Here is a 69,224-nt window from a genome sequence, read left to right as displayed (position 1 = left end):
GATGACTTTTTTAAGCTTATTTATTTATTTTGAGAGACACACAGACAGCACGAGTGGGGGAGGGGCAGAGAGAGAGGGAGAGAGAATCCCAAGCAGGCTCCGCGCTGTCAGCACAGAACTGGACGCGGGGCTCCAACTCACGAGCCGCGAGATCCTGACCTGAGCCGAAGTCAGACGCTTAACCGACTGAGCCACCCAGGCGCCCCCAGAGTAGAGAATTGAGGAGCTTAAGCCCTCCTGTTGTGCTGCCTGGATTGGAATCCTTCCTCCACTACTTCTCCTCTAAGTCAACCAAATTCTTTAACCTCTCTGAGCCTGAGTTTTAGCTTCTTCAAATTGGGAACAGTAGAACCTGCCTCAGAGGGTGGTTATGAATCTAAAATGACCCGTGTCTGGCACAAAAACAGACATTCAGATCAATGGAACAGAACAGAGAACCCAGAAATGGACCCCCAAACGTATAGCCAGCTAATCTTTGACAAAGCAGGAAAGAATATTCAGTGGAATAAAGACAGTCTCTTCAGCAAGTGGCGCTGGGAAAACTGGACAGCGACATGCAGAAGAATGAACCTGGACCGCTTTCTTACACCGCACACACAAAATAAACTCAAAATGGATGAAAGACCTCAATGTAAGACAGGAAGCCATCAAAATCCTCGAGGAGAAAGCAGGCGAAAACCTCTTTGACCTTGGCCGCAGCAACTTCTTACTCAACACGTCTCTGGAGGCAAGGAAAACGAAAGCAAAAATGAACTACTGGGAGCTCACCAAAATAAAAACCTTCTGCACAGCGAAGGAAACAATCAGCAAAACTAAAAGGCAACCGACGGGATGGGAGAAGATATTTGCAAACGACGTATCAGATAAAGGGTTAGTATCCAAAATCTAGAAAGAACTTCTCAAACTCCACACCCACAAAACAAATAGTCCAGTGAAGAAATGGGCCAAAGACATGAATAGACACTTCTCCAAAGAAGACATCCAGATGGCCGACACATGAAAAAATGCTCAACGTCACGCGTCATCAGGGAAATACAAATCAAAACCTACCACGAGATACCACCTCACCCCTGTCAGAATGGCTAACGTGAACAACTCAGGCAACCACAGATGTTGGCGAGGATGCGGAGAGAGAGATCTCTTTTGCACTGCTGGTGGGAACGCAAGTTGGTGCAGCCACTCTGGAAAACAGTATGGAGCTTCCTCAAAAAATTAGAAAAAGAAGTACCCTAGGACCCAGCAATTGCACTACCAGGTATTTATCCAAGGGATACAGGTGTGCCGTTTCGAAGGAACACACGCACCCCAATGTTCACAGCAGCGCTAACAACAATAGCCAAAGTAAGGAAAGAGCCCAAATGTCCATCGGTGGATGAACGGATAAAGAAGATGTGGTACGTATGTACAATGGAGCATTACTCGGCCATCAAAGAGAATGAAATCTTGCCGTTTGCAACTACGTGGATGGAACTAGAGGGTATTATGCTAAGTGAAAGTAGTCAGCCAGAGAAAGACAAGTATCATAGGACTTCACTCATAGGAGGATTTTAAGATACAAAACAGATGAACGTAAGGGAAGGGAAGGAAAAATAACATAAAAACAGAGAGGGGGACAAAACAGAAGAGACTCTTAAATATGGAGAACAAACCGAGGGTTGCTGGAGGGGTTGTGGGAGGGGGATGGGCTAAATGGGGAAGGGGCACTAAGGAATCTACTCCTGAAATCATTGTTGCACTATAGGCTAACTAACTTGAATGTAATTTAAAAAAATAAAAAATAAATAAATTAAAATCTAAAAAGAAATAAATTAATACATAAAATGATCCATGGCAAGAACTTAGCCGACTCGGCCTGGCACCTGCTGCTGTTATTTTTACCAGCCTTGTCCGATGGCTGTATGGATATAAAAACGCCCTCCCTCATTCTCTCCCAGGGAGCTTGTCTGCCCAGCTCCTGGTGGAAAGGCCTCAGGTGTGTGGGTCAGATGAGTTAATATTGATTGGTCTAGGCAATTTACAAACATGGGATCGCTTGGGTTTTTAAAATCTGGACTCTCTCTGGGGCGCCTGGGTGGCTCAGTTGGTTAAGCGTCCGACTTCGGCTCCCGTCATGATCTCACAGTTCTTGGGTTCAAGCCCCGCGTTGGGCTCTGTGCTGACAGCTGAGAGCTCAGAGCCCGGAGCCTGCTTTAGATTCTGTGTCTCCCTCTCTCTCTGCCCCTCCCCTGCTTGCGCGCTCTCTCTCTCTTTCAAAAATAAACATTAAAAAAAATTATTTAAAGTCTGGATTCTCTCCTTTTAGGGCATGTATTGCCAGGCAAATGTTCTATCCCTCTGAGCCTGCTTCTTGCCCCCCCAAACAGGGTTAAGGCTGTCTACCGAACAGGGTGAATACGTAGGGATGTTATAAGGCACCGTTCTGCCACAAAGTGAGTCCCTGATAAATAGCAGCTATTAACACTAGTAACACTTATCCTGTGATACAGCAGGTAACAAATTAATTACTTTGGAAGGAAAACAAGGGTGGGGAATAACCTTTTTTTAAGTTTGTGTTATTTATTTTGAGAGAGGGAGAGAAAACATGCATAAGTGGGGGAGGGGCAGAGAGAGGGGGCGGGGGGCGGAGAGAATCCCAAGCAGGCTCGGCACTGACAGTCCAGAGCCCAATGCAGGGCTCGAAGTCATGAACCGTGAAATCATGACCCTAGCCAAAGTCACATGTTTCGCTGACTGAGCCACCCAGGCACCCAGGAATCACTTTTTAATGCAGAATTTGGGGAGCTTTAAAATTTTTGTATTATCTATATTGTTTTAAAATTGTAATCCACATTTTAATAAATTTTAAGAAGATTAATACATTCAAATTATCAATAAAAATTTAAATATGCTATATTGTGTGCCACATACAAATTTTTATCCCCATTTGCAGGTGACTTGAGGCTCTCATTCGTTTCTACCAGACATTCCATTTGTGACCAACGGCCGCTGGTCAGAGCTCGGTTTCCCGACCGTGGTCACGCCAGCCTCCCTCCTGCTGGCCTTACAGAAAATCAACCCAAGTATCCCACAAACGACTAAATTCTAGAAAGTTACACAGCTGTGGAGGAGGGGAGGGGCTGTGCTCTTGGGGAGCCTAGATGGGGAGGGGCAAGGCCACGCCCCGGGTCCGCAGTGGTACAGGCTCCGCAGACTCCCGATTTTCCACCAGTGCCCTCCTCCCTGAAGAGTCCACACCTCGCAGGGAACTGGAGAATCAATAAACAAGAACAACGACATAATATCCTGCCTCCAGCGCTTATGAAGGTCCCTGCTTGAGGGGAGAAGACGGAGTGAGGGGGAGAGTGCTAGATTCATGTCAAAAACCAAGGGAGCCAGCTGTTATCCCATAACAAAGTCCTCCAGCTCACGGGAGAAACCAACAGACAGACCTCCGTGGGATTCGGGGAGGATAAAGAGCCAGCTCAAGACTCTGCTGTGCCAGGGGGCGCCTGGGTGGCTCAGTCGGTGAAGTATCTGACTTCGGCTTCGGGCCTGATCTCATGGTTTGTGGGTTCAAGCCCCGTGTTGGGCTCTGTGCAGACAGCTCAGAGCCTGGGGCCTGCTTTGGATTCTGTGTGTGTGTGTGTGTGTGTGTGTGTGTGTGTCTGCCCTTCCCCTGCTCACACTCTCTTTCTCTCAAAAATAAACATTAAAAACACAAAACAAGACTGCGGTGCCTAAGTAAGTGGGTGGAGTGAGGGAAGGGAGAACACTGCAGCAGTAGTTTTGATTCATTCTGCAACGGTTAGGTCTAGTCACTTAGCCGTGCGTGGTAAGAGACTGGAAAACAATTGAAGAAAGATTCCCACTAACTCTGACGTACGAGTTTCTCAGCGTGGGGCATCGATCGGGTTGTCTGGTGTGAGAGCTGGTGTCCTCAAAGCAAAGAGAAAACAGATTTTGCTCAATTACTCGCCACCGACATAACGGTCCGAGCGTCTCAAAGCGCTCACGTGAGCAGCAGTGAAACAGATACGATTACCTTGAAAGGGAAAAAGAAGATTCTGAGAGCCGACCACTGTCAGGTGGGAAACAGGAAGCCAGTAGCCCCGTGCTAAGTGATTCATCAGCAGATAACATTGAGTGGCTTAACGTAAACACCCTGATGGAAGGCTGCCATTAGAGCTTCAACCCAAACCCCTCGAGGAAGAGGAGGAAGAAAAGCAGGAGTTTTCAGTTTTTAAACAGACAAATTTAAAAGTGAGTATTTCTTTAAGAAATAGAGCACACATACACTACGCACCCCCCCCCCAAATATATAAGAAATGGTACACGTAGGTTTTTCATTGTAATTAAATTTTCCTCCCTACCCCCTAAGAAAACAAAACCAAAAACCAAAAACTTGAAATACACATGGAACTCTAGTTAATGATACAAAAGCTGAACGGTTTTGGAGGAGGAGGGGTCAGCTTCCACGATGAAAGAGGACGCTCCTACCAAACTGACCTTCCAAACGGTAACAGTTACACGTTTAGGACAAAATACAGAACGCAATGACCCCAGCCGAACAAAGGCAGGCAGTTTTTAGAGGGGAGTCAAAACGGAGCAGCAGCCTGAGCCACCGAGCAGCTAAAACTCCAACAGTAAAACCCACCAAGCTCTGGACACCAGGAAAGGCGCCTCAGAAGAACCCAGGCTGCAAGAGAGCCAAGGGGAGCCTGAGAAAGGAGACTGTCAGAGAAGGAACATGCCCAATCACAGTGAAAACTCACTCAAGTCTCGGGCTGGCCCTAGAAATGTGCTTTGTGGTGCAAATCGTTTCAGATATGCCAACCCCTAGTCCCGGGAGCCCAACTTTTCCAATCTCTACTCTCTCCATCTCTCTCTCTCTCAATATATATATGGGGAGGGAGGTATATGGATATATACCCACATACCATATATATATATATATATATATATATATATATATATATATGAGGGGAGCTTTAAAATTTTTGTATTATCTATATATAATATATATATTTATATATCTATATGTATAGATATATCTATCTCCTATAGGGTCTCTCTCTCTCTCTTTCTATATGGTCTCTATTGGTGCCTAATCCAGAGGCGGCTCAGGAAAGCTAACATCCCAGAGTCATCCACCAAGGAAGAGGCAGTGCAGGCATTCAGACCCAGGCCAGGTCAGCTCCAAAGTTATGCTCTTGACCAAATAGGACAGCGACCCTCTGACCTCGGACTCTGGGGGACTGAGTCAGATGATGCCCCAGATCCAAGTGTCTGAGGGCCCCTAACTCTACAGAGGCCCCTCGAGGTGAGCACAGCAGGAAGGAAAGCGCACCTCGCTCTTTACGAAGCCGCACCAAAGAGCCTCTCCTCAGTGCCTCCCGTGCCACGGGGGCCGCATGGATTATCACCTCTCAGGGGGAGATTTGACGAGTCTGATTTGGGTTTCTAGTTAATCCTGACTACCTGCACTCCAGATGCGGGGCTGGGAGACCCGGGAAACCTCAATTCACGTGTCTCAGCGCCACCTACCGGTGAGTTGGTAGGCCCAAGGCAGAAAAGAGTCCCCGAGGCCACGAGGCCACGACGAAACTGCCATTTCACAGATTGGCAAACGGAGCTCGCGCTCACCGCTTTCCCTCAACTAATCATCTGGTGGATGCAGGGCGCAGCACAAGATGGGTACGGGGAAGCCAGTCCTCTTGGGAGCGACTGACACGCGAGGAGGGGAGAGGACCACGTAAAGACAGAGGCGGAGAGAGTCCAGCGGGCCACACCAAAGGGAGACCAGGTGTTGTGGGGAAGGGGAGGCTTCACCGAGAGATGGTGGTGATGTGGGCTGAGGTTCTGAAATTCTGGACGGTCTGCCAGGCTGACTGGAGGGGCTTGGGGGGGGGGATTTGATTCTAAATGGAGAACTCTTCCCCCAGCACAGCGGGACAGGTGCCAGGAAGGGCATCTTAGCGAGCGAGAGATGGGTCTGGCGGGTGTGAGTGGAGAGCAGGGTGAGAGGAAAGATGAGCCGCACACACACACGGGGCAAACAGGCCAGGAATCGGGCCCCAGCGTCGCACAGTGTGTGGGCCCAGAGCGAGTTCCACCATGAGGACCGCGCTCTGCCATATGCTAAGGAGTCCGGACGCAACCTCCGCAAGGACTGGAGTCATGAGGACGTGCTAAGCCAGGGAGTACAACGATCCCACGTGTTTTGGAAAGACAGCCCTGCAGAGCGAGGACAGGGTGGGAGCAGGAGCGGGGCCATCTCTTCGGGGATCGTCATCAAAGCGAGGGATGCTACTCTCTGAACGCGGGCAGCAGCGGCAGGAACGAGAGGCCGGAAGAGACCAGAGGTCCGGGGACACCACTCGGTCGTGCTGGGTGACGAACCGGAGGTACGGGGAGAAGCCAGCGGGGCGACCAGATGACCCCGCGGTTTCTGACCCGGTTGACCATTCGTGGACTGGAAATAAAAGGAGATTTGGATGATGAGGTCGTTCGCGACGTGTCAGCTTGTGGGGTCCTCACACGTAGCGGCTCAGAAGCTGGTTAGATGAGCGGAACAAAAGACCGGTGACTCCCGAGTTCGCGGCGAGTGAAGAGTCCCTCAAGGAGACGGAGGCCCTGACTGCGTCGTTCCTGCGTGGCCACGCGGCCAGACGCCCTCTATCTGAGCCGCGAGATGGCTGCTACACCCCAGCCCGGGACCCGGTGCGTCACACGAGCACTTGGCCTCACGCTTACCGGCCCGCAGGGGGCTGCGGTTTGGCGGGCGGCCGTGGCGGGCTGGGGGTCGGCGGGCTGGGCGTCAGGCCGGGTCCAGATCTGTTTCCCGAGTCTCCCCTCGGGTGTGATCCCATGACCCTCCAAGACACGGTGGCCGCTCGGGGCACCATCGCTGATGAAAAGCCGCACCCGGGAGGGCTACGTAATTTGCCTTAGGGCCTCGCTCCGGGCCTGCACACCGCGGTCTCTGCCGACCTTTTATAAAAGTCCTCAGGACGGCTGACACGTATACTCCAACCCTTTCACGCACTGCAAGGTCACCTGGCAGACGGCACGAGGGCCTGGAAAGATCCGGGGAGCACAGGCTCCTTACTGTTACATTGCGTGCTCTTTTCTCGCTCTCTGTCCCCAGCCTCAGACGTCCTCCTGGCCACCTGCCCTATGCTACGGCGCAGATGGCTTCTGGATTCAGAATGAACACCTCGGCTCCGTTTCTAGATCTTCCCACAAGCGGCGTGATCGTGGAAAAGTCACGTTACCTCTGAGCCCACATCGTCGGCTACAACCTCACCTCCTAAGATTGTCACAAGATCAAATGGGATGAGGTATGAGAAGAGCCCTGTCCGGCTCTAAGTATCTTCCTTAGGAACCAGCGAGAGTCCTTCTGAAGCCACAAAGCTTTCACAGCTACCATTTGTCCTCCGGACTGCTCAACTCTTGGCACCCAGCGGTTTCTAGACACGAGAGAAGTTCCTGGAAGCCTCTCGAGAAGTACGGGTCAGACTTCCAGCCTTGGTGATTCCAGTTCACTCAGAGGGTGTTGCTTTACGTGTCCCGAGACGATTCCGAGGCACCACCGCTGGTGCCTACCACGTGCTTAGCACTTTCTTGGCTGGTTCAGTCTTCCGCGTGTTAAAGACTTAGATGTGAGTCCTCACAACCTTCAGGAGAGTAAGGGAGGCTGTCTGTCTCTAGCCATGCCGCCACTGCGCGGAGGGTGATGGGATGCCTGTGTGTGCTGTGCCTTGGTTTCCAAACCCTGTTTTATGCTCTGGTAACACAGATGGATATGGTTTTGTGTACCGTGTTTATCCTCTGTTATGGCAAATACTTAACACCCTGTCGCCCAACATGAAGCACGTTTCCCAGTGGACTCAGCCAGAGTAATTAACGTGTCTGTTTATTCATTTGCAGACCCGGTCGCATGAAAAGAACACGTTAATTAGACTCCGGCTTGATGGAAATACAGGGTAGGATGTTAATACCGCGCCCGCGGAGGCAGAAATGCTGGTCACTCTGGGCGCCTCAAGTCCCCGGGGCTCCTGTGAAAGAGCCCGTGCCCTAAAATGCCTCACGTGTCCTCAGCACCCCATGCTGTCACTACACACACACAGAAAGGGGCTGAGCAAACTGCACATTTGCAAAATGTAAACAAGGAGTTACAGCGCTGTACGATAATCACAGTGGCATTTTCCTGTATCCCAAGAGCACACCGGAGAGTGAAGCGTTAACTGTGCTGCTAGAAACCCCTTGATTGAAACAAGCTGCAGAAACTTTCTACCCAGCAGGCCAGGCCTTTGATCTGGGGAAGAGAGGCTATGGGGGGTGGAGGGGAACCCTCAGACCGAGTGATTGACTTTCTCTTTGTCCTTCCTGTCTACACCTACCGTGGGACATCCTGGCGTAAGGCAGGAGAACCGAGAAGAGAACCGAGAACCGGGCTTGGAGCAGAGAGGTGCTCCGAGCTCCAGTTCCTGGTGTGCAAAGGAAATCCTGGCATGGATCTTTTGAAACAGATGCTGAAACTATCCTCCCCACCCCTGGTAATTTCAGTCCTTGCGAGACAGAAAACCAAGAAGGCAGAATGTTTGCAACGGTGAATCCAAATACCACGAGTGAAAAGTCCTGTCAAGATGTGAAATTGTGCATGGGATGGTCTGCTCTGTGAAGTATCGTACAAGAAGTCACTCTGACGTTTCATGGAGTAGAAGCCCAGAAGACAAAACAGTCAGTCCTCCTGAAGAATAGGGCATTTGGTGGGTATGAGAGCCTCGAAAGTACAAGAATCAACGTCGACCATAAAGGAGCCGTGGGACTTAGCTTTTGAACGTGGAGATGTAAAATAGTGACGGTTGAGGGGCACCTGGGTGGCTCAGTCGGTTGAGCCTCTGACTCTTGACTTGGGCTCAGGTCATGATCTCAGCGTTGGTGGGTCCCAGTCCTGCATCCGGCTCTGCACTGGTGGTGCAGAGCCTGCTTGGGATCCTCTCTCTCTCTCCTTCTCTCTCTGCCCCTCTCCCCCGCTTGTTCTCTCTCCCTCTCTCAAAATAAATAAACATCAAAAAAATAGTGATGGTTGAGGTAAGCAGGGAGAAATGCGTACAGCGTGTTCACTACTTAACTGCACGTAAACAGAATGGAATTTACAACACCATCACTTCATTTCACCCACCATTTCGTACAGACAACTAGGTTTCTCCCCAATTCACAAGCCTGAAAGTGGCATAGGTGAAACTACTCATCAAGAAAACTTGTGAAGTTTTTCTCCCCAAACTGCCACATCTGGGCCGTCCTCAAGAATACCACCTCAGATGGGTTGGTCTATTTCCTCTCCCTTTTGGGCAGTCAGGGACACCAAGCTCTAAGCCATGAGCTAAAATACTGAAGAATTTCTCTGCACAGAAGCGCAGAATGTCTTAAACTTTTATGTGTCAGACTAGCAAGAGGCGGAGTTTCCATCCTCAGGCAGCCAGAACCCGGTGCAATGTAGCATGTGAGTTAACTGGCGAGTCAGTGGGTAGACAGTTATGCAGGTTGTGGGCCGGCCTGGTGCCACCGGGGTCCCTGAGCTTTCCTGCCCCCCCCCCCCCAAATGGCAGCAGCCCTCCGGTTCTTGCGCACTGCGGAATCCCATCATCAGAGGCCAGAAGGAAACAAGACTGGCTCGTGTGGCAAGACGGGCTTCAATCCCAAGACCGGGAAGTGCAGAGTGTGGCCCACCGTGCAGTGGCGGCCGTGCCCTCAGAACGCTCCCCGTTCAAAGAAATACTGCCTGGACCATGCGCCGAGCGCTGCTGCAAGTGCTGCCGTGCCTAAGATTGAGGTTCTGTCGACAGGGTCCGGGACCTGCAACTGGTGGCAAAGGCAGTCAGCGAACACATACTTTAGATAGTGATGAGTTCCACGAGGGAAGGAAAACAGGGCCAAGCGATAGGAAGGGAGGACTGGACGGGAGGCTTCTCAGAAGATGGAGTGAATGACTCCGCTTCCTCGGGCCCAGGCAAGCCAGGAAGGTGCAGAGTGAGATCCCGCCCAGAGCTCAGGGTCGCTAAACCCGCCTCCGAGGTCGGGCCAGGCCCGCAGACCGGATTTCAGACGCTCTGCTAGAGCCTGGCCCAGGAAGAGCCGAGCGCCTTCCAGAGACAAGGGACTGTCGGTCCACGCCGCCCTTTTGCGCCAGGGACTGGAGTGGCTTTGAGCCGCGGACCCGCTCGGGGACAGAAGCGGCAGGGCGCCTGGAGGGCAGAGCGAAGCCCCGCGCTCCCGACACCCCGGCAAGGCCGGCGACCCACCGCAGCATCCCCGCTCCACCTGCACACTTCAGAAAGCAGCCGGGACCACTGGGGCGCGGGCCGAGCTCCCGGGGCGGGGCCTCGCGAGACCCAAACAAGCCCCACGTGGCAGGGGCGGGGCCGCCGCGGGGACGTCACGGCGCGCGCGTGCGCGTGTGCCGGCACGCGCGGGCGTACCCTTGCCGGGGGCCGTAAAGCGCGGAAGGTCGCGGTCTCCCGCTTCCCCGGAACTTTTTACTCCCTCCGCCCCGCCCCCTTCCCATTCCCAGTGCCCCGTTTCTGGCGGCGGGACCCCCGGCAACTGTTGTGGCTGCTGTCGCGCTGCCGCCGGGGTGCTGCTGACGGCGGAGCCCGCGGCGGCCCGTGAGGTAAGGAGACGGCGGCGGGGCCGCTCTGGCCTCCCCTCCGCGCGGGTCTCAGCGCCCCCCTTTTCGCTTTGGTCTTCCTCGGGGGTGGTCGCGGCCGCCCCTCGTTTCCTGTCGCTCCTGCCGGGTCGCTGGGGACTCCGGCGGCCCGGGGCGGGAATGGGTCTGCCTCGTCTCTCTCAGTCGGTCTGCGGCTGTGCGGCGTCCGGCCGAAGGGGTCCGGGGTCCGGGCCTTGGGGCCCCGTGCACGGCTGCCCCCGGGCCTGCGCTCCGGCTGCTTCAGGCGTCCGCGGCTCAGCCCGATGTCCAGAGCGGCCGGGGTGCCCTCGCTTCGGGCTCTCCGCCTCGGGCTTGCACAGCGCCTGGCGCGGGTTTGGCTGGTCTCGCCCGCCGTTCTCCCTCTGCAGGTGCAATCGTTTTCCCGCCTGGAGACGTGCGGTCCGCCTCTGCTTCGCTAACTTGTACGCCTGCTGCAGGGTGCGGCAAGCCGAGTTACCGGGAAAAGTGTAGGCCAGGGTGGTGAACTGTCTTCGTGATGTTTGGTCACTCGGGACCCCTGTGAAGGACATTCACATTAGATTCGGGAATCTCTGTAAGCGTGACCTCCGGGCACGCGGGGGGGAGGGGGGGGAGGGTGGGAAGGGGAAGAGGGGTGCCGGTGCCGGGCCACGGGGCACACTTTTCCAGCGCTAGGGATATGTATTAATTTCTTAAACTTGCCTGATCACCTGGTGGCACGTTTTGACAGATACTCCCCCGGGACCAGCAGGATCAGACTCTCCAGAGAAAGAGCCTGGGATAGTGTTGGGGTTTTTGTCTGTCTGTTTGAAAGAAATGTCCCAGGTGGCCCTTCTGCTGAGGCAAGAGTGGGAAGTGTGTCGGTCGAGCTCCACTCACTAGGCTTCCTTGTGGCCAGCGGCCCATTTGTACACACGCTGGGACCATACAGGGGAACAACCCAGAGGGACTTGGAGCTGTCCCTTGCTCTTCTTGTCGTAAGCAGGTGTGAGCATAACCAGTCCCAATATTGAGGTTGCCTTAGCGATTCTTCTTAGAGGGAGAGAATATTATAGGGCCATCTTAGTTTTTTGGTTTTTGTTTTTAGATATAACTTATTTTAAACCCGGCTACACCTTTTATTTCTTTGTCTTTGACATCTTCAGATTCTTCTCTACCGGCCTGGGTGGCTCAGTTGGCTGAGCGTCCCAGTCTTGGATTTGGCTCAAGTCACGATCCCAGGGTCGTGGGATGAGCCCCAGATCCGGCTTCATGCTCAGCGTGGAGCCTGCTTAAGATACTCTCTCTCCCTCTGCGGCCCCTCCCCGGCTCCTGCTGGCTCCCTTTCTCTCTCTAAAAAACAAAAAGACCCGAAAACAATTATAAAAAATTACTCTATGTGATTTAGATATCCCCTGAAATCTTGGAGCCTAGCCTCAAGATCTCAGAGTCCTCACTGAATTTTTTCCCATCTCGTTTATTGTATATTCTCATTCCTCTGTTGATTATATTTCCTAGGTGCCTACCCTGAATGCCGGCAGAATCACGTTGAAGCGGTAACTGGTCTCAGCTCCCAGAGAGCTCCATTGTAAGAGGAGACTAAAAACTAGCACTTACTGAGTGCTTCTCGGGTGCCAGTTACCATGCTTTTCCTGTATTGTCTGACGTAGTCTTTGTGGCAACCCGGCCAGGCAGGTGTTCGTAGCTCACCTTGTGGATGAGGAGCCTGGAGCACAGAGATGGAATGACTTGCTCAGAGCCACAGAGCTGATGAGAGGTGGGGGAGATTTTCAGACCCGTACCTGTCTGCCCCCAAAGCCTGCATTTTCAGCGGGGTCGTTGTGCCGTTTCCCTGATTGGCAAACAGGCCGTGACCGTGTGGGAGGCTCTGTGCTGGAGAAGTGCAGGGTGTTGTGGGAGAACACAGAAGAGTCACCTGAGGCGGTATTGGGGGAGAGGGGGTCTGATAAGCTGCGAAACAGGGTGAGAGCTGAGGGGATTATCCATGTTTGGGGGGCAGGGGGGCAGGAACTATGCCGTGTGGTTCGAAGGAACAGTGTGCCCAGATCCTGGGGGTTTCAGAGAGACTCAATGCCTGTCCTGTTGGAGGAATTATGGGTATGTCCGTCTGGCTGGAGAGGAGAGAAAGAGACCAGAGGTCAGGAATGAGCCTGATGATGAAGGATCTTGCACACTTCCTGTTCAGGAGAATGCTTTTTTTCCTCAGGGCATCAGAAAGGCATTGCAGGGTTTTGAGTAGGGGTGTGAACAAGAGTTTCATTTGAGAAGGCTCCCTCCACGCCCCTCCTCGGAAGGATTGAGGGGGGGTGGGGAGAATGGTGTGCGGAAGCCCTGTCGGGAAGCTTCTGCCTTCATCTGAGCGGGGATGGCGGTCTGTACTCAGGTAACGGCAGTGAGGAGGGGGAGAAGTCGATGGTCTGAGGGAACTGTCGCCTGTGGAATTGTTAGTCCATGACGGTTGGCCGTATAGAGGAGGTGAGAGAGAGGGAGGAACCCAGGGTGACACCTGGGATTCTTGTGTATGGTGTCAGTGCGGGACACAGAAGTGGAGCAGATTTGGAGATTGAGGCAGGTGGGTTTCCCTTCTGGATGTGCTCGGTGTGACCCACGGGAACCCAAGTGGACATGGCCATTGTTCAGCTCGAGGTGCGGATGTAAAGCTCGGGGCTGTTGTGGGCTTAGGCGTCAGTCTTGGTACGCGTGAAATGACCCTGGAGGGTGGCAAACTGAGAGGAGAAGCTGGTCCCAGACACCCTGAGGGACAGCAACACAGAAGGATGGGCAGGGGAGAGAAGGCGGTGTAGATGTGACCGGTGTAGTCGGTGTCAAAACAGGGACAGAGTGCGTGAGTAGCGGGAGCGATCGGCGGTGTTCAGTGCTGTGGAGAGGGTGAGATGGGCCCAGTGTCCCTGGAAGGTGGCAACAGTGGCATTCTTGGTGAGAGCAGTATTCCGGCATGCGGGACAGGAGCTTAACCGCTTGGGTTCAGGACGGTGGAAAGGGGGGAAAGTGACAGATACCATAGGAAGCCCTTCTTGTCAAGTGAAAAAGACAGGTTGTGACGTCATAGTAAATTTTGGTGTAACCCGCCGGCAGACTGTGCAGTCACTGAGGTGTAACAAAAAGGACTTTAAGACAGGTGGTGGCACACGGGTGGATGTCAGGGGAGCACGTGCTGCAAGATAAATAAGTCTGGGGAAATTTCATCAGCCCTGGAATTGAGTATTTTGCATGATGGGAGATCTTAATTTCCTTCTGCGTTTGTGTTGTTTACAAAGACCACAATTTTTATAATTCAGAATTTGTAAAATTAAAAATCACCATTGGAAGACTGTTATGGAGCCTTTCTTGTATTTCTTAAGTCAGTTGGGAGGGACTTGAGCATATTAAAATGCTGAGGATTGGAGGGGACACTGAAGGTACGTGGAAGGGGACAGTTGATGGAGCGGAGTCAAGGGAAGGAAGGAGAGAGAGGGATCCAGGGCACGTGGGGAGGGATCAACTTTTGACCCTACGAGGTTGAAGGAAGAGGTGGTCGTAGATGCAGGTGGAGTTTCAGGGGTTGAGGAGACAGGTGACAGGTTTTGCGTTTGGAAGGAAGGAAGGAGGTGGGGTCCCAGGTTGGGAGAGGAGCAGTGTTGTGGGTTCAGCACCTGAATGTCGACAGACATCTGCCTGTGGCTGAACACGCAGTGGCCCGGGGCTCGCTACGGGGTGCCTGCTAGTGTGAGCCATGAGGGAACAGGGTCTTTTCAAGCATGACCAAGTGGTAATGGTTCTGAAGGGAGAAGGGTGCCCGCCTCCCCCCCTCCTGATGGCAGGGTCAGTGGGACGGGCTGGCCACGTGGCAGTGGCGAAAGTTTCCCTCAGTAGAGCTGTGTCTCTGTTGAAGCAGAGGTGGAGAGAAGCTAGGTGAAGGGCTGCGTGTTCCAGTTTGGAAAGGATGTTCTGGAGGACACGGTGGAGAGGTTTGGAGGGGAGGACAGCAGAGAGAGAGAGAGAGAGAGAGAGAGAGAGAAATTGGTCATATGGAGATGAGATTGTGGGAAGTCTGGCTGTGGAGAAGCTTCTGTCTTGAGACGGTTTGGCGGGGACCAAGGAGGTGAGGCCTGGAGATCACCACAAGGTGGCCAAAGTAATCAGCCCTGCTTGGATGGGATTTCCTTGGGACGCAGTGGAGGCCCGCTCGGTCTCAGTTCTGAGATCCTGTCTGATGGATGGGCACCCACACCTTGGCCTTGGACGACCTGGGCCGTCGGGGGCCCTCCGTGGGTCCCGGGCTGGTAGCGGCGTGCTGGTGGGCGCACGGGCTGCCAGGGCTCTCCTCTGAAGTGTCGCCGTCTCCCCACACTCGGAGACCGTGCCTTCGCCCACAGGGCTGTCTGCAGTTTCTTAAAAATCGAACAGTCCTCTTATGCCCTTAGAGTAATTCTCCCTGGTGGCCTGAACCTGTCCGCTCCCTAATCTACCTCATGGTGTTAGTCATCTCCGAGGGACATGCGCTTGGTCGCAGCCTGTGACTCCCGTGGTTCGTCATAAGCCCGCCATGACCGGTCCTCCCCTGCTTTCAGGAAGGGGCCGTGGGACCTGGCGTCTCTAGTCCGTGGCCTGTGCAGACGCGGGGCACGCCGTCCCTCACTGCGGCTTTGGGTTTGTTTTCTCTTCTCTTCTCTTCTCTTCTCTTCTCTTCTCTTCTCTTCTCTTCTCTTCTCTTCTCTCTCCCTTCCTTTCCAGGACCTCATTCTTTGTCACCGCCTCTCCTTCCTCCCCCACCTCTTTCCCTCTTCCTGGCCCTTCTCGCCAGCCCTGAAACAGTCTCCGTGGCTCCCACCTTTATAGACAAATAGCCTTGCTCCACCCCCATTCTCTCCTCCTGTCTGGGGTTTCTGCTCCCTCCGGGCAGCACGTGAAGAAGCTGTGCACACTCCCTCATCTCCTTGCTCTTGAGCTTGCTCTAGTCCGTGCTTCGTCCCTGGCACTCCCCTGGGAATGTCCTCTTTGAGGACACCAAGGACCTCTGTGTCGTCAAGTCCCAGCAGGCACATGGCCGTCTTGCTCCATCCCTGGCCACCCTCTGTAGTGAACCATCTCCTCTCTCGGCTTCTGTGACACCTCTGCCCGGTTCCCTTTCCGCCGCTCAGCCGTTTGGACGCTCTGTGAGTCTGCCCCAGCGCGCAGTCCCCCGTCCAGTACTTTCTTTCTCTTGCCAAGCTGTGCCTGCTGGGGAGCCTCAGAGTTGTTCCTCAGACTGCCGGGTCTCCGGATACCCCATGTCTTCCCCAGGCTTCAGGCCTGGTTATCTAGCTGCTTGGCACTTCCACGTGGATGCCTGCTAGGTGTCTCGCCCTTGACACCTCGGTATGCGCGCACGCGCCCTCACCGCCTCCCTCTCCCTCTCCTTCCCGCCTCCCTCCGCATCCCTAGTCCTTCACACCTTAGGAAGTGGCACCCGTCGCTTAACCTGGAAAGTTTGCCATCGTCCGTCTTTCTCCCGCTCCCCATCTTAACATCCGGTTTGTTGGCAAGTTAAGTACTGTCATTTCACCATCCACAACGATCCAGTCATGGCTCTGACTCCACCGCCACCATCCTTGTGTGAGCCTCCGTGCCCTCCCTCTTGGACTCCTGCGGTAGCTTCCTAGCCCTGCCTTTCCTCCAGTCCAGTCCCCACTGTGGAGCCAGGCTGATCTTAGGAAAAGCGTATCGGATCATTTCATTCCCTGCTTTAGTATTTTCCTTTGCACTTGGAGTAAAATCCCAGCTCCTCGTGAGGCATCCAAGCGCTTGTGTCATTGCTTTCTGCCTGCCTCTCCGGCCTCGTCTCTGGTCGACTGTGCCTTGCCGTCGAGCTGTGGGCACACTGGCCTCCCTTCTGTGCTCGGACTCCTTAAGGTGTGCCTCCCCTCAGGGCCTTTGCGTGTGCTTGTGCCTCTGTCTGGATGAGGCGTGATGACTATCATTCTCTGTTGCCTCCTTTTCTTTTGTCACTAATCCGGCGCACTGAGTATAGTGGAATGAAATCTGTTTGCTTTCTCTGTCTAGTTTGAATTGGGGAGAATCTCCTCTTTGGCCCAGTGGGAGCACATCTCCGAGCTGCTGACTGACAGACGTGATGTTTTCCCGGTTGCTGTCGGTGGCCCGGAGACAAAGGACCGGCCGAGGATGGCAGAACTGGTCGTCGGGGAGAAGCGGTGCGCCAGCTGCCGAGGCGCATTCTGTCGCCCTGCCTGCCCAGGCACAGGTGGTCATCTGTGGCGGTGGAATCATGGGCACATCCGTGGCCTATCACCTCTCCAAGATGGGCTGGAAGGATATTGTCCTTTTGGAGCAGGGCAGGTAAGGACCAGACGGGACCCGGCTTGGGGCCATGTTGCACCAACTGCGTGGGCTTCCCTCACCCCCTCTGCTCCCGGTAACCTGTCCCGGCAGTGGCTGACCTGTCGCTAAGTAGCATGAGAACAGTCACGGAAAGGCGAAATCTCCTGTCCATGGTTTCACGATGTGCAATACCCGTGTTTTTGGGCTCTGAGACAGGTGGCAGATGCCGCGAAGCCGAGTATCCGAAGAGGGTGCGTTTTATTTCAGGGTCCGGGCACATCTTACCATCTTGTTCTCTGGGTAGGGGCGGTCAAATGGCAACGTAGACCCCGTGACTCTGGAGCTCCCTCTATGGGCTGAAATGAAATTGGCTGCATCCTGTCTTATTTCTGTTCCTTTTTTTTCCCCCACTGAATTAACTTATTTTAGAGCCGTGCTAGATTTACAGAACAAATGCAAAGGTTGTACCGAGTTCCCGTGTGCCTCACGCCTGTGTGCACCTGGGACTGACATCTTAGGTTGGGGTTACCGTTAAATATGATGAATCAGTATGGATACCTTATTACTGACTAAGGTTCACACTTGGTACAAGTTGTCTCACTTTCCCTTAAAGTCCTTTTTTGTTCTATTGCCTACCAGAAATTGAATGACATTTAACAAGTCTGTTGTAAATCTCTCCGAATAGGCAATACATTTACACGATTCAGAATTAAAAACTGTAAAAGAGTGTGCAGGGAAAGTCTGCTTCTCATCCCTGACTTCTAGCTGAAGTTTCCCTCGCTGGAGGCAAATTAAGTTCCTGGTGTGTCGTTCCAGACACCCCCCGTGTATATAAGCAAACGTGTTGGTCAGTGTGTACATGTGTACGTGGGTCTTCACTTGCTATTTTTTTCTCTTTTTTTGTACAAGTTAGTAGCATATTAAGTAGTGCTCCTCCCGTGCTGTTTTCATTAGGATTCCCATATTGTTGCAGAAGAGCATTCTCGCGCCTTTTTTATGGCTGCGCGGCGTCCCGTCGTGTAGGTGAACGCCAGCATTTGAAATCCCTCTCCTGTCGGGATATTTAGGTTTCCATCTTTTGATATCACGGTCGGTGCTAGTAACGAGGGTCTTTGAACTAGTTGCATTCACAGATATGCGAGCCTACCTAATAGCATTTTGGATCCATCCCGCAGGCTGGCCGCTGGCTCTACGAGGTTCTGTGCCGGCATCCTGAGCACCGCCAGGCACTTGACCATCGAGCAGAAGATGGCAGACTATTCCAACAAACTCTACCAGCAGTTAGAGCAAGAAACAGGGATCCAAACAGGTAAGCAGGTACTCTGCCATTTACTGGTCTGCCTGTGCCCCGGACTCGTTTAGTCAGTACCGTATGCGGTCCGACGCCACGCCTGCCTGGGGATTTTAGTTGAGGCTTGAGTTTCAGTCCGAGCTCTGCACTCGTCCTGGTCTCACCTCGGGCAAGTGTGTGAGCGTGTTGAGCTGTCTCCCGTTTCCTTATCTATCGAGGGGATTCGGTCATTATCTCGGATCCTATCCAGATGCCAGAATTCCTATGATGTGAAAGTTTTCCTGTGCCATTTCCTAGTTCGCTCTCTGAAGTATGTATTAGGTGGCCACATCTGGCTCCTGAATGAGGAAGAGAAGGAAGTGCTTAAGTTTTGGTGCTTGACAGTGAAATCGTAGTCTGGGCCACTGAATTTCACCAGCTGCGCTTAAGGATATTTGTGACTGTAAAGCTTAAGCGTACGTTACCCCTTGTGTGCGTCACCAAGGGAAAAGAACCCGGGGAATCGTGAGCCGAATACGACTGGAGCAGGTAGAACGGGGAGACCAAGCTATGGGGCGGTCCCAAATGATAACAAGTAGGAAGCAGGTCTGTCAGCTTGTTGCGAGGTGACGGACTAGCCAGAAGCCCAGGGTTGGGCCTGTGTCGTAGCTGGTGAAACCGTTTGGCGGCCGCGGGAACTGTCCTAAGCGAGTAGCTGGGCCTAGTCGCTTGTGTAGCTCAGGGCTGCTCTTCAGAACACCTGCGTGATTCACATCACAGAGAAGTCAAGACTCCCCCTGACAAGGACGGTGGCTCGATCTGTGTGCCAGCTGAGGTGGCTCTGCCATGTGGTCACGGGGTACGCACGGCCTGTGGCTCACTTTGCCGGCCAAGTGGGAATTATGTGGCATATGACACAGTTTCCACTGGGGAAGGGGAGGTTATAATCATTAGAGATTCTGACGACAGACTACGGTTTTCTAGCTTTCCCTTTCATAGAATTCGTACTCTGGTGCAGTGTGACCTTGTTTGTCAATTCTGGGTTAAGATGAGCGTCCTGTAACAGGATCGGGTAGATGTGGCAGTGGAGAAGGAGAGATGCCAGGAGAGGAGCTACAGGCAGGCAGGAAGAGGCTGTACATGCTTGGGCACGTGAGCAGGGTTCCCCGGCCGGCCCTGCGCTGGCCCAGTGCTGAGAGCGGGCGCCTCAGCCGCCTCACCCTGGTCCCTGCCCGGTAGATGAGCCCGACTCCCGTGGTGTCCTCGCTCTCGGCCAGGCTTGCTTTTGAGAGGCGAGGACTCGCGAGTGAAGACGGTAAATGTGCTTGGTGCCTGCCGCTGCACCGTCTCGGGCTTCTGTTAGGGAAGATGCGGGATACGCGCGGGACGGGCGGGAAGAGTCCCCCTGGGTTGGATTTAACTTGATGGCAACCGGTACTTGAATCGGGTATCTACCAGGGATTGAGTCAGCAGAGGGTCCGTGTAATGGGCCCAGCGCCAGAACCGCTGACTTCCGGTCCACCGGTTCAGTTGCTCGTGCTTTGCCCGGCCTTGTGGTGCTCAGCTGGTTGGGTGCTAGAGGAATCAGGTCCTAGGCCTCCATTCCGTAAGGTAAAACAATTTCCGTTGAGTTTTGGGTCACCATGAAACCCTTATTAGGTCCTGTATCCCCTTGATGCTTGTGGGACAGCACGGAAGTCAGGCAAGGGAGAGTCCGGGGATCAGTCAGTCCGTCACCCCCAGTGCAGTTTAGCGGTGGTGCAGTGAAAGGTGACTTGGGGTACCCTGATGGAAAATTCTGTTACCCGGCAGAACGCGCAGGTGTGTGCTGCTTGGATCGCTGCCAGTCAGTGGGCTGGTTTTGAGACATTAAATGAAGACAAGTGACCTGTGTACAACCTGGACTTCACGATTAGGATACTACATGCTAATCTTCTGAAAATAGTTCATTTACGTGAGGGGTATGTTCCCTACTTAAATATTGTGACACATCAGTACTTCATGCAGTGCCTGTTCCAGACCATGTAGCCCACGCGGATCTTTTTTCTCCAAATTTTGCTTTACCTTTGTCGGTGCTGTTTATTTAAGAGTTTATCATAGGCTCTTTGTCCCATCTTTTTATTGGGGATTATTTCTCCACTCTGTGTTACTTTCTTGTTCCTCAAATACAGAAATACTTTTAAATATATTTTTAAACATTTATTAATTTTTGAGAGACAGAGTATAAGCGGGGGTGGGGGGGGGGGCGGGCAGAGAGAGGGAGACACAGAATCCAAAGCCGGCTCCGGGCTCTGAGCTGTCAGCACAGAGCCCGACACGGGTTGTGAACTCACGAACCGTGAGATCATGACCTGAGCCAAAGTCAGAGCTTAACTGATTGAGCCACCCCGGCGCCCCCAGAAACATTCTTAATAATAGTTAGATGAGGGGCGCCTGGGTGGCTCAGTCGGTTAAGCGTCTGACTTCGGCTCAGGTCACGATCTTGCGGTCTGTGAGTTCGAGCCCCGCATCGGGCTCTGTGCTGACTGCTCAGAGCCAGGAGCCTGTTTCAGATTCTGTGTCTCCTTCTCTCTCTGACCCTCCCCCGTTCATGCTCTGTCTCTGTCTCAAAAAAAAAAATAAATAAATAAAAACGTTAAAAAAAATAATAGTTAAATGAATGTGTTTTATTAAGTGCTCTTCAAATCAGCTCATATAAATAACTCGTCGTGTTTGTTTATACCTGCAGAGGAATGTGCCATAGTATGTGTTGGTTTGTTTATCCATTTTCCCCTTACCTGACATTTACAGTTTCATCTTCTTTTTTTACTCATTTTTTTAATGTTTATTTTTGAGATAGAAATAGAGCATGAGTGGGGAAGGAGCAGAAAGGAGGGGGGGGTACAGAATCCAAAGCAGACTCCAGGCTCTGAGCTATCAGCACAGAGCCCAATGCAGGGGTCGAACCCACGAACCGCAAGATCATGACCTGAGCCGAAGTCAGACACTTACCGACTGAGACACGCAGGCACCCCATAGTTTCCTCTTTTTTTTTTTTTTTTTTGTTCTAAATAATGATGCAGTAAAGATTCTTGTCAGTATATCTTTGTTTTCTCTTGTTATTTCTAATGGATAGATTTCTAAAAGGTGGATAATTTGAGCAAAGAGTGTGTGTATTTTAAACTCTGCTAGGTATTGCCAGATCAGCCTCTGAAAGGGCCACCCTCTCACCATAAGTGTTTGAGAGCAGTTATATCTTTTTAGTCTTTCAACGCTGGGTATTACTTTTTATATTATTTTTTTCTTAAGTAATCTCTGTGCCTAACATGGGGCTCCAACTCATGACCCTGAGATCAAGAGTTGCCGGCTCTACCTGCTGAGCCAGCTAGGCGCCCAACATTGGGTATTATTCTTTTTGCTAATCTGAGAGATGGAAGAAGTTATCAGATCCTAATTTGCGTCTCTTTCTTTTAAACATTATTTTGTGGGTTTATTGGCTATTTATATTTCTTTTCTAACTCGTCTTTTAATATTAGATGTGTACTTTGTTCTTATTGAATGTAAGAGTTCTATTTTATGGCTTCACACCTGTAACAGGAAATTTTGTGTCAGAAAGCTCTAGACCAAACTTTAAAAGTCCTCTGTGGGAAAACAACAGACCATTAATCTTGTTAACAGGTGATATGTTGTTATCACAGGTGGTTCTGTTGGGAAGAGCACAATTTGACATCGTGTGTGAAATGCGATGTGTTGTGTAGCTTTGTATACAGTGACACTCTCCTCCCATGTGGGATCTTTGGTAGAAAGTAGGAAGTGACTGCTGAACCCTTTGCAGTGAGATTCAGAGTGTGATGAGCCAGTGAATTACTGGCCAGGATCACTGCACTGGTCTGGTGTAGCTACAGTTTTTATTTTTTATTAAAAAAAATTTTTTTTAATGTTTATTTTTGAAAGACAAAGTGTGAGCAGGGTGGGGAGGGGGGTGGGTAGGTGAGGGGGACAGAGGATCCGAAGCAGGCTCTGCTCATGACCTGAGCCAAAGTCGGATGCTTAACTGATTGAGCCACTGAGGCTCCCCTAGCTATAGTTTTTAAAAGCCATTCTCTGAAATTTCAGTTCTCCAAACTTAGATAGACATTCTTGTCATGTCAGGGAAGGACATATTTATCTGATGGTTTCAAAAGAGATGAGGAAAATGTTTAAATGATCTTCTTGTACTGCCTTTTTAAGGTGGCTCAGTCAGTTAAGCATCCAACTTGGGCTCAGGTAATGATCTCACAGTTTGTGAGATCTCACAGTGGGTTCGAGCCCTACATTGGGCTCTGTGCTGACAGCTCAGAGCCTACAGCCTACTTGGATTCTGTGTCTCTGTCTCTTTCTGCCCCTCCCCTGCTCATGCTGTCTGTCTCTTTCTGTCAACAATAAATAAACATTTAAAAAATTTAAAAAAAAACCAAAATGGTAGCTGATTCAGTTTTTTCATTGTTAGAACTGAGAGTCATTGCACATTAGGGGGGTCGTCACTGACCAAAGCATGATCACGGGTGTGTCATATATGTTGACTGCAAAGAGCAGGAATCAACTCTGGCCAGCGTGGGCAAAAGGAGTTTGTTGGAAGGCCCTCGGAGTCAGTGAGTTGGCAGGAGGCTGCCGGCTGGAGCAGGCAACGTGGAGGCCAGGCCGTGGGGAACCCACAACAGGTAGCCCCTCAACTGAAACAGGGCCGGTCTGGCCAGGACGCTGCTGCTTCCGAGATGACTGGCCTCCAGCCATTCACCCACTTGCTCCAGACCCAGTATCCCAGGGGGTCTGATTGGCTGAACTTTGGCCACGTTCCCATTGGCCATGCTGGGGAAGGAAAGGGTGGGTCTAGCTCCTGGGTGCCCATGTCGTGAGTGGCCTGCATTTAGGGCCATACTCCCACCTAAACCATGAGGAGAAAGCCTAAAAAGACCAAAGAAAGAGGTGGGTTCTGGGGGTACATTCCCCTCCCAAAGGCTTTGTAGCAACAGTTATCTCTCATTTTGACTTTAAGAGTGATTATTTAAAGGGGCACCTGCGTGGCTCAGTCAGTTAAGCATCCAACATTGGCTTAGGTCATGATCTCACGGTTTATGAGTTCGAGCACCACCTCTGGCTCTGTGCTGACAGCTCAGAGCCTGGAGCCTGCTTCAGATTCTGTCTCCCTCTTTCTTTGTCCCTCCCCCACTCATGCTCTGTCTCTCTCTCTCAAAAATAAACAAACATTTAAAAAAATAGAGTGATTATTTAAGATGTACATTAAAATCCTACTCACTCCGCCCCAAACCCCAGCTGAGTATGTTTGGATGGGGCTATGCCAGGACCGCTCACGTGTCTTCTAACCTGTTACCTAGTGGGCTCGCCCACCTGATCCCTGTAGCTGGCCTGGTCTGCTCAGTCTGGGCTGGTTTTCCTTCCAGGTTACATAAGGACAGGCTCCATCTTTCTGGCCCAAACTCAGGACCGGCTCATCTCCCTGAAGCGTATCAACTCCAGGCTGAAGTATGTATGAGACTAGAAGCCTGTCCTGACACTCCTGTCAGACTGACCTCTGCCAGAGGGCCATGCATGTCATTGTCCCCTTGTGTTCTGTGGCAGTGTCATAGGCATCCCTTCTGAGATCATCTCCCCCAAGAAAGTGGCCGAACTTCACCCTCTCCTAAACGTGCACGACCTGGTGGGGGCCATGCATGTTCCCGAGGATGCGGTGGTGTCCTCTGCTGATGTGGCTCTTGCCCTGGCAAGTGCTGCCTCCCAAAATGGTAAGCATGTTTCTGGGTGAGGAGGAAAGCGGTCATGTAAGAAGGTGTCTCCCAATCGGCAGTGACCCCAACTCGGCTTCCATATTTGAACACTGGCTCTTAGAATGTTTGTTTGAATATCCTCTCTTAAGTTAATAAGTGTTTTTCCTCACGGACACATTTTTCTTATTAAAGTTCTAAGGAACTGCTTTTTAGTAATGACCATAAGTTCAAACTTAGGGGAATTCCCCCCCACAGAACGTGAGAAGCTCCAAGGGCAGAAGACCTGGTGGGAACTGAGTCCGAAAGCTGGTCATGTCCTGGGTTTGGAATGAATGAGGGGACGACTAAGTAGCGTCCATGGTGTTCTGCACTTTGGATGAACTGATTCATGGTGTGGGTGGATTTGGATTTAAGACGCCCTATTTAACCTTCTTCTCCCCTCCCCCTTTTATGGTTCCTAGAATTGAATTGTGTATTAAAGTAACCTGCTGTTTTCAGTCACGAAAGAGGCCCATGGACACTGCCCAGGATGTGGTTCCTGGAAGTTTTTGTGTTTTTAAATTAAAGCATTGACCTGGCTTTTTCATCATTTCTCATGGGTTTAGAATCTGCTTCTGCCTTAATTCTGGGCCATCCGAAGATGGATGCACTGCCTCTTTCTTTACCTTGGAACAGGTGTGCAGATCTATGACCGTACAAGCGTGCTTCATGTAATGGTCAAAAAAGGCCAAGTAACCGGTGTGGAGACCGATAAAGGACAGATTGAGTGCCAGTATTTTGTCAACTGTGCTGGTCAGGTAGGTTAGCAACAACACTGGGTCACTGATCTAATGTAACAACAGTCACTGCCGGGATTTGGGGCGTGAAGACGTAAGGTTAATACTGTGACGGACTAAGCAGGTGTCAGGGACCACCTATTCCTTGTTTGGACTAGAAACCTCAGAATTCTTGTGCACTCCATCAGAAGCCTGTAGCTAGTCCTCAAGGAAAAGCACCGTTGTGACCTTTTCCTTCCTCCACCCTGGGTTAATGCGTGCTCTCCTGGCCAGGAAGGCCACAAAAACGGTTGGGCATTGACACATCCTCGTTGTTGGGTCTTCCTGTGGCATTTCATTTTATTCTACAACCTAGCACATAAGTATTAGGCTATCTTTTGTGTCAGGAGCCTGGATTCAGTTCAGAGCACTCAGCTGCTTCTACTTTTAAGGCATATTGGTGCCTTGCCTTCCACTCGACAATCTTCAGGTGACCTACGGGTACTTTTTGCCTCATGAAGATCACATATGATGGTATTTGGGGTTTGTAGTCGAGATCAGGCGTTTTGTTCGAAGGGCCTCACTTGCCCCCCACGAGCTCCTAAGTCTGTCGTTCTTTGGTATAAGAATAATGGTTATGGTTTAACAAGCATGGTGTTGCTCCCCGCCATGGAACTGAGCTAAATAAAGCAGGCTGCGGTGTGGCTTCCCGCCCCAGACATTGGGACAAGAGCACACATAGGCCACTTGAAATTAAACTCTTTTCAAGCGGCTGAACTTGCTCATTTGTCTTTCTGTTCCTCTTCCCACCCACAAATCAATCCGTCCGTTTGTAGTGGGCATACGAGCTGGGTCTGTCCAACGAGGAGCCGGTTAGTATCCCGTTACATGCCTGCGAACACTTCTACCTTCTGACTCGCCCCTTGGAGACCCCTCTGCAGAGCAACACACCAAGTGAGGACTTACGCTTTGTCTTTAATCTCATTTCCTTGCCACTGTTCTGTCCTCTGAAAAGGAAGACTTTGTGCTAAGGACAGACTCTGCTTGAGAGAGCCTTGTCTTTTCTGAAGCATGTTAACAGGGAGGCGGACCCAATCCTGACTTTCCCGTAAGAACTCCTTACGAAAGGATGGATAAAATGGGCATTCCACTGAAGCCGTGTTTTGGTTTGTTAGTTTTGTAAGCTAATTGCAGTCCCAAACAGAGGTCCAAATTGAGAATATTTCGAATATAACCTGGAGTTTTTGACTTGAATGGCATACGTTGTAGAGAGCTTATAGGTAAGCTACAGAGTCAGGTTGCTCAGGGACCCCAAGCACCACAGGAGAGGGCTTGACGTCACGTGGCAGGTCTCAACCCCTAGAATGAGCTCGCCGTACCCCCTTTCTGCTAGGCTTTCACGGTCACTACAGCAGTTCCATAGTCTGGTTGTGAGGACTGGACAGAGCTTCTAGAGAACTAAGCAGGTCAGGGATAGAGAAATAGTCTCCACTGTAATCTGAGAGGGAGGATCCTCCCCCATCACCTTGAAAGCTCTGTGTTCACTGGATGCTCTTCACTAACAGAGCCAGTAGGCGTTTTTGTTCTGCTTTTTTGTGTCCCTTTAGAAAGCTGGCTTGCCTCTAAACCTTGCTTTTCCCTTCTACCCACCCCACCCCCCACTCCCCTGTCATTTCTCTTCCTCAGCTGTTGTGGATGCTGATGGAAGAATTTATATCCGGAACTGGCAGGGTGGCATCTTGTCTGGGGGCTTTGAGAAGAACCCGAAGCCAATATTTACTGAAGGCAAGAACCAGCTGGAAATTCAGAATCTGCAGGAAGACTGGGATCACTTTGGTGTGTGAGCTACAGGATAACTATAATGCCCTGTGTTTGTGTAAGATGCTGTCTTTTTGAAAGCATTTTCAAGAAGAGATTCTTCTTTGATCTTTGTAACAGCCCCATGAGGTGCTTACAGAAAGCAGTCCACAGGGTCTGCCTGGTCTAAGGCTGCGGTCACTGGGTACTGGATTCGGGGGATGAAAATCTTGGTTAGGGGACCCCAGGCTTATTACTTAACTAAAATCATTGCTGAAATTCTAGGCTAGGAGGAAACCTTTTGTGTAGGACTGCGTGTAAGACTGAAGACGTTTTCAGAAAGCAGAATTGTTTTGTTAATACAGTCTTTTACTCGGTTTTTGCTTTTATTGAAGAACTGACAGACAGTACTGTACTAGTTTCACGTGTGCCTCACAGTGATTCGATATTTATGTTCTACTCAGTTTTGTGATAATTTTATTTACTGGCTAGTGAATAAAGGCCCATGTTTCCAAATTCAAAAGATAAGAAACTGTCTATAATGAAGAGTTTGCCTCCCAACCCTTGGTGGACCTTTTAAAAAATAAACTTTTTATTCTGAGGGATTTTAGACTGTCAGAAGTGGAGACAATAGTATACAGAACCTTCCATGTACCCACCAGCCAGCTTTAGTCTGGTTTCATCTCTTACCACTGTCCCATACGATGGACTTATTTTCAAACAGGCCAAGGTCCTGTCTTCTGCAGCTTTTCCAACTGTGGAAATCCTTGCCTTTATCCTATGTCTCCTCGAGTGTCACTGAAGAGCTTTCCACAAACAGTAATCCCTTGGAGATCTTATCTGTAGTCACATGTATCGTGTGCCCTTCCACAGCTCCTGGCCTTTGCAAAGAAGTGTCCTTTTTCTTAGTCTTTATGCCATGCGCTTTGTAGGTGTGTCCATTAATTACACCAGGGTTTCTACTTTCTGATCTAGGGCCCATTTGGCTCTTCTGAGAAAACCCCTTTCAAGTGATTTTCTGAAAGGAGAGGGAAGGGAGTAGGAGTCTGAAGTCTTTGAATTCCCTAAAGCTGAGGACTCTATTTGGGTTTGTTTTTATGGCTCAGAGCCCCTGCTGAGTTCCCTCCTGCGTCGGATGCCAGAACTGGAGACTCTGGAGATCATGAAGTTGGTCAACTGCCCTGAGACCTTCACCCCAGACATGAGGTGCATCATGGGCGAGTCTCCGGCAGTGCAGGGCTACTACGTCCTGGTGGGAATGAACTCTGCTGGCCTGTCTTTTGGAGGAGGGGCTGGAAGGTAAGTCTCTCTTGATTAGACTCTGCTTGCTGGGCTCTGCTGTGCTTCCTAGAGTTGCTTGTTACCAATATGGTGTGTAGTGTGTGTATATAATCCGGTGTGTTGATAGTAAGGAGGAGATACACCTCATTTGAGAGTTGTCCCCTTCACAGTAATCACTGTGGGATATTCTAGCAGTGTCACTGTGCACAGGGTTTCAGTAACTCTTTTTGGAATTAGTCACGGAGCCTGTGGGATGTACTTTTCAGCTGTTTTGATCCTTTGAGTGTGCATTTGAGTTTGTAAACAGTAAGTATGGTGAGTGACACAGACGATCATGTTGAGTAGTACAACTTTTCTTTAAAAGTTACATATTGATTATGGGGCACCTCTGTGGCTCGGTTGCTTGAGCTGCCGACTCTTGACTTTGGCTCAGGTCATGATCTCAAGGTTCGTGAGTTCAAGCCCCACATTGGGCTCTGCACTGACAGTGTGGAGCCTGCTTAGGATTCTTTCTCCCTTTCTCTCTGTTCTCTCTCAAAATAAACAAATAAACATGTATGTGTATATGTAATAAAAAAATCACATACCGATTAAACAAGCCAGTCAGAAAGGACGAATACTGTGTGCAGTACCGTTCATGAAGACAGACAGTATCACAGTGGTTGCCAAGGCTGTGGACGGGAATGGAGAGGGACTGCTTCTCAGGTGGATGGAGTTTCAGTTTGGGAAGATGAAGAGTTCTGGGGGTGGATGGTTGTGATGGTTACACGGCAGTGTCAGTGTACTTAATGCCACTGAACCTCACAATTAGAAATGACTGAGATGGTTGATTTTATGTTCTTTGTATTTTGCCACAATTAAAAGTTACTTTTTTTATCAATGAGGCAACTTTTTTTTTTTTTTTTTTTTTTTTTTTTACTGAGAGACTGGTGGGAGAGGGGCAGAGAGACAGGGAGAGAGAGAATCCCAAGCAGGTTCGGCACTATTAGTGTGGAGCCCGACACGTGGCTCAAACCACAAACCATGAGATCATGACCTGAACCGACTGAAGAGAGTCAGAAACTTTACCAACCGAGCCACCCAGGCACCCCGAGGCCACTTTGTTTTTTAATTAAAAAAATTTTTTTTAATGTTTATTTTTGAGAGAGAGAGAGACAGAGTGTGAGTGGGCAAGGGGTAGAGAGAGAGGGAGACACAGAATCCGAAGCAGGCTCTAGGCTGCAAGCTGTCAGCACAGAACCCGATGCGGGGCTTGAACTCACGAACTGTGTGGTCATGACCTGAGTCGAAGTCGGAAGCTTAACCAACTGAGGCCACTTTTCTTGAGTGACTTGTAGAATGGTTCTGAAAACAGTCATGGAAGAGGAGTTACCACAAGTAGAGATATGATCAGATAGATGTATAACCTCCTGAAGGTTTTCCAGAAAAAGCCCATTGGATGTATGGATAGAGTATGTTTTTCATAGATGTCACTTATGTCTTAAAACACTTTCTAGGGAACCTTATCATTAGAACTAAGATTGTCATAGCAGATTTGAAAGCAGTAGATGGATCCGTGTTTGTTTCTTCAGAAAAATTAAGGAAATTGCCCAGAATTTCTCAACCAGTCTGTGACAAGACAGGATGTTTGATTCTGTTGGTTCTTGTTTCCTAGTACAGTTAGGAGAGTATCCCATCTGAGGCCCAGCAACTTCCCCATCTAAACAGGTACCTCGCTGAATGGATGGTGCATGGTTATCCATCAGAAAGCATCTGGGAATTGGACTTGAAACGTTTTGGAGCCCTCCAGAGCAGCCGTACCTTTCTGCGCCACCGGGTCATGGAAGTCATGCGTGAGTAGAGCTTGATCCCATTTGCATCTAGTCGAAGGTGTCTTCCTTGGGGGCTGTTGGATCATTCAGAGGAGCAGATCTTTCCCTCAGTTATTTAAGAATTGCTTCAAGTTGGCCTCTCAAGTTTGACTGGTAGGGGGCCCATGTTGGGGCATTAGGCCCCATGTGATCTTTACATAACCTTCTCTTTAGTATGTTGTCCTTTATTTACCTCTGGGAACAGGAAAGAAGAAAAGGACTTACAGGTGGTAATTGCCATCAGACTTCCCGCAGCAGCTTCTTGTATATTCCTAGCATCGTCTGCTTTCCACTTTGCTTGGAAAGCGCCCATGTCAGGTGAATGTTCTCTCTCCTCACTTGATCTTTGAGATTACAGTTTGCTTTCCAAGGCAGAGAAATCGATTTGGCTTGTTCTCAAAGCTTCAAGCTTCTCTGAGTGATTTTTGTCATAACTGTCACATGCTAGCAAGGTAGGAAACTACTTCTCATATAAATACAAAACATACATTTCTGTTCTCCTCATTCCTACTTCTCTCCAGCTTCATTCTAACTTGTTACTCTACCATACCAGCATGAGTTTCTACATATGCTGTGACTGCCATCCTTTGACGATGAATTGTTGGTTTAATAGCAGGCGGTCCCATTCACGGTGAGGCCTTTGAACGACCTTTAGCACCTGTGTGTTCACTCTTAGCCTGTCGTAGAGAACTACTGGTGGGAGACAACCCGGCAGCAGTATGGGTGGCCGCTAAGGTTATTTTTGGCAAATATTTTGGTTAAAATGTTGACTCGACAGAAGTCTCGATTTCCCCAGCCATTTGTTACTTTAGAACCCGTGCAAATCATAATGGAGCTCGAATTTCCCTGTGATGACCTGACACGCTGGGTAGCCTTCTCTGATTCTCATGTAATAGAAATGGGAGGCATGACAGGAAACGAGAAAAGGGTGAATAGAACCTAAAGTACCGGAGAAGACTGAAAAATTGTCGCAAGATAAGGCAACCAGCGTGGCTTCCTTCTCTTTAATTTCTCAGCCTCCTCCCCATTCTGATGTACCTCTTGTTTGGAAGTTTGAGGTCAGCTCTTCTCTTTGGAAGGGACTAGAGATCACACTCTTTCTGGCTATTTTTACTTACTGCTGTTGCAGATTGGACATTAGGAGAAATGAATTGTGACCCTAGCTTTGTTATGTGAATAATGTGACTGGGACAGTACTGTGCAGCCACCAAATCAAGGTATGCTATGTTCCCTTTCACCTCAGAAACGGGTTAAATGTTAGAGAGGAAATGTGTCTAACAGTCCTGAGATCCCAGCAACACAGGCACTGTAAAGAAGCAAGTGCCATGTTTTCACACTCTGCTCCTCAGATACAGTCTTCGTCTCTGCTGTGGGACTTAGCAAGGTTTACAAGCATGACCTTTCTCCCATTGTTTCTGCCTACTAACCTGACACAGTCATTGAGGACAGAGACTTGGAGTTGTTAACCTGACTCACGGCCCTGTAACTCTGTGGAAGGATCAGGGCAGCTCTTGCAACATCATTCTTTCTTCCGGAGCCTGCCTGTTATACTGGGGACTGTTTGCACATTAGGTCCCGTTAGCCTGGAGAGCATGCTCTTTTGAACAGGAGCGACTCCCGAATCTAGAGATGCTGTGTTCTCGGCTCGGTGGTTTGGGTTTGCAGAGACTGTTATTTCTGTTCTAGCTCTGCTGTATGACCTGAAGGTTCCCCGTTGGGACTTCCAGACCGGGAGGCAGTTACGCACATCTCCTCTCTATGACCGGCTGGACGCACAAGGAGCCAGGTGGATGGAAAAACATGGATTTGAGAGGCCGAAGTACTTCGTGCCACCAGACAAGGGTAAGAAGGCCCGTTCTCATGTTTATTCTTTTGTTGCCTTGAGAACTAATAAAACCCATTTTTAAATGTATTACAGTTAGAATGTGTTCCTGGAGGAATAAAGAAAAACCTGTCACACTATACTAATGCACACAGGGAGAGTCCTCAATATAAATGTCCTTTTCTCTTTTTCTTTTGTTGTTTGCCGGTCTGTAGACCTCCTGGCATTGGAGCAGAGCAAGACTTTCTATAAGCCAGACTGGTTTGACATTGTGGAGTCTGAAGTCAAGTGCTGTAAGGAAGCTGTGTGTGTCATTGACATGTCCTCTTTCACAAAGTTCGAAATAACAGTAAGTGCTTGAGAAACCCAAATAATAGATGAGAAATTTCTGAATATTGTCGAATGTCTCCTTTTTTATCTGCCACTTCAAAACCAATTTTGTAAGACCTCTGGTATGTTTTAGTGTTTTACTAAACTGTAATACATTTTTCTGAAGTTTTAGCTCTTTGTTTCTGGGTTTTAATCTGCTTGTAGAGGCCCCCTTAACCATTAGAATCAAGAGCCAGTTGGGGCGCCTGGGTGGCTCAGTCAGTTAAGCGTCCGACCTTGGCTCAGGTCATGATCTCGCGGTCTGTGAGTTCGAGCCCCGCGTTGGGCTCTGTGCTGACAGCTCAGAGCCTGGAACCTGCTTCGGATTCTGTGTCTCCCTCTCTTTCTGCCCCTCCCCCACTCATGCTGTCTTCTCTGTGTCTCAAAAATAAGTAAACAGTAAAAAGAAAACAAACAAAAACAACGAGCTTTCTTTGGAGCTTCTCAGTTGCAGTTGGGAACTGGCTAATTGAATTGCCTCAGGGGGTCACACTGCTCGGCAGACTGTGTTACCAACCAGCTGTTCTTGTGCTCACTCTCTCTGCTTTCTTCCCTCACCCTCCAGTCCACCGGGGACCAGGCATTGGAAATTCTTCAGTACCTCTTCTCCAATGACCTCGATGTACCCGTGGGCCACATTGTGCACACCGGCATGCTCAATGAGGGTGGAGGGTATGAAAACGACTGTAGCATAGCACGGCTCAGCAAGCGCAGGTAAGGCTGGCTGCCGCCCTGCCCCCCACCCCCCACCCCTGCGGTGCGCTGCCTCCTGGAGGTGTCCTCGCAGAGCAGAACGCCGGCTCACGGTCCGGGAAACCATGACCATACTGAGGACGAAAAGACATTTCGGTAACTCCTGGCCAGTTCCTTAGCAATGCAGTGCAAATAGAAGCCACAGGGGAAAATGGGGAAGAAACATACCCGATTATGTATAAATCGAGGTGGAAATAACAGTCCCCCTACTGGGAAAAAGTGTTCTGGTGTGTCAGTAGGTCTGTATATCTTGGCACTAATAGGAAGCCGGGATCTTCGGTGCTTATGTGGTATGTCCTAGAATTACGTGCCCCTGGCCTCCTCTGAAGGCGAAGAGGTCATTTGCCAGTATTCTGCTCATTCATCGGCTGCTTTGAAACGAGTTAACTTGACTGCTTCCTGATGCTTTTTCTGCTGCCTGGCTTACATTACTTTCCGGTCTCCCTTTCAGTTTCTTCATGATTTCTCCAACTGACCAGCAGGTCCACTGTTGGGCCTGGCTTAAGAAACACATGCCAGAAGACAGCAACCTGCTTCTGGAAGATGTCACCTGGAAATACACCGGTAAGCCGGCCCTCCAGGCTCAGCTGGACAAGAGGCCAGCCTGTCCAGATACGTCTTCTCCATCTGCCTTCTTTATAGCTGACATTCAGAAATGGGGGTCAGAGTGAGAAGCGTGCTGGAGGCGCCCTGGTCATAGAACACTGATCTCTGATATGTCCCTGCATTTTTGCAAGTGAGGGGTGAGTTGTGCTTCAGTCCGTTTGTCTTGTTTCCCGCTGTGCCCCCTCCAGCGAGGATGGAGGAGTGCAAATATTGGTTGGATGAATGAAAATTACTTCAAAAATACATTTTTAAATCTACTACCTAAATATTGTTTTCTTCAAAATTTCTCCTTAACTTTTTTTTAAGTGAGTGAATAATTTTTGAGGAGGACTTAATTTCCTGATGATCTACCTCTTCCTCAGCAGTCTTGTCAGGGAGCAGCCCCTTCCCTCACCTCCTCATTCCAGCTTTAATGCTTGCCTATCCCCCACTTCACTGCCCCTCACCCCCAACATGTCCTCGTGGCCAGTTCATCACAGCAGCAGATCTGTTTGACTGTTTCCTACCAGACTGGCAAACTACACAATCTTACTGAACCGAAGTTGTTTCCTAGGCCAAGAGGGTGTTTGGGGTATAATTTCCACAGGCTGCTGTGCCATGACGGAACCTGGGCAGGTTGGGCCGCTCTCCTCCAGGTGCTGATCGGGGATTGGGCCGTTCTCACCATATAGCAACAGCGGGAGGAAGGAGGCGATGGGAACCGTGTGGGAGGTTTGTGGCCGGCCCTGGAAGTGGGCTCCTATCGCCCTGGCCAGGACGCGGTCTCACATTCCCCGTCTAACCACAAAGGCGGCTCTGGGATGTTTCCCCGTGTCCCCGGGAAGAGGAAACACGCTGGCCAGGCTGTCTCTGGCCAGCAGTCAGCAGTGCATGCATTTACCGGGCCTGTCAGGAGAGGTGTCTGCCAGACTTGGGGCGCTCTGTGTCCATCCTGGGATTGCCTAGGCAGAGAGGCGCTTTCGTGGGCTTATCACCCAGGCCTGGCCGTGAGAGAGCAAGTCCCAAACAGACTTTTCCCTTTGGCTCAGCGGGGACTGGACTGGCCAGACATCTCTTGTTCTTTTCTGTTTAGCCCTCAATCTGATTGGCCCTCGAGCTGTGGATGTGCTGTCCGAGTTGTCCTATGCCCCTATGACTCCAGACCACTTCCCAAGTCTGTTCTGCAAGGTGGGTGCTAATTAAGTTCTAGTTTTTAAATGGACAGGGAATATTTCTTTTATAGGGATAGCAATTACACAGTTTTACTACAGCGTTAATGTCCACAGAGAGAGGGTGTTGGGGCTTTTATGGAGCAAATAAAATGTCTCAATAAATTCGTCCCTTTATTTTTCACCTTTCTAGGTCTCCTTATTTAATAAGCATTAGGATATCTTTGAAGTGGATTTAACTTCTCTGAATATCAGTCTTTTCTATTTACTGCTTTTTGTAGCAGTGGATTAAATGTGTAAATTAAAGGATTAGGACACTAACGCCGAAAATGCCAGTTAAGGTCAGGTTCCTTCTCTCCATGCAGTGCTTCTCCTTTTCCATTCACAGAGTCACTTCTGTGTGTGTAGCATCTCCAGGTAAGAGATGTTCAGGTGAAGCCCTAAACAACTTACATAAGTTTCTTATATTTGGCAGCAGTAGCATCTTGGAACTGAGTAAAAGAAGTAGTAACAATACTGATAAGAGAGGTGCAGACAGACTAGTGTTTTGACAACCTGTAGCAAAACAGCTGTGGGGCAGCTACCGACCGATGGAGGCTCTTTGAAGTTCAAACCGAAGCGGAGATCCACGTACTCATTGTACAGTGTCCCTTTTTCTCCGTGGCAGAGTGAAAGCAACAGAACACTCTCGCCGTTAGCCATCAGCAACCCTTCCCTGCATGGCCTTGGGTTCTGGAACGAATGATGCACATATGTGAGCCTACAGGGTAGCAAGTTATGTTGGGCTTCCTGTGGGAACAGTTTGCTCCAGTGCCTTCTGGGACTTAACCACTTGCCATCGTAGGAACAGGGATTGTGTCAGAGGCCTGTTAGGTAACTGAGCTGCCGTAAACACATTTTGAATTAGAAGCCTCATCTCTGACCCCAGGGTAGCAGGTGCAACCATGTTCTGTGGTCATCAGGCATCCTCTTTTGTAGGGCAGGTGCCCTGGACTTGCCTGCCAGATGCCCCAGAGAAGACACGGGCCTGGTCTTTGTTGCTCTTGACACTCTTGACTGAAATCTTTTTAAGGTTCTTTCTTTATTTTTAGAGACCGTGCACAAGTGGGGTGGGGCAGAAAGAGAGGGAGAGAGAATTCCAATCAAGCTCTGCACTGGGGCTCAATCCCATGAACCCTGAAATCATGACTTGAGCCATAATTAAGAGACGCTTAACCGACTGAGCCACTCGGGCGCCCCTAAAACAAACCTTTAGGAGGACTTTGCGAAAAGAAATGTTTCACGATTGTAAAGACTCCGCCTCCACTTCCCACCAGCAGCTTGGCTAGTGCTCCTGAAATGGTGATGTTTCATGAGAAGAGTGTAAAGACCGTGCTCCGTTTCTGGTGACCCCAGTACTCGGAAACAGACCACTCTGGGGATGAATTTCTCTCAGGCGCGTGGCTCTGCCGTAGGGTCAAAGGGTGCGGAGCTGATAAGAGGTTGACCTCAGGAGTTCGTTCCTTTAACAAACATGTTGAGCGCTCACTTCCTCTGGAGACTCTCCGTGCTGACCTCCTCCCTTTGCTTCCACAGGAGATGAGTGTGGGCTACGCAAATGGGATCAGGGTGATGAGCATGACTCACACGGGAGAGCCGGGATTCATGCTCTATATCCCCATAGAGGTGAGTCCTGCGGAGGAAGGTGGCCGGCTTTCGCACGCCTGCCGGGCACTGGCGGGGTTAGAGAGCCAGATCTGACCGGGCCTCGGGAACGGAGGCAGGCTGCATTAGGGGCACTTTAACATTTTGGACTAAGTTACTTACTGTTTCGAATAGGAAATACGTTTACGTGGTTTAAAACCTATGGAAAGTATTTAGTGCCACCTGACCAGTTCCTATCAACCACTACCAGTGATACAACTATTAGTATTTGAAGGTCATGTCAGAGATTTTTGTGCATATGCGAGCAAATTCAAAGACATTCTTAGTCCCGTTTTAGAAACATAGTTGGAAGCACACTGCTGTCCTTTATCTTTATCTCTTCACCAATTGATGGTATAGATCTGCCCTGTCAGTCCCTAAAGAGGAAGCACTCCCGGTTTCTTTTTTTTTTTAATTTTTTTTTAACGTTTATTTACTTTTGAGACAGAGAGAGACAGAGCATGAATGGGGGAGGGTCAGAGAGAGAGAGGGAGACACAGAATCTGAAACAGGCTCCAGGCTCTGAGCTGTCAGCACAGAGCCCGACGCGGGGCTCGAACTCACGAACTGTGAGATCATGACCTGAGCCGAAGTCGGAGGCTTAACCGACTGAGCCACCCAGGCGCCCCCCCGGTTTCTTTTTTTAACAGCAGGATAGTGTTCTGTCAGATCGTTGAATCATTAGGCTGGTACTAAGAGGCGTTTCCGGTTGTAGGCCTTTGCTGTTATAAACAGTTCCGTGTACAAGAGCATCTCTTTCCTTGTACGTGTGTGCGTGTACCAGTACGGGGTTTTCACACTTTGGGCTGACAGAGAATTGTCAGTGCAGTTGTAATTTTCTTTATACGTGGGATGAAGCAACTTCTTGTAAAAGGCGAAAGATTTATGCGATCTGAAGAGAAACCAGAGTATGAAGCAACTTTTTGGAATGCATTTCCAAGGAAAAGCTCTTCTTTAGGACCTGCACACTCCTGCCTGCCCGTCCGCCACCCTGTTCTGATGTGATCCTACCTTCTCTACCTGTCCCGCTACTTGCTGGTCCCTGAATGTGCTGCTGCTCCTTCCCCAGGGCCTTTGCATTTCCTCTCCCTCTCCTGGCTCGTCTCCCCGCCGCAGGCTCTCGCATCTGCGCCTGCTTCAGGTCTTATTTGAGTGGTATCTTCTGGATGAGGCCCCATCCCCTGGTTCCCCCGTTCCTCCTTGCCACTTTCTTTTTCTCTGTAGTGCCTACCACTGTCTGATAAAATCTGTTTTATTTTGTTCGGCAAGTTATCCTTGTTTAAGTGTCAGTTCTCCGAAGGCAGGAATATTTGCCTGTCTTAACTTTTATTTCCCCAGCACCTAGAGAAGTATTTGGCACATAGTAAATGTTTAAGAAATGTTGCATAACTGAATGTTCCGGTCATACCTTTGTACATTTTTGTATTGAATGATTGGTCTGTTTACCAGTTTCTGAGCATTGTCTGAGTCAGATAGTCCTTGCTGTAGAGTTATAAGTTTTTTTCCCAGTTTGTCATTTGTCTTTTCATTTATTGTCATGTAGAAGGGTTTTTTAAAAAATTAGGAAAATGTTTCATATGTTGCAGAAGATTTTTTTATTTTTATTGTAATTGAGTTGATCAGTCTTTTGTGCCTTCTAGAGTTTGATATATAAAAGGGACTTCTCCACTCCAGGCTTATAAAATTTTCCCAGTTTTCTTCCATTACTTTTACAGTTAGTGGTGTTGCTGAGTATGGGTTTGTGGTTTTTTTTTTTTTTTAATTTTTTTAAATCTTTTGAGAGAGAGAGACAAGAGTGCGAGCGGGGAAGGAACAGAGAGGGAGACAGAATCCAAAGCAGGCTCCAGGCTCTGAGATGTCAGCACAGAACCCAATGAGGGGCTCAAACTCATAAGCTGTGAGATCATGACCTGAGCCGAAGTTGGACACTTAGTGGGTTCACTAAGCCACACAGGTGCCCCTGTGTTTTTTTTAAATATTTAAATGCCCCATCCTTTTGCAGTGTCTGTTGCTGTACTTGATGAGCTATGGATCACACATGTTTCCACATGGATGACCAATTGCTTTCACATTGTACCCTTACCAGATACTAAATTCTTGTATGCATTCAGGTTTATTTCTGGACCTTTATTCTGTTCCCTTGGATTATCTGTTCATGATCCAGGATTATGCTATTTTAATTATGGAGTCTTTATTATATATTTTAATACCTGCTAGTGCTTATTGTCCCTTATAGCTTGCAAACTCTGGAAAAAAATAATTCCTGTTTCCTTATTTCCCTTTGGAAACTTTATAATTATCTAGTATAATTATACTGCTGCTGGTATTTTTTGGATTATGTTACATTTATATATTAGGGAGAATTGACGAAATATGTTAAATCTTACAAAGAATGCCTTTTAGTTTTACTCAAGTATTTTGGTGACCTTCAGAGGTATTTTGAAGTTTTCCTTATATAGATGTTACACATTTTTTAAGTTTACTTGAGTAATATTTTGTTGTCGCTAGTTGTAAGTGGGAAGGGTGTCTTTGTTCCATTGTCTTTTAAGTGATTATGATTTTTGAAAGCTGTTTTTTCTAGTCTATATTTCTTTACTAATTTATCTTACTATAGTTGTTTTTTAGTTGAGTACCTGGAATTTTCAGGGTTCAGTCTTATCATAGAGACAGTAATGGTTTTTCTTCTTTCTTAAGTTTTAATTCCTACAATTTCTTTGTCCAGTTGTGACAAGGAGTAGGGATTGTAGGCATCTTTCTTGTTCCTGATATTAGTTGTATTACTTTTACGGGGTTAGGCTTTCTTAGAGTTACTAACTGAAGCACAAATTTACTAGCCCATGAAATTCCATATGCTTGTCGAGACAACTGTAACGACACTAAGATGAAGGGATTATTCGCAATTTGAGAAGAGTTGCTACAAATGTAGCTGATCTGCTGTCCCTGTACAGGTAGGGGCTGGTTCTGAAATGTCACCTGGGTGCCCTTGTCATGAATTCACTAAACTCGATCAAGAGTGGCTCCAGCAGGTTTGTTACTCGAGGCCTTGGTTTCTACTCATTTTCCTGGGCTGGTCTGGTTTTTATGATTTTCAGTGAGTCCACAAGGTGGTTTGTGCCCTGCCTGGGTTCTTTACAAGCTGGCTCCTGTCCTCAAGAAGGGTATACAGCTGCCCCTGGCATAACATGGGGGTCAGGGGCACCGACCACCCACTCAGTCAAAGCTCCACATAGAACTTTTGACTCCTCAAAAACCTTAACTGCTAATAGCCTACCACTGACTACAAGCCTTACTGTTAACACACGTTTTGTGTGCTACACGTGTTGTATATTCTTCTAATACAGTGAGCTAGAGAAAACAAAATGTTATTAAAATCATATGGAAAATACATTTAGTCATGTACTGTACTTACTGAAAACTCCACATCGAAGTGAGACACACATAGTTCAAACCCATGTTAACTGTACTTGTCTCTTTGAGGGGAAACGAAAACATCCCCAAAACATGGGGACAGATGGCAGGTTCTTGTTTGGCTCACACTAAATCCCCAACAGCTAGAAAAGGAATATATGATGGGGACCTGCTTTTCTCATCTAATCCAAGACTAGTTACCTGCTTCAAATCTTTATTCCCTGGCCTTCCTCTTAACGATTCAGTTGGAGACACTGAAGCAGTGAGTGCAACAGAGATGCTGGCTTTTGATGATTCTCGTTTGCTGTCCATCCCCATGGGCCTCCTGCCCCCACCATTGCTCATTCAGGTGTGTCACTTGCACGGGGGCCACACAGTGTATGGATTCAATAGCACAGATTCTCTTTTTCCACAACTCTTTTCAAGCTGTCCTGACCACCGTGGCCATTCAGTAGATGCCTCTTTGGCTGCAGGAGAGCAACACGCAGGGCAGCAGACCCAGCCAGGGTACAGAACTGCAACACCAGCGAAGCCAGTTTCTTTTCTGTCCTTCCAGTTTTATTGAGATATAATTGACATATATCACTGTACAAGTTTAAGGTGCACAGAATGATGGACTGACATGCCCTGTGACATGACTGCCGTGGTAAGTTTCATTTTGCACCATTTATGTCTCATAGATTCGTGTGTCCTAGATCCTTGTGGGGCACAGGGTGGCTCAGTGGGTTAAGCATCTGAGTCTTGATTTCGGCTCACGTTACGATCTCAATTTGTGAGTTCGAGCCCACAGCATGGAGCCTGCTTGGAATTCTGTCTGCCCCACCCTGGCTAGGTCTCTCAAAAATAAACATTGTTAAAAAGCTTTTTTCCTTGGGATGAAGACACTTAGGATTTACTCTTGTAACAACTTGTGTTACTTGTCACACAACAGTGTCTGCTGCGGACATCAGGTTGGGTATTCCATACCTAGTTCTCATTTGTCTGGTAACTGAAAGTTTGTACCTTCTGCCTCCCTTCCTCCAGTCCCCACTTTCCTCTCCCCACCTCTGCCAACAACTCCAGCCTCTTTTTCTGCAGATCTGGGTCATGTTGTTTGCGATTGTACACGTAAATGCGATCATACGACGTTTCTCTAATTTCTCTTGTCATTTTGTCTTTTTAGTTATTAAAGCTAATAATGTAGTCTGTTAGTAGGCTTTAGACGTCACAGAATATGTTTAAACATCACACAGTATGAGTATCTGCCTTCAGTTGAGAAAACTTTATTTAGGGTGTCTGATACTTACAGTTTCCAGGACCAAGAATAACATGAGAGGCTGGCCGTTGTGGGACACGGGTAGGGTGTGCCGCCTTCCTGGCTCAGTCACTTGAGGGGGCGGGGGGGGGCGGGTCTCTGAGATGTGCCATCTGTGGAAAAAACAGACGTTGCCCATGGAGTCCTGTGTGACACACATTTCCCAGCACAGGCAATTGCACGAGTGGGGATGGGGTGGGGAGTTGGGGTGAGAGCAGAGCCGCCGTGGCTGAGCGGACTGAGAGGCACTTGTGGGCCTGGCCGTTGACGGGGTGGTGAGTGTGTGTGTAGGATTCTCATTTGAGGACTGCTGTGTGCTTGGCTCCCTGTCCCAGGCTCCACAGAGAAGGGAAAGCTATGGGTCCTGCTTCCGTGGAGTGTAAGTCGGGTTAGGGTGACCCTGGCTCATTACTCCTGGGCAGTGACGCTTCAGTTGCTCGAGGATGAGACCACCTGAGAATTTCATACACCCTCCTCCCTTGTTGAGGTTCATGGTGTCCCCCATTGGGTGCTGCCAGACACACTCCGTGTTGAATTCTGAAGGTGTGTGGGCTGCTGACCTCTCGTTTCTCCCTCTAGTATGCCCTCCACGTGTACAACGAAGTGATGAGTGTTGGGCAGAAATACGGAATCCGGAATGCTGGCTATTATGCTCTTCGTAGTCTTCGAATCGAGAAGTTCTTTGCCTTCTGGGGTCAGGATTTAAACACCCTCACCACACCCCTGGAATGCGGACGAGAATCTCGGGTGAAACTGGACAAGGTACGGTATCGGCACGTTCTGCCCTAGCAAGGAAGGGCTGAAGTGGAGGCCCGCGAAGGGCCTCGGGTGGACGAAGACAGTGAGGAGTCCTCAGGATGAAAAGTGTGTCCGGCCTGATAGGAAAACATAGTATGTGGAGAACACTGGTTTTGAGCACCTGGCTTGCTCTTTGAACCGGACCCCCCTGAGGTTGGAGTTGCTCCACCAACTGCGGCAGCCGTGTGCCCCACTCGGCTCCCTTTTAGATTGGCACTTGCAGGGAAGTTTTTCCAAGAACGTGCCACAGGTATTTGTAAAAATCAGTCTTCTATTCGACAGACTTTTCTCCCCCAGAGTAAATAGGAACATCATTTTTTACAAAGTCCTAGGTCAAGAGGATGTTAGTGACAAGTCTCTTTCCCACCTCTGAAGCCCAGCAAACTGCACTCCCAGCTGCAGCAGCTTGTCTCTGCTTCGAGAACTCTGAGTATGCAAACACACAAGCGAACACTTTCCCCACTCGAACCTGGATGGCTGGGCACCACACGCCTGCTGTGTTATTGCATTTTTTTGTTTTGTTTTGGATGTTTATTTTTGAGAGAGAGAGAGAAAGCATGAGCGGACTTGAAGCAGGCTCCAGGCTCTGAGCTGTCACCACAGAGACCAACGTGGCGCTCGAACTCACGAGCCAGGAGATCATGACCTGACCTAAAGTCAGACTCTTAACCAACTGAGCCACCCAGGTGCCCCACACCTTGTTTTTTTAGGTTAAACCTAACAAAATACCTTAGCAGTACAAAATACCCCTATCAGTACAGGAGATTTCTAGTCGTCTTTGTGACCAATTACGGGTCACTTTTTCTCTCAGGTATAAAAGTAATGAATACTAAATTTTGGAAAATAGGGAAAAAAATGAAGAAAATTAAAAATCATCTATTTTATGGTTTTTTTTTTAATTTTTTTTTTAACGTTTATTTATTTTTGAGACAGAGAGAGACAGAGCGTGAACAGGGGAGGGGCAGAGAGAGAGGGGGACACAGAATCTGAAACAGGCTCCAGGCTCTGAGCTGTCAGCACAGAGCCCGACGCGGGGCTCGAACTCACAGACCATGAGATCATGACCTGAGCCGAAGTCGGCCGCTTAACCGACTGAGCCACCCAGGCGCCCCTATAAGTTTTTTTTTAATGGTTATTTTTAAGAGAAAGAGTGTGACTGGGGGAGGGACAGAGAGGGAGACAGAATCTGAATCCAGGCTCTGAGATGAGGGCAGCAAGCCTGACACAGGGCTCGAACTTAACAAGCCAGGAGATCATGACCTGGGCCGAAGCTGGACACTTAACCGAGATACCCAGGTGCCCCCCAAATCACCTATTTTATCTGTACGTAATCACTTGAGTTTTTTTTTTACCCTGCTCATGTTTCTCGCACAAATACATACATGTGTGGGTTTTCTCTTGAGATTATCTAAAAACATGGTTTTTTGAAAACAATTATAGCAAGTATTTTTGAATTTTTCTTCCTAAGTATTTTTTTTCTGTGTGGTCTTGTGGTTGAAATCTATGTTTACAAAAGAGAAAAACGTACACCTGTGTTACAGAAATTTTCTGAGTAGGTCTTCTATATTGTGAATGCAGTTTTTTCACAAGGTGGAAAACCTACATTTTCCACAAATCTGGGGAGTGGGGGCGCTGCCCCCATGGCAGGGACATCAGGGGACCCTACCCACCGCCCCTTCTGTGCCCAGCATCAGCACGTCAGCCTGCTCTCAGCATTGCCGTTCTCTCCTAGGGGATGGATTTCATTGGCCGGGAGGCCCTGCTGCAACAGAAACAGAACGGGGTGTACAAACGCCTCACTATGTTCATTCTGGACGATCACGACACCGACCTGGACCTCTGGCCCTGGTGGGGAGAACCCATTTACCGCAACGGGCAGTACGCAGGCAAGACCACCAGCAGCGCCTACAGCTACACCCTGGAGCGCCACGTTTGCCTGGGCTTCGTGCACAATTTTTCCGAAGACACTGGGGAAGAACAGGTTGTGACGGCAGATTTCATCAACCGGGGAGAGTATGAGATTGACATCGCTGGACACCGGTTCCAGGCCAAGGCCAAGCTCTACCCTGTCACCTCCCTCTTTACCCACAGGCGCCGAAAGGATGATGTGGAGCTAAGTGACTTGCATGGAAAGTAATGCCGGGCTCCCCTCCTGTCCCAACCCTCTGCTTCCCATCTTTTACCTCCCAGATAGGATTTTAAGCTTCACCTGCTTTAAACCTTTTGCTTTGCAACCTCTCTTCTCCTTCCACCTTCCCTTCTCCCTTTTGCAGTGCAGTTAACCATCTAATACTCCCTCTGGGCTGTTCTTCCAGCCCCCCACTCCACCCCTCTCAGATCCTCGTGGTGACACAAAGCATGTGTGACAGGCAGGACAGGTAAAGACTGCACTCGTGGAAGTGGGGAGCCAGGGGTCTGATTTCTCTGGCTGTGTCTAGAAGCAGGGGAAGCTGGTGGTATGCAGGCCGCAGGGCAAGAGTCCAGCTCTGTGAGGCTGACTTTTCTCGGAATAACCTGCTCATCTTGGCGGGTTGCTGTGGATCCGAGGCAGCCCCTTGCGAGAGCCCGTGCTGGGGGTTGGCACCGATCCCTCTACAAGAGGATGACCATCTACCTCATTCATGAGCGGCACCACGTGCATGTTCTTTGGTCTGTAGCAGACAGCCGGCCTGGGACATCCCAGCCTCCCTACTGACCCAGTTACTAGACTTGTGGATCAGGGCCACCCTCCTGACATTTCCTTCACGTCTTGCTGATCTCTAGAAGAGGGTCTGGGGGCCTGAGTAAACAAGCCAGTGTTTGAAAGGGAAAGACCATGTTGCCTTTTGTATTGATCTTCTTGGAAAATGTACCGCACAGAGGTGGTTTTCTGCTGTCCGAACAGTGCTGCTCACTCTTCCCATCTTGACCTTCCTCTTCTCCAGGTGCATCTTTGTCCCCTCTCCTTACCTGCCCCTTCTGCAGCAGGCCCACTCGGCAAACACTGCTGTCCCTTTGGAACAGGGAGGGTGTGTGGTCCTGGGAAGGAACTAAACCATGCTGGCCGTGCAGAGTTCAAGAGCTACTGGACTCTCAAGTTTTGCTTCCTCGGGCACAGAACAGACAGATCTGCACAGAGATGACCCTCAGGAGTCTGGGGAGGGTCCTGTGAGAGTCTGCTCTTCATCCAGCCATCTCTCTGTAGCTCTGGAATAGAAAATGACCAGACCCTCCACTCTCTTACGCAGTGTCTGTCTGCTAAAGGTGAGGCTGGGCTGTCAGAAACTTGTCCACCCTTTGCACTTAAAGTCCAATGGGGGCAGTTTATATGCAAAGTGCTGTCACAGATTTGAATGAACTGTTGTCTTGATATCTTGGAAGCGTTAGCTCTGACGAGTCTGTCAGTCCATTATAGAAGGGCCTTTTGTTCTCCGTGAGCAGCTTAGAACTCTCACGTGTGTCTACCTGCTCTGGCGTTTCTTTGGGGTCTCGGTTTACCCCCTTCATCTGATAGATTCCCTATAGAAACTTCTTGTCCTCTGCCTAGCCAGACAGTTCCTACTTGATTACTGATTGTAGTGTCCACTTTTTAAAAGAGGTCTTCGTTGATTTATTAAGGGAGTATGTGGTTACAACTGTTAGGGCCTCGCTAAGTGATGGGCTGAGAGATGCTGCCGCAAGGAGGGGGGGGAAGTTGGGGGAGAGGTGTCACCTCGTAGGACAGGGCGCAGCAGCTGTGACACATGGGGGAGAGCAGGAATCAGGCACCTGCTCAACACAGGTGTTAGCAGCAGGGGCCCAACTGACCAAGAAAGCTGGAAACAGGCACTGTAGAGCTAAAGGTATCCCCTGCCCTGTACCACTCTCGCCTTTGAAGAATTTAAAAGAAGTTCTAGATTTATGTGTAAATTACATCTTGTCCATAAATAGGGGCACACTTTTAAGACTCGGGCAAGGTGTATATTTATTGAGTGCCCTGACACACACACTCAGCTTTTGGCACTTTAAAATTCACCCTGGAAATCTTTCTTGGTTAACAATGTGAATCTGGCACTTGTCTCTCTTTGGTCCTAACCCTGAAGTGGGTGACTCGTTCCTGACTTCAGCATACCTGACAGAACATCCTGCAGTCTGTCGTTCCCATCATGGGTTTGCCTTGTGTGTCTGCTCCTCTGTCCCTAGAGATTCAAAGGATCTGGATGCTTTGTGAATGCGTGGCGGGACTTGGGTTTCAGATGGCTGGTACTTTTTTCTCTGTGAAATGATCCTTCATCACTTCTTGTGGTCTCTTGAGGGAGGGGCTCTGTGTTCTTCTGTCTTGTCCACATATTCAACTGGACAATCTTGTTGTATCTGGAAACAGAAAGCGTGCCAGCCTCAGACGAACACAGAGCAAAAAGGGACGAGATCTACCTGCTTGGATAGCCTACCTGATGGCCTGTGCCCGGCTGGGGGGGCCCTGTACCCCCAAATACAAGAGATGCTGTTCAGAACAGGGGCCCAGAGACCGTTAAGCTCAGTGAGTAACCTCAGTTATCCCGTTTCTGCAGGAGGAGAGTCCAGCTACTTGGACTCTCACCAGGAGACATGCTGTCCCTGGATTCTACCTTCTTAAACACACCAACAGTTTTACCTCTTTCCCTTCTAAAAGTGGAAAGTAGCTCCACCTTTCTCCCTTACCCTGCCTCTGAATGCATTTGAAATGTTAACCCCGCCCCCCCACCATGGAAGTGGCAGGAATGACAGTTTTCTAAAAGCGGTTTTGCTTCACTGAAGGGAGAACCCACCACCTTGATTTCGGGCTCTTCTTATCCTCTGCCTGATGAACGCATGTGCTGGCATCTGAGTCTTCACCATCCTCTGACAACCTAAGGGAGATAAAAGGGAATCTTCCATAAGCTGTAGTCCTGGTGGTTCTGACCCCAGAACGCTGTGTCCTGGTACAACTGCACTGGCTTTGCTTTCAAGGGTTAGCGACCAGGTTCGGTGTTTTGCATCTTTGCAGCTGCATGGTCAGTATAATCAGCAAGGGTCCCCTTTAGTATCTGAGGTAGGGGTTTGGTCACTAGTGCTTAGTACTGAAGAACTTTCCATGGTTTTCATTTCCTTTCTGCACACCACCCTTAACCCACATCCCTCCCAAACTTGCCAGGAGCAGCTTTTCATCAGCATGAAAAAGGGAAAATTTGCACGAGTCAAGAAATGTCAGAGGGGATGACAGGGTAGGTGACAGAGTCTGGGAGCAAGCTCTGGGTCTCCTGGCTGTGCCTCTCCCCGCGACCCCCACCCTGGCCTCCATGCTAAGGTGCTGAGTTGTAAGGCTCCTCCATCATCCGTACAGGACCTGGGTTCACACTCCCTCATCACTACAGATGCACTATTTTTCAAGAGAACTATTTTTGTATGTCTTTGCCTTCTCTTTGTCCATTAAGCACCGGAGTTTAGTCATTGTATAATACGATTCTTGACTTCTGAGCAGAGAATCTGCATCCCTTGGAGAATTATACATTTCTTCATGGGCTTTCTTCCTCATATTTAGATGTACCTATTTTTATCCTTCGCCAACCTTCTGCCTTCTTGGTTTTCTGTCTCTAAAGGACAGAAATTACAAGGGGTGGGGAAGGTATTTTTAGTATCTGTTTCAAAAGATCTATGCCAGGATTTCCTTTGCACACCCGGAACTGGAGCTTGGAGCACCTTTCTCCAAGCCCGGTTCTCGTGCCTTACACCAGAATGTCCCATGGTAGGTGTAGACAGGAAGGATGAAAAGAAACTTTGCTCAGTCTGAGGGTTTCCCCGGCCACCCCCCATAGCTTCCCTTCCCCATATCAAACAGGGATAGAAAGTTTCCGCAGCTTGTTTCAATCAAGGGGTTTCTAGCAGCACAGTTAACACTTCACTCTCCGGTCTACTCTTAGGATACAGGAAAATGCCATTGTAATTATTGTACAGTGCTGTAACTCCTCCTTTACATTTGTAAATATGCAGTTTGCTCAGTCCCTTAGTGTGTAGTGACAGGTGCTGCCGAGGACATGTGAGGCACTTTAGGGCATGGGATCTTTCTCAGGAGCCCTGGTGACTTTAGGTACCCAGGGTGACTGAGCACTTCTGCCTCTATGAATGCGGTATTAACATCATGCCCTGTATTTCTTTCAAGCCAGATTCCAATTAAGATGTTCTCTTCATGTTATTAAGTTTGTAAATGAATAAACAGACATTTTAATTACTCTGGTCATAGCAACTTGTGAAATGTTCTTCATCTCTAGTAACTTGATGTATTTGCCATCACAAGGGGTAAGCACTCCCCATAAAACCATTTATACCAAAGCATAAAAAAAAAAAAAAAAAAAAAAAAAGAATGTGGAAACCAAGGTAAGACACAAGCATTATGTTACCCTTTGTGTCGGGCTGGCAGGTGTAGAGAAAGTCCCCAATTATCTGAAGTTACGGTCTCAGTCACTGGATCTGACCGCCCATCCTGCCTTACGGTTGATTGCACAGTAAGGAACCTGGCACTTGACATATCCCCCATCCATGTGAAAGCCCACGCTGGCGTGGAAAAATGGGCTCTCTATATATTCTTGCACACAGTGTAGGAAGAGAAGAAAATAGGAGCACCCAGTGATCTTTCCCTATAATCTAAAAATGTAGTCACTGGTCTTTGTTTACTGACCTATTGTTGAGCAGCCACAATCTGTGAACTGAGATAGGCAAACATGTCTATAATAATCGCATGAATCTGTCTTCCAAAACCACTTGTTAAATTTCCAGATCATCGAATGATCAACATTAAATACAAAAGTACATCCCACAGGCTCTGTGGCAATTCTGATATAAGAGTTCCTGAAACCCTGTGCACAGTGACATTGCTAGAATATCCCACAATGATTCCTTGAAGGGGACAACTCTCAAATGAGGTGTATCTCCTCCTTACTATCAATACCCCAGATTATACACACATTCCACACCATATTAGTAACAAGCAACTCTAGGAAGCAGAGCAGAGCCCAGCAAGCAGAATCTAAGCAAAAACACTTACCTTCAAGCCCCTCCTGCAAACGACAGGCCAGCAGAGTTCACTCCCACTAGGACATAGTAGCCCTGCACTGCAGGAGACTCGCCCATGATGCACCTCATGTCTGGGGTGAAGTTCTCGGGGCAGTTGACCAACTTCACGATCTCCAGAGTCTCCAGTTCTGGCATCCGACGCAGGAGGGAACTCAGCAGGGGCTCTGAGCCATAAACACGAGGCCCGGCAAAGCACGAGCAACTGAACCGGTGGACCGGAAGTCAGCGGTTCTGGCGCTGGGCCCATTACACGGACCCTCTGCTGACTCAATCCCTGGTAGATACCCGATTCAAGTACCGGTTGCCATCAAGTTAAATCCAACCCAGGGGGACTCTTCCCGCCCGTCCCGCGCGTATCCCGCATCTTCCCTAACAGAAGCCCGAGACGGTGCAGCGGCAGGCACCAAGCACATTTACCGTCTTCACTCGCGAGTCCTCGCCTCTCAAAAGCAAGCCTGGCCGAGAGCGAGGACACCACGGGAGTCGGGCTCATCTACCGGGCAGGGACCAGGGTGAGGCGGCTGAGGCGCCCGCTCTCAGCACTGGGCCAGCGCAGGGCCGGCCGGGGAACCCTGCTCACGTGCCCAAGCATGTACAGCCTCTTCCTGCCTGCCTGTAGCTCCTCTCCTGGCATCTCTCCTTCTCCACTGCCACATCTACCCGATCCTGTTACAGGACGCTCATCTTAACCCAGAATTGACAAACAAGGTCACACTGCACCAGAGTACGAATTCTATGAAAGGGAAAGCTAGAAAACCGTAGTCTGTCGTCAGAATCTCTAATGATTATAACCTCCCCTTCCCCAGTGGAAACTGTGTCATATGCCACATAATTCCCACTTGGCCGGCAAAGTGAGCCACAGGCCGTGCGTACCCCGTGACCACATGGCAGAGCCACCTCAGCTGGCACACAGATCGAGCCACCGTCCTTGTCAGGGGGAGTCTTGACTTCTCTGTGATGTGAATCACGCAGGTGTTCTGAAGAGCAGCCCTGAGCTACACAAGCGACTAGGCCCAGCTACTCGCTTAGGACAGTTCCCGCGGCCGCCAAACGGTTTCACCAGCTACGACACAGGCCCAACCCTGGGCTTCTGGCTAGTCCGTCACCTCGCAACAAGCTGACAGACCTGCTTCCTACTTGTTATCATTTGGGACCGCCCCATAGCTTGGTCTCCCCGTTCTACCTGCTCCAGTCGTATTCGGCTCACGATTCCCCGGGTTCTTTTCCCTTGGTGACGCACACAAGGGGTAACGTACGCTTAAGCTTTACAGTCACAAATATCCTTAAGCGCAGCTGGTGAAATTCAGTGGCCCAGACTACGATTTCACTGTCAAGCACCAAAACTTAAGCACTTCCTTCTCTTCCTCATTCAGGAGCCAGATGTGGCCACCTAATACATACTTCAGAGAGCGAACTAGGAAATGGCACAGGAAAACTTTCACATCATAGGAATTCTGGCATCTGGATAGGATCCGAGATAATGACCGAATCCCCTCGATAGATAAGGAAACGGGAGACAGCTCAACACGCTCACACACTTGCCCGAGGTGAGACCAGGACGAGTGCAGAGCTCGGACTGAAACTCAAGCCTCAACTAAAATCCCCAGGCAGGCGTGGCGTCGGACCGCATACGGTACTGACTAAACGAGTCCGGGGCACAGGCAGACCAGTAAATGGCAGAGTACCTGCTTACCTGTTTGGATCCCTGTTTCTTGCTCTAACTGCTGGTAGAGTTTGTTGGAATAGTCTGCCATCTTCTGCTCGATGGTCAAGTGCCTGGCGGTGCTCAGGATGCCGGCACAGAACCTCGTAGAGCCAGCGGCCAGCCTGCGGGATGGATCCAAAATGCTATTAGGTAGGCTCGCATATCTGTGAATGCAACTAGTTCAAAGACCCTCGTTACTAGCACCGACCGTGATATCAAAAGATGGAAACCTAAATATCCCGACAGGAGAGGGATTTCAAATGCTGGCGTTCACCTACACGACGGGACGCCGCGCAGCCATAAAAAAGGCGCGAGAATGCTCTTCTGCAACAATATGGGAATCCTAATGAAAACAGCACGGGAGGAGCACTACTTAATATGCTACTAACTTGTACAAAAAAAGAGAAAAAAATAGCAAGTGAAGACCCACGTACACATGTACACACTGACCAACACGTTTGCTTATATACACGGGGGTGTCTGGAACGACACACCAGGAACTTAATTTGCCTCCAGCGAGGGAAACTTCAGCTAGAAGTCAGGGATGAGAAGCAGACTTTCCCTGCACACTCTTTTACAGTTTTTAATTCTGAATCGTGTAAATGTATTGCCTATTCGGAGAGATTTACAACAGACTTGTTAAATGTCATTCAATTTCTGGTAGGCAATAGAACAAAAAAGGACTTTAAGGGAAAGTGAGACAACTTGTACCAAGTGTGAACCTTAGTCAGTAATAAGGTATCCATACTGATTCATCATATTTAACGGTAACCCCAACCTAAGATGTCAGTCCCAGGTGCACACAGGCGTGAGGCACACGGGAACTCGGTACAACCTTTGCATTTGTTCTGTAAATCTAGCACGGCTCTAAAATAAGTTAATTCAGTGGGGGAAAAAAAAGGAACAGAAATAAGACAGGATGCAGCCAATTTCATTTCAGCCCATAGAGGGAGCTCCAGAGTCACGGGGTCTACGTTGCCATTTGACCGCCCCTACCCAGAGAACAAGATGGTAAGATGTGCCCGGACCCTGAAATAAAACGCACCCTCTTCGGATACTCGGCTTCGCGGCATCTGCCACCTGTCTCAGAGCCCAAAAACACGGGTATTGCACATCGTGAAACCATGGACAGGAGATTTCGCCTTTCCGTGACTGTTCTCATGCTACTTAGCGACAGGTCAGCCACTGCCGGGACAGGTTACCGGGAGCAGAGGGGGTGAGGGAAGCCCACGCAGTTGGTGCAACATGGCCCCAAGCCGGGTCCCGTCTGGTCCTTACCTGCCCTGCTCCAAAAGGACAATATCCTTCCAGCCCATCTTGGAGAGGTGATAGGCCACGGATGTGCCCATGATTCCACCGCCACAGATGACCACCTGTGCCTGGGCAGGCAGGGCGACAGAATGCGCCTCGGCAGCTGGCGCACCGCTTCTCCCCGACGACCAGTTCTGCCATCCTCGGCCGGTCCTTTGTCTCCGGGCCACCGACAGCAACCGGGAAAACATCACGTCTGTCAGTCAGCAGCTCGGAGATGTGCTCCCACTGGGCCAAAGAGGAGATTCTCCCCAATTCAAACTAGACAGAGAAAGCAAACAGATTTCATTCCACTATACTCAGTGCGCCGGATTAGTGACAAAAGAAAAGGAGGCAACAGAGAATGATAGTCATCACGCCTCATCCAGACAGAGGCACAAGCACACGCAAAGGCCCTGAGGGGAGGCACACCTTAAGGAGTCCGAGCACAGAAGGGAGGCCAGTGTGCCCACAGCTCGACGGCAAGGCACAGTCGACCAGAGACGAGGCCGGAGAGGCAGGCAGAAAGCAATGACACAAGCGCTTGGATGCCTCACGAGGAGCTGGGATTTTACTCCAAGTGCAAAGGAAAATACTAAAGCAGGGAATGAAATGATCCGATACGCTTTTCCTAAGATCAGCCTGGCTCCACAGTGGGGACTGGACTGGAGGAAAGGCAGGGCTAGGAAGCTACCGCAGGAGTCCAAGAGGGAGGGCACGGAGGCTCACACAAGGATGGTGGCGGTGGAGTCAGAGCCATGACTGGATCGTTGTGGATGGTGAAATGACAGTACTTAACTTGCCAACAAACCGGATGTTAAGATGGGGAGCGGGAGAAAGACGGACGATGGCAAACTTTCCAGGTTAAGCGACGGGTGCCACTTCCTAAGGTGTGAAGGACTAGGGATGCGGAGGGAGGCGGGAAGGAGAGGGAGAGGGAGGCGGTGAGGGCGCGTGCGCGCATACCGAGGTGTCAAGGGCGAGACACCTAGCAGGCATCCACGTGGAAGTGCCAAGCAGCTAGATAACCAGGCCTGAAGCCTGGGGAAGACATGGGGTATCCGGAGACCCGGCAGTCTGAGGAACAACTCTGAGGCTCCCCAGCAGGCACAGCTTGGCAAGAGAAAGAAAGTACTGGACGGGGGACTGCGCGCTGGGGCAGACTCACAGAGCGTCCAAACGGCTGAGCGGCGGAAAGGGAACCGGGCAGAGGTGTCACAGAAGCCGAGAGAGGAGATGGTTCACTACAGAGGGTGGCCAGGGATGGAGCAAGACGGCCATGTGCCTGCTGGGACTTGACGACACAGAGGTCCTTGGTGTCCTCAAAGAGGACATTCCCAGGGGAGTGCCAGGGACGAAGCACGGACTAGAGCAAGCTCAAGAGCAAGGAGATGAGGGAGTGTGCACAGCTTCTTCACGTGCTGCCCGGAGGGAGCAGAAACCCCAGACAGGAGGAGAGAATGGGGGTGGAGCAAGGCTATTTGTCTATAAAGGTGGGAGCCACGGAGACTGTTTCAGGGCTGGCGAGAAGGGCCAGGAAGAGGGAAAGAGGTGGGGGAGGAAGGAGAGGCGGTGACAAAGAATGAGGTCCTGGAAAGGAAGGGAGAGAGAAGAGAAGAGAAGAGAAGAGAAGAGAAGAGAAGAGAAGAGAAGAGAAGAGAAGAGAAGAGAAGAGAAAACAAACCCAAAGCCGCAGTGAGGGACGGCGTGCCCCGCGTCTGCACAGGCCACGGACTAGAGACGCCAGGTCCCACGGCCCCTTCCTGAAAGCAGGGGAGGACCGGTCATGGCGGGCTTATGACGAACCACGGGAGTCACAGGCTGCGACCAAGCGCATGTCCCTCGGAGATGACTAACACCATGAGGTAGATTAGGGAGCGGACAGGTTCAGGCCACCAGGGAGAATTACTCTAAGGGCATAAGAGGACTGTTCGATTTTTAAGAAACTGCAGACAGCCCTGTGGGCGAAGGCACGGTCTCCGAGTGTGGGGAGACGGCGACACTTCAGAGGAGAGCCCTGGCAGCCCGTGCGCCCACCAGCACGCCGCTACCAGCCCGGGACCCACGGAGGGCCCCCGACGGCCCAGGTCGTCCAAGGCCAAGGTGTGGGTGCCCATCCATCAGACAGGATCTCAGAACTGAGACCGAGCGGGCCTCCACTGCGTCCCAAGGAAATCCCATCCAAGCAGGGCTGATTACTTTGGCCACCTTGTGGTGATCTCCAGGCCTCACCTCCTTGGTCCCCGCCAAACCGTCTCAAGACAGAAGCTTCTCCACAGCCAGACTTCCCACAATCTCATCTCCATATGACCAATTTCTCTCTCTCTCTCTCTCTCTCTCTCTCTCTCTCTCTCTCTGCTGTCCTCCCCTCCAAACCTCTCCACCGTGTCCTCCAGAACATCCTTTCCAAACTGGAACACGCAGCCCTTCACCTAGCTTCTCTCCACCTCTGCTTCAACAGAGACACAGCTCTACTGAGGGAAACGCCACTGCCACGTGGCCAGCCCGTCCCACTGACCCTGCCATCAGGAGGGGGGGAGGCGGGCACCCTTCTCCCTTCAGAACCATTACCACTTGGTCATGCTTGAAAAGACCCTGTTCCCTCATGGCTCACACTAGCAGGCACCCCGTAGCGAGCCCCGGGCCACTGCGTGTTCAGCCACAGGCAGATGTCTGTCGACATTCAGGTGCTGAACCCACAACACTGCTCCTCTCCCAACCTGGGACCCCACCTCCTTCCTTCCTTCCAAACGCAAAACCTGTCACCTGTCTCCTCAACCCCTGAAACTCCACCTGCATCTACGACCACCTCTTCCTTCAACCTCGTAGGGTCAAAAGTTGATCCCTCCCCACGTGCCCTGGATCCCTCTCTCTCCTTCCTTCCCTTGACTCCGCTCCATCAACTGTCCCCTTCCACGTACCTTCAGTGTCCCCTCCAATCCTCAGCATTTTAATATGCTCAAGTCCCTCCCAACTGACTTAAGAAATACAAGAAAGGCTCCATAACAGTCTTCCAATGGTGATTTTTAATTTTACAAATTCTGAATTATAAAAATTGTGGTCTTTGTAAACAACACAAACGCAGAAGGAAATTAAGATCTCCCATCATGCAAAATACTCAATTCCAGGGCTGATGAAATTTCCCCAGACTTATTTATCTTGCAGCACGTGCTCCCCTGACATCCACCCGTGTGCCACCACCTGTCTTAAAGTCCTTTTTGTTACACCTCAGTGACTGCACAGTCTGCCGGCGGGTTACACCAAAATTTACTATGACGTCACAACCTGTCTTTTTCACTTGACAAGAAGGGCTTCCTATGGTATCTGTCACTTTCCCCCCTTTCCACCGTCCTGAACCCAAGCGGTTAAGCTCCTGTCCCGCATGCCGGAATACTGCTCTCACCAAGAATGCCACTGTTGCCACCTTCCAGGGACACTGGGCCCATCTCACCCTCTCCACAGCACTGAACACCGCCGATCGCTCCCGCTACTCACGCACTCTGTCCCTGTTTTGACACCGACTACACCGGTCACATCTACACCGCCTTCTCTCCCCTGCCCATCCTTCTGTGTTGCTGTCCCTCAGGGTGTCTGGGACCAGCTTCTCCTCTCAGTTTGCCACCCTCCAGGGTCATTTCACGCGTACCAAGACTGACGCCTAAGCCCACAACAGCCCCGAGCTTTACATCCGCACCTCGAGCTGAACAATGGCCATGTCCACTTGGGTTCCCGTGGGTCACACCGAGCACATCCAGAAGGGAAACCCACCTGCCTCAATCTCCAAATCTGCTCCACTTCTGTGTCCCGCACTGACACCATACACAAGAATCCCAGGTGTCACCCTGGGTTCCTCCCTCTCTCTCACCTCCTCTATACGGCCAACCGTCATGGACTAACAATTCCACAGGCGACAGTTCCCTCAGACCATCGACTTCTCCCCCTCCTCACTGCCGTTACCTGAGTACAGACCGCCATCCCCGCTCAGATGAAGGCAGAAGCTTCCCGACAGGGCTTCCGCACACCATTCTCCCCACCCCCCCTCAATCCTTCCGAGGAGGGGCGTGGAGGGAGCCTTCTCAAATGAAACTCTTGTTCACACCCCTACTCAAAACCCTGCAATGCCTTTCTGATGCCCTGAGGAAAAAAAGCATTCTCCTGAACAGGAAGTGTGCAAGATCCTTCATCATCAGGCTCATTCCTGACCTCTGGTCTCTTTCTCTCCTCTCCAGCCAGACGGACATACCCATAATTCCTCCAACAGGACAGGCATTGAGTCTCTCTGAAACCCCCAGGATCTGGGCACACTGTTCCTTCGAACCACACGGCATAGTTCCTGCCCCCCTGCCCCCCAAACATGGATAATCCCCTCAGCTCTCACCCTGTTTCGCAGCTTATCAGACCCCCTCTCCCCCAATACCGCCTCAGGTGACTCTTCTGTGTTCTCCCACAACACCCTGCACTTCTCCAGCACAGAGCCTCCCACACGGTCACGGCCTGTTTGCCAATCAGGGAAACGGCACAACGACCCCGCTGAAAATGCAGGCTTTGGGGGCAGACAGGTACGGGTCTGAAAATCTCCCCCACCTCTCATCAGCTCTGTGGCTCTGAGCAAGTCATTCCATCTCTGTGCTCCAGGCTCCTCATCCACAAGGTGAGCTACGAACACCTGCCTGGCCGGGTTGCCACAAAGACTACGTCAGACAATACAGGAAAAGCATGGTAACTGGCACCCGAGAAGCACTCAGTAAGTGCTAGTTTTTAGTCTCCTCTTACAATGGAGCTCTCTGGGAGCTGAGACCAGTTACCGCTTCAACGTGATTCTGCCGGCATTCAGGGTAGGCACCTAGGAAATATAATCAACAGAGGAATGAGAATATACAATAAACGAGATGGGAAAAAATTCAGTGAGGACTCTGAGATCTTGAGGCTAGGCTCCAAGATTTCAGGGGATATCTAAATCACATAGAGTAATTTTTTATAATTGTTTTCGGGTCTTTTTGTTTTTTAGAGAGAGAAAGGGAGCCAGCAGGAGCCGGGGAGGGGCCGCAGAGGGAGAGAGAGTATCTTAAGCAGGCTCCACGCTGAGCATGAAGCCGGATCTGGGGCTCATCCCACGACCCTGGGATCGTGACTTGAGCCAAATCCAAGACTGGGACGCTCAGCCAACTGAGCCACCCAGGCCGGTAGAGAAGAATCTGAAGATGTCAAAGACAAAGAAATAAAAGGTGTAGCCGGGTTTAAAATAAGTTATATCTAAAAACAAAAACCAAAAAACTAAGATGGCCCTATAATATTCTCTCCCTCTAAGAAGAATCGCTAAGGCAACCTCAATATTGGGACTGGTTATGCTCACACCTGCTTACGACAAGAAGAGCAAGGGACAGCTCCAAGTCCCTCTGGGTTGTTCCCCTGTATGGTCCCAGCGTGTGTACAAATGGGCCGCTGGCCACAAGGAAGCCTAGTGAGTGGAGCTCGACCGACACACTTCCCACTCTTGCCTCAGCAGAAGGGCCACCTGGGACATTTCTTTCAAACAGACAGACAAAAACCCCAACACTATCCCAGGCTCTTTCTCTGGAGAGTCTGATCCTGCTGGTCCCGGGGGAGTATCTGTCAAAACGTGCCACCAGGTGATCAGGCAAGTTTAAGAAATTAATACATATCCCTAGCGCTGGAAAAGTGTGCCCCGTGGCCCGGCACCCCTCTTCCCCTTCCCACCCTCCCCCCCCTCCCCCCCGCGTGCCCGGAGGTCACGCTTACAGAGATTCCCGAATCTAATGTGAATGTCCTTCACAGGGGTCCCGAGTGACCAAACATCACGAAGACAGTTCACCACCCTGGCCTACACTTTTCCCGGTAACTCGGCTTGCCGCACCCTGCAGCAGGCGTACAAGTTAGCGAAGCAGAGGCGGACCGCACGTCTCCAGGCGGGAAAACGATTGCACCTGCAGAGGGAGAACGGCGGGCGAGACCAGCCAAACCCGCGCCAGGCGCTGTGCAAGCCCGAGGCGGAGAGCCCGAAGCGAGGGCACCCCGGCCGCTCTGGACATCGGGCTGAGCCGCGGACGCCTGAAGCAGCCGGAGCGCAGGCCCGGGGGCAGCCGTGCACGGGGCCCCAAGGCCCGGACCCCGGACCCCTTCGGCCGGACGCCGCACAGCCGCAGACCGACTGAGAGAGACGAGGCAGACCCATTCCCGCCCCGGGCCGCCGGAGTCCCCAGCGACCCGGCAGGAGCGACAGGAAACGAGGGGCGGCCGCGACCACCCCCGAGGAAGACCAAAGCGAAAAGGGGGGCGCTGAGACCCGCGCGGAGGGGAGGCCAGAGCGGCCCCGCCGCCGTCTCCTTACCTCACGGGCCGCCGCGGGCTCCGCCGTCAGCAGCACCCCGGCGGCAGCGCGACAGCAGCCACAACAGTTGCCGGGGGTCCCGCCGCCAGAAACGGGGCACTGGGAATGGGAAGGGGGCGGGGCGGAGGGAGTAAAAAGTTCCGGGGAAGCGGGAGACCGCGACCTTCCGCGCTTTACGGCCCCCGGCAAGGGTACGCCCGCGCGTGCCGGCACACGCGCACGCGCGCGCCGTGACGTCCCCGCGGCGGCCCCGCCCCTGCCACGTGGGGCTTGTTTGGGTCTCGCGAGGCCCCGCCCCGGGAGCTCGGCCCGCGCCCCAGTGGTCCCGGCTGCTTTCTGAAGTGTGCAGGTGGAGCGGGGATGCTGCGGTGGGTCGCCGGCCTTGCCGGGGTGTCGGGAGCGCGGGGCTTCGCTCTGCCCTCCAGGCGCCCTGCCGCTTCTGTCCCCGAGCGGGTCCGCGGCTCAAAGCCACTCCAGTCCCTGGCGCAAAAGGGCGGCGTGGACCGACAGTCCCTTGTCTCTGGAAGGCGCTCGGCTCTTCCTGGGCCAGGCTCTAGCAGAGCGTCTGAAATCCGGTCTGCGGGCCTGGCCCGACCTCGGAGGCGGGTTTAGCGACCCTGAGCTCTGGGCGGGATCTCACTCTGCACCTTCCTGGCTTGCCTGGGCCCGAGGAAGCGGAGTCATTCACTCCATCTTCTGAGAAGCCTCCCGTCCAGTCCTCCCTTCCTATCGCTTGGCCCTGTTTTCCTTCCCTCGTGGAACTCATCACTATCTAAAGTATGTGTTCGCTGACTGCCTTTGCCACCAGTTGCAGGTCCCGGACCCTGTCGACAGAACCTCAATCTTAGGCACGGCAGCACTTGCAGCAGCGCTCGGCGCATGGTCCAGGCAGTATTTCTTTGAACGGGGAGCGTTCTGAGGGCACGGCCGCCACTGCACGGTGGGCCACACTCTGCACTTCCCGGTCTTGGGATTGAAGCCCGTCTTGCCACACGAGCCAGTCTTGTTTCCTTCTGGCCTCTGATGATGGGATTCCGCAGTGCGCAAGAACCGGAGGGCTGCTGCCATTTGGGGGGGGGGGGGCAGGAAAGCTCAGGGACCCCGGTGGCACCAGGCCGGCCCACAACCTGCATAACTGTCTACCCACTGACTCGCCAGTTAACTCACATGCTACATTGCACCGGGTTCTGGCTGCCTGAGGATGGAAACTCCGCCTCTTGCTAGTCTGACACATAAAAGTTTAAGACATTCTGCGCTTCTGTGCAGAGAAATTCTTCAGTATTTTAGCTCATGGCTTAGAGCTTGGTGTCCCTGACTGCCCAAAAGGGAGAGGAAATAGACCAACCCATCTGAGGTGGTATTCTTGAGGACGGCCCAGATGTGGCAGTTTGGGGAGAAAAACTTCACAAGTTTTCTTGATGAGTAGTTTCACCTATGCCACTTTCAGGCTTGTGAATTGGGGAGAAACCTAGTTGTCTGTACGAAATGGTGGGTGAAATGAAGTGATGGTGTTGTAAATTCCATTCTGTTTACGTGCAGTTAAGTAGTGAACACGCTGTACGCATTTCTCCCTGCTTACCTCAACCATCACTATTTTTTTGATGTTTATTTATTTTGAGAGAGGGAGAGAGAACAAGCGGGGGAGAGGGGCAGAGAGAGAAGGAGAGAGAGAGAGGATCCCAAGCAGGCTCTGCACCACCAGTGCAGAGCCGGATGCAGGACTGGGACCCACCAACGCTGAGATCATGACCTGAGCCCAAGTCAAGAGTCAGAGGCTCAACCGACTGAGCCACCCAGGTGCCCCTCAACCGTCACTATTTTACATCTCCACGTTCAAAAGCTAAGTCCCACGGCTCCTTTATGGTCGACGTTGATTCTTGTACTTTCGAGGCTCTCATACCCACCAAATGCCCTATTCTTCAGGAGGACTGACTGTTTTGTCTTCTGGGCTTCTACTCCATGAAACGTCAGAGTGACTTCTTGTACGATACTTCACAGAGCAGACCATCCCATGCACAATTTCACATCTTGACAGGACTTTTCACTCGTGGTATTTGGATTCACCGTTGCAAACATTCTGCCTTCTTGGTTTTCTGTCTCGCAAGGACTGAAATTACCAGGGGTGGGGAGGATAGTTTCAGCATCTGTTTCAAAAGATCCATGCCAGGATTTCCTTTGCACACCAGGAACTGGAGCTCGGAGCACCTCTCTGCTCCAAGCCCGGTTCTCGGTTCTCTTCTCGGTTCTCCTGCCTTACGCCAGGATGTCCCACGGTAGGTGTAGACAGGAAGGACAAAGAGAAAGTCAATCACTCGGTCTGAGGGTTCCCCTCCACCCCCCATAGCCTCTCTTCCCCAGATCAAAGGCCTGGCCTGCTGGGTAGAAAGTTTCTGCAGCTTGTTTCAATCAAGGGGTTTCTAGCAGCACAGTTAACGCTTCACTCTCCGGTGTGCTCTTGGGATACAGGAAAATGCCACTGTGATTATCGTACAGCGCTGTAACTCCTTGTTTACATTTTGCAAATGTGCAGTTTGCTCAGCCCCTTTCTGTGTGTGTGTAGTGACAGCATGGGGTGCTGAGGACACGTGAGGCATTTTAGGGCACGGGCTCTTTCACAGGAGCCCCGGGGACTTGAGGCGCCCAGAGTGACCAGCATTTCTGCCTCCGCGGGCGCGGTATTAACATCCTACCCTGTATTTCCATCAAGCCGGAGTCTAATTAACGTGTTCTTTTCATGCGACCGGGTCTGCAAATGAATAAACAGACACGTTAATTACTCTGGCTGAGTCCACTGGGAAACGTGCTTCATGTTGGGCGACAGGGTGTTAAGTATTTGCCATAACAGAGGATAAACACGGTACACAAAACCATATCCATCTGTGTTACCAGAGCATAAAACAGGGTTTGGAAACCAAGGCACAGCACACACAGGCATCCCATCACCCTCCGCGCAGTGGCGGCATGGCTAGAGACAGACAGCCTCCCTTACTCTCCTGAAGGTTGTGAGGACTCACATCTAAGTCTTTAACACGCGGAAGACTGAACCAGCCAAGAAAGTGCTAAGCACGTGGTAGGCACCAGCGGTGGTGCCTCGGAATCGTCTCGGGACACGTAAAGCAACACCCTCTGAGTGAACTGGAATCACCAAGGCTGGAAGTCTGACCCGTACTTCTCGAGAGGCTTCCAGGAACTTCTCTCGTGTCTAGAAACCGCTGGGTGCCAAGAGTTGAGCAGTCCGGAGGACAAATGGTAGCTGTGAAAGCTTTGTGGCTTCAGAAGGACTCTCGCTGGTTCCTAAGGAAGATACTTAGAGCCGGACAGGGCTCTTCTCATACCTCATCCCATTTGATCTTGTGACAATCTTAGGAGGTGAGGTTGTAGCCGACGATGTGGGCTCAGAGGTAACGTGACTTTTCCACGATCACGCCGCTTGTGGGAAGATCTAGAAACGGAGCCGAGGTGTTCATTCTGAATCCAGAAGCCATCTGCGCCGTAGCATAGGGCAGGTGGCCAGGAGGACGTCTGAGGCTGGGGACAGAGAGCGAGAAAAGAGCACGCAATGTAACAGTAAGGAGCCTGTGCTCCCCGGATCTTTCCAGGCCCTCGTGCCGTCTGCCAGGTGACCTTGCAGTGCGTGAAAGGGTTGGAGTATACGTGTCAGCCGTCCTGAGGACTTTTATAAAAGGTCGGCAGAGACCGCGGTGTGCAGGCCCGGAGCGAGGCCCTAAGGCAAATTACGCGCGTCCGTAGCCCTCCCGGGTGCGGCTTTTCATCAGCGATGGTGCCCCGAGCGGCCACCGTGTCTTGGAGGGTCATGGGATCACACCCGAGGGGAGACTCGGGAAACAGATCTGGACCCGGCCTGACGCCCAGCCCGCCGACCCCCAGCCCGCCACGGCCGCCCGCCAAACCGCAGCCCCCTGCGGGCCGGTAAGCGTGAGGCCAAGTGCTCGTGTGACGCACCGGGTCCCGGGCTGGGGTGTAGCAGCCATCTCGCGGCTCAGATAGAGGGCGTCTGGCCGCGTGGCCACGCAGGAACGACGCAGTCAGGGCCTCCGTCTCCTTGAGGGACTCTTCACTCGCCGCGAACTCGGGAGTCACCGGTCTTTTGTTCCGCTCATCTAACCAGCTTCTGAGCCGCTACGTGTGAGGACCCCACAAGCTGACACGTCGCGAACGACCTCATCATCCAAATCTCCTTTTATTTCCAGTCCACGAATGGTCAACCGGGTCAGAAACCGCGGGGTCATCTGGTCGCCCCGCTGGCTTCTCCCCGTACCTCCGGTTCGTCACCCAGCACGACCGAGTGGTGTCCCCGGACCTCTGGTCTCTTCCGGCCTCTCGTTCCTGCCGCTGCTGCCCGCGTTCAGAGAGTAGCATCCCTCGCTTTGATGACGATCCCCGAAGAGATGGCCCCGCTCCTGCTCCCACCCTGTCCTCGCTCTGCAGGGCTGTCTTTCCAAAACACGTGGGATCGTTGTACTCCCTGGCTTAGCACGTCCTCATGACTCCAGTCCTTGCGGAGGTTGCGTCCGGACTCCTTAGCATATGGCAGAGCGCGGTCCTCATGGTGGAACTCGCTCTGGGCCCACACACTGTGCGACGCTGGGGCCCGATTCCTGGCCTGTTTGCCCCGTGTGTGTGTGCGGCTCATCTTTCCTCTCACCCTGCTCTCCACTCACACCCGCCAGACCCATCTCTCGCTCGCTAAGATGCCCTTCCTGGCACCTGTCCCGCTGTGCTGGGGGAAGAGTTCTCCATTTAGAATCAAATCCCCCCCCCCCCAAGCCCCTCCAGTCAGCCTGGCAGACCGTCCAGAATTTCAGAACCTCAGCCCACATCACCACCATCTCTCGGTGAAGCCTCCCCTTCCCCACAACACCTGGTCTCCCTTTGGTGTGGCCCGCTGGACTCTCTCCGCCTCTGTCTTTACGTGGTCCTCTCCCCTCCTCGCGTGTCAGTCGCTCCCAAGAGGACTGGCTTCCCCGTACCCATCTTGTGCTGCGCCCTGCATCCACCAGATGATTAGTTGAGGGAAAGCGGTGAGCGCGAGCTCCGTTTGCCAATCTGTGAAATGGCAGTTTCGTCGTGGCCTCGTGGCCTCGGGGACTCTTTTCTGCCTTGGGCCTACCAACTCACCGGTAGGTGGCGCTGAGACACGTGAATTGAGGTTTCCCGGGTCTCCCAGCCCCGCATCTGGAGTGCAGGTAGTCAGGATTAACTAGAAACCCAAATCAGACTCGTCAAATCTCCCCCTGAGAGGTGATAATCCATGCGGCCCCCGTGGCACGGGAGGCACTGAGGAGAGGCTCTTTGGTGCGGCTTCGTAAAGAGCGAGGTGCGCTTTCCTTCCTGCTGTGCTCACCTCGAGGGGCCTCTGTAGAGTTAGGGGCCCTCAGACACTTGGATCTGGGGCATCATCTGACTCAGTCCCCCAGAGTCCGAGGTCAGAGGGTCGCTGTCCTATTTGGTCAAGAGCATAACTTTGGAGCTGACCTGGCCTGGGTCTGAATGCCTGCACTGCCTCTTCCTTGGTGGATGACTCTGGGATGTTAGCTTTCCTGAGCCGCCTCTGGATTAGGCACCAATAGAGACCATATAGAAAGAGAGAGAGAGAGACCCTATAGGAGATAGATATATCTATACATATAGATATATAAATATATATATTATATATAGATAATACAAAAATTTTAAAGCTCCCCTCATATATATATATATATATATATATATATATATATATATATATATGGTATGTGGGTATATATCCATATACCTCCCTCCCCATATATATATTGAGAGAGAGAGAGATGGAGAGAGTAGAGATTGGAAAAGTTGGGCTCCCGGGACTAGGGGTTGGCATATCTGAAACGATTTGCACCACAAAGCACATTTCTAGGGCCAGCCCGAGACTTGAGTGAGTTTTCACTGTGATTGGGCATGTTCCTTCTCTGACAGTCTCCTTTCTCAGGCTCCCCTTGGCTCTCTTGCAGCCTGGGTTCTTCTGAGGCGCCTTTCCTGGTGTCCAGAGCTTGGTGGGTTTTACTGTTGGAGTTTTAGCTGCTCGGTGGCTCAGGCTGCTGCTCCGTTTTGACTCCCCTCTAAAAACTGCCTGCCTTTGTTCGGCTGGGGTCATTGCGTTCTGTATTTTGTCCTAAACGTGTAACTGTTACCGTTTGGAAGGTCAGTTTGGTAGGAGCGTCCTCTTTCATCGTGGAAGCTGACCCCTCCTCCTCCAAAACCGTTCAGCTTTTGTATCATTAACTAGAGTTCCATGTGTATTTCAAGTTTTTGGTTTTTGGTTTTGTTTTCTTAGGGGGTAGGGAGGAAAATTTAATTACAATGAAAAACCTACGTGTACCATTTCTTATATATTTGGGGGGGGGGTGCGTAGTGTATGTGTGCTCTATTTCTTAAAGAAATACTCACTTTTAAATTTGTCTGTTTAAAAACTGAAAACTCCTGCTTTTCTTCCTCCTCTTCCTCGAGGGGTTTGGGTTGAAGCTCTAATGGCAGCCTTCCATCAGGGTGTTTACGTTAAGCCACTCAATGTTATCTGCTGATGAATCACTTAGCACGGGGCTACTGGCTTCCTGTTTCCCACCTGACAGTGGTCGGCTCTCAGAATCTTCTTTTTCCCTTTCAAGGTAATCGTATCTGTTTCACTGCTGCTCACGTGAGCGCTTTGAGACGCTCGGACCGTTATGTCGGTGGCGAGTAATTGAGCAAAATCTGTTTTCTCTTTGCTTTGAGGACACCAGCTCTCACACCAGACAACCCGATCGATGCCCCACGCTGAGAAACTCGTACGTCAGAGTTAGTGGGAATCTTTCTTCAATTGTTTTCCAGTCTCTTACCACGCACGGCTAAGTGACTAGACCTAACCGTTGCAGAATGAATCAAAACTACTGCTGCAGTGTTCTCCCTTCCCTCACTCCACCCACTTACTTAGGCACCGCAGTCTTGTTTTGTGTTTTTAATGTTTATTTTTGAGAGAAAGAGAGTGTGAGCAGGGGAAGGGCAGACACACACACACACACACACACACACACACACAGAATCCAAAGCAGGCCCCAGGCTCTGAGCTGTCTGCACAGAGCCCAACACGGGGCTTGAACCCACAAACCATGAGATCAGGCCCGAAGCCGAAGTCAGATACTTCACCGACTGAGCCACCCAGGCGCCCCCTGGCACAGCAGAGTCTTGAGCTGGCTCTTTATCCTCCCCGAATCCCACGGAGGTCTGTCTGTTGGTTTCTCCCGTGAGCTGGAGGACTTTGTTATGGGATAACAGCTGGCTCCCTTGGTTTTTGACATGAATCTAGCACTCTCCCCCTCACTCCGTCTTCTCCCCTCAAGCAGGGACCTTCATAAGCGCTGGAGGCAGGATATTATGTCGTTGTTCTTGTTTATTGATTCTCCAGTTCCCTGCGAGGTGTGGACTCTTCAGGGAGGAGGGCACTGGTGGAAAATCGGGAGTCTGCGGAGCCTGTACCACTGCGGACCCGGGGCGTGGCCTTGCCCCTCCCCATCTAGGCTCCCCAAGAGCACAGCCCCTCCCCTCCTCCACAGCTGTGTAACTTTCTAGAATTTAGTCGTTTGTGGGATACTTGGGTTGATTTTCTGTAAGGCCAGCAGGAGGGAGGCTGGCGTGACCACGGTCGGGAAACCGAGCTCTGACCAGCGGCCGTTGGTCACAAATGGAATGTCTGGTAGAAACGAATGAGAGCCTCAAGTCACCTGCAAATGGGGATAAAAATTTGTATGTGGCACACAATATAGCATATTTAAATTTTTATTGATAATTTGAATGTATTAATCTTCTTAAAATTTATTAAAATGTGGATTACAATTTTAAAACAATATAGATAATACAAAAATTTTAAAGCTCCCCAAATTCTGCATTAAAAAGTGATTCCTGGGTGCCTGGGTGGCTCAGTCAGCGAAACATGTGACTTTGGCTAGGGTCATGATTTCACGGTTCATGACTTCGAGCCCTGCATTGGGCTCTGGACTGTCAGTGCCGAGCCTGCTTGGGATTCTCTCCGCCCCCCGCCCCCTCTCTCTGCCCCTCCCCCACTTATGCATGTTTTCTCTCCCTCTCTCAAAATAAATAACACAAACTTAAAAAAAGGTTATTCCCCACCCTTGTTTTCCTTCCAAAGTAATTAATTTGTTACCTGCTGTATCACAGGATAAGTGTTACTAGTGTTAATAGCTGCTATTTATCAGGGACTCACTTTGTGGCAGAACGGTGCCTTATAACATCCCTACGTATTCACCCTGTTCGGTAGACAGCCTTAACCCTGTTTGGGGGGGCAAGAAGCAGGCTCAGAGGGATAGAACATTTGCCTGGCAATACATGCCCTAAAAGGAGAGAATCCAGACTTTAAATAATTTTTTTTAATGTTTATTTTTGAAAGAGAGAGAGAGCGCGCAAGCAGGGGAGGGGCAGAGAGAGAGGGAGACACAGAATCTAAAGCAGGCTCCGGGCTCTGAGCTCTCAGCTGTCAGCACAGAGCCCAACGCGGGGCTTGAACCCAAGAACTGTGAGATCATGACGGGAGCCGAAGTCGGACGCTTAACCAACTGAGCCACCCAGGCGCCCCAGAGAGAGTCCAGATTTTAAAAACCCAAGCGATCCCATGTTTGTAAATTGCCTAGACCAATCAATATTAACTCATCTGACCCACACACCTGAGGCCTTTCCACCAGGAGCTGGGCAGACAAGCTCCCTGGGAGAGAATGAGGGAGGGCGTTTTTATATCCATACAGCCATCGGACAAGGCTGGTAAAAATAACAGCAGCAGGTGCCAGGCCGAGTCGGCTAAGTTCTTGCCATGGATCATTTTATGTATTAATTTATTTCTTTTTAGATTTTAATTTATTTATTTTTTATTTTTTTAAATTACATTCAAGTTAGTTAGCCTATAGTGCAACAATGATTTCAGGAGTAGATTCCTTAGTGCCCCTTCCCCATTTAGCCCATCCCCCTCCCACAACCCCTCCAGCAACCCTCGGTTTGTTCTCCATATTTAAGAGTCTCTTCTGTTTTGTCCCCCTCTCTGTTTTTATGTTATTTTTCCTTCCCTTCCCTTACGTTCATCTGTTTTGTATCTTAAAATCCTCCTATGAGTGAAGTCCTATGATACTTGTCTTTCTCTGGCTGACTACTTTCACTTAGCATAATACCCTCTAGTTCCATCCACGTAGTTGCAAACGGCAAGATTTCATTCTCTTTGATGGCCGAGTAATGCTCCATTGTACATACGTACCACATCTTCTTTATCCGTTCATCCACCGATGGACATTTGGGCTCTTTCCTTACTTTGGCTATTGTTGTTAGCGCTGCTGTGAACATTGGGGTGCGTGTGTTCCTTCGAAACGGCACACCTGTATCCCTTGGATAAATACCTGGTAGTGCAATTGCTGGGTCCTAGGGTACTTCTTTTTCTAATTTTTTGAGGAAGCTCCATACTGTTTTCCAGAGTGGCTGCACCAACTTGCGTTCCCACCAGCAGTGCAAAAGAGATCTCTCTCTCCGCATCCTCGCCAACATCTGTGGTTGCCTGAGTTGTTCACGTTAGCCATTCTGACAGGGGTGAGGTGGTATCTCGTGGTAGGTTTTGATTTGTATTTCCCTGATGACGCGTGACGTTGAGCATTTTTTCATGTGTCGGCCATCTGGATGTCTTCTTTGGAGAAGTGTCTATTCATGTCTTTGGCCCATTTCTTCACTGGACTATTTGTTTTGTGGGTGTGGAGTTTGAGAAGTTCTTTCTAGATTTTGGATACTAACCCTTTATCTGATACGTCGTTTGCAAATATCTTCTCCCATCCCGTCGGTTGCCTTTTAGTTTTGCTGATTGTTTCCTTCGCTGTGCAGAAGGTTTTTATTTTGGTGAGCTCCCAGTAGTTCATTTTTGCTTTCGTTTTCCTTGCCTCCAGAGACGTGTTGAGTAAGAAGTTGCTGCGGCCAAGGTCAAAGAGGTTTTCGCCTGCTTTCTCCTCGAGGATTTTGATGGCTTCCTGTCTTACATTGAGGTCTTTCATCCATTTTGAGTTTATTTTGTGTGTGCGGTGTAAGAAAGCGGTCCAGGTTCATTCTTCTGCATGTCGCTGTCCAGTTTTCCCAGCGCCACTTGCTGAAGAGACTGTCTTTATTCCACTGAATATTCTTTCCTGCTTTGTCAAAGATTAGCTGGCTATACGTTTGGGGGTCCATTTCTGGGTTCTCTGTTCTGTTCCATTGATCTGAATGTCTGTTTTTGTGCCAGACACGGGTCATTTTAGATTCATAACCACCCTCTGAGGCAGGTTCTACTGTTCCCAATTTGAAGAAGCTAAAACTCAGGCTCAGAGAGGTTAAAGAATTTGGTTGACTTAGAGGAGAAGTAGTGGAGGAAGGATTCCAATCCAGGCAGCACAACAGGAGGGCTTAAGCTCCTCAATTCTCTACTCTGGGGGCGCCTGGGTGGCTCAGTCGGTTAAGCGTCTGACTTCGGCTCAGGTCAGGATCTCGCGGCTCGTGAGTTGGAGCCCCGCGTCCAGTTCTGTGCTGACAGCGCGGAGCCTGCTTGGGATTCTCTCTCCCTCTCTCTCTGCCCCTCCCCCACTCGTGCTGTCTGTGTGTCTCTCAAAATAAATAAATAAGCTTAAAAAAGTCATCTCTAAAACACCAGTCGTCTACTTTGTTCATGAATCTGTCGTCTGGGCAGGGCTTGGTGGCGTCAGCTTATTTCCACCCCGTGTGGCATCGGCGGGGGGAGGGGGGGGCCTGAAGGCCGGGGGCTGGGACCATCTGAGGGTCACCGACATGTCTATTGCCTGTGGCTGGTCGTCAGCTGAACACCTACACGTGGGCTCTGCCTGCCGCTGCTTGGCTTCCTCCCAGCACGGCAACCCAGCAACACTATCAGTCATTAGACGAGGCAAATTAAAACCACAATGAGCTATCACTACACCCCTACCAGAATGTCTGAGACAAAAAAGACTGACCATGTGCAGGGGTGTCAAGGATGCTCTCGTACAAACATTTTGGAAAAGGGCCGGGCGGTCTGTTAGGAAGTTAAACATCCACTTACCCTGTGACCCAGCCATGTGACTCCAAGGTAATCACTGCGAAAGGAAGGAGAGTGTATACAAGGGCTTACACGTGAATGTTCACAGCAGCTTTATTTGAACGAGCCAACAATGAGAAACACCCCAAATGTTCACCAGCAGGCGAACAGGTAAGTAAATTATGGCATACGGTGAAGTACAATTCAGC

General features: G+C 50.5%; 2 protein-coding genes and 1 long non-coding RNA gene across 7 annotated transcripts; 1 reads left to right on the top strand and 2 right to left on the bottom strand.

Moving 5' to 3' along the window:
• The first annotated feature begins 10,480 nt into the window (after positions 1 to 10,480).
• On the top strand, positions 10,481 to 47,781 carry LOC102967160 (pyruvate dehydrogenase phosphatase regulatory subunit, mitochondrial). 2 transcript variants are annotated; one of them, XM_042968426.1, is made up of 19 exons: positions 10,481 to 10,654; positions 12,167 to 12,425; positions 16,712 to 17,005; positions 18,163 to 18,296; positions 23,678 to 23,759; positions 23,856 to 24,019; positions 24,677 to 24,798; positions 25,593 to 25,710; positions 26,443 to 26,592; positions 27,660 to 27,852; positions 29,542 to 29,666; positions 31,371 to 31,526; positions 31,722 to 31,855; positions 32,441 to 32,589; positions 33,080 to 33,192; positions 34,307 to 34,401; positions 35,958 to 36,047; positions 41,347 to 41,529; positions 43,298 to 47,781. In XM_042968426.1, exons 3-19 carry the CDS (start codon positions 16,782 to 16,784, stop codon positions 43,700 to 43,702), a joined length of 2,637 nt encoding a protein of 878 aa, XP_042824360.1. In that variant the 5' UTR covers positions 10,481 to 10,654; positions 12,167 to 12,425; positions 16,712 to 16,781; the 3' UTR covers positions 43,703 to 47,781. The 2 variants fall into 2 exon arrangements, with proteins under 2 accessions (XP_042824360.1, XP_042824359.1); XM_042968425.1 differs by lacking the exon at positions 12,167 to 12,425.
• LOC122234033 lies at positions 40,720 to 41,413 on the bottom strand. Its single transcript, XR_006211725.1, has 2 exons — positions 41,328 to 41,413; positions 40,720 to 40,880 (listed from the first exon to the last, which is right to left on the bottom strand). It is a non-coding gene; the product is annotated as an uncharacterized LOC122234033 (long non-coding RNA).
• On the bottom strand, positions 45,492 to 58,130 carry LOC122234032 (pyruvate dehydrogenase phosphatase regulatory subunit, mitochondrial-like). 4 transcript variants are annotated; one of them, XM_042968429.1, is made up of 6 exons: positions 57,957 to 58,130; positions 56,192 to 56,450; positions 51,596 to 51,889; positions 50,306 to 50,439; positions 46,332 to 46,412; positions 45,492 to 45,897 (listed from the first exon to the last, which is right to left on the bottom strand). In XM_042968429.1, the coding sequence occupies exons 3-6, from the start codon at positions 51,817 to 51,819 to the stop codon at positions 45,875 to 45,877; spliced, it is 462 nt and encodes a 153-aa protein (XP_042824363.1). In that variant the 5' UTR covers positions 51,820 to 51,889; positions 56,192 to 56,450; positions 57,957 to 58,130; the 3' UTR covers positions 45,492 to 45,874. The 4 variants fall into 4 exon arrangements, with proteins under 4 accessions (XP_042824363.1, XP_042824361.1, XP_042824362.1 ...); XM_042968427.1 differs by having other exon boundaries at positions 46,335 to 46,412; XM_042968428.1 differs by lacking the exon at positions 56,192 to 56,450.
• Positions 58,131 to 69,224: the final 11,094 nt, after the last annotated feature.

Source organism: Panthera tigris, chromosome E2 (assembly GCF_018350195.1).
Source record: "Panthera tigris isolate Pti1 chromosome E2, P.tigris_Pti1_mat1.1, whole genome shotgun sequence".
Classification (NCBI taxonomy): Eukaryota; Metazoa; Chordata; class Mammalia; order Carnivora; family Felidae; genus Panthera; species Panthera tigris.
The sequence above is the reverse complement of the archived record's forward strand: the minus strand, read 5'-3'. Positions and strand labels throughout refer to the sequence as shown.

What these genes read in the sequence shown, in the direction of transcription:
- LOC102967160 (XM_042968425.1), top strand. Translation starts at nt 16,782, where the DNA reads ATGTTTTCCCGGTTGCTGTCGGTGGCCCGGAGACAAAGGACCGGCCGA. An exon ending in TTTGGAGGAGGGGCTGGAAG is followed by an intron (nt 27,853 to 29,541) that starts GTAAGTCTCTCT and finishes CCATCTAAACAG; the next exon opens with GTACCTCGCTGAATGGATGG. An exon ending in CTCGGGTGAAACTGGACAAG is followed by an intron (nt 41,530 to 43,297) that starts GTACGGTATCGG and finishes GTTCTCTCCTAG; the next exon opens with GGGATGGATTTCATTGGCCG.
- LOC122234032 (XM_042968427.1), bottom strand. Translation starts at nt 51,769, where the DNA reads ATGGCAGAACTGGTCGTCGGGGAGAAGCGGTGCGCCAGCTGCCGAGGC. An exon ending in GTCCTTTTGGAGCAGGGCAG is followed by an intron (nt 50,440 to 51,595) that starts GTAAGGACCAGA and finishes TCCATCCCGCAG; the next exon opens with GCTGGCCGCTGGCTCTACGA. An exon ending in AAGAAGAGCCCGAAATCAAG is followed by an intron (nt 45,898 to 46,334) that starts GTGGTGGGTTCT and finishes TTCTGTTTCCAG; the next exon opens with ATACAACAAGATTGTCCAGT.